Consider the following 69646-nt stretch of genomic DNA (forward strand, 5'->3'; position numbering starts at 1 on the left):
ATCTGGCAGGAAAAACCAAGGGACACTGCACACTTTATCGTTTATTTGAATAAAAATGAGGCTATAATTTACAAAGTGGATATCCTAGTTTATAAAATAATACTTTAAACTAGCAATATAGATCATTAAATCAACAGACTTTCTTTTAACTGAGGCATTAAAGCAAATGAGAAGTGGGGTCATTTGTCCAAACACTTTGATACAATTTGATTTCCAATGCCCCCTGCTGGCCATTTTAAAGAATGCAGGTTTAAGGCACTGGCTCGCATGCAGAAACTATTTCTATCTTGTTACATGTACAAGATTCAAACATGTAATTAGAACGAAATAATTTCATGTTTCTATGGTGAACGTAATTAAATCATGTAGCATCTGCATGAAATTCAGCAACTTAATTTGTTCTTGTTGAGATGACATCATACAATCTAGTAAGAGTGATTAGTTGCCTGGATTTACAAAATTCTCAAGATCACATTAGATGTCAAACTGTAGGAAAAAAAAACCCTGGAGTTTTAAGAGGCAGACAACAACACCCACACCACGTGTATGCTATCGCTATTTATTGTGGTTTAACCTGTCAAGAACAAAAACGTACAGAATATTGAATAAGCCTGGATTGACAGGTTGGTGGTGTGATGGTTAGTGCTGTTGCCTCACAGCAAGAAGGGCTTGGGTTCAAATCCACAATCTGTCTGGTTTGCAGTGTGTAATTAGAGTGAGGTTAATTGGTGATTCTAAATTACCCATGAATGTAAGTGCAAATGATTGTTTGTCTCTATGAAATCATCAACCCCCATACTGGTTCATTAAGCAAGACTAGCAGTAATTGGCTTGACTAACAAAGCAGTTGTTCAAACAACAAGATTTCATTGTTGTTTGAACATGTTGCTAGACAAGTTAAAATTTTAACTTGTGTAGCATGAATTAAAACAAATTTCACTCTACATATTTAAATAAATCACTTCAAGTCAAGCATACTACGTTGATCCAACGTAATCCAATTACATTAAACCACCAAATGCCAAATGTGTTGGTTTGACATGGTCAAAAATGGGTTATTGTACTTGGTTAAATCACGTGGAAATAGGTGCCATGATTAAAATGTGTTCATCCAACAACAGATTTTTTTGAGTGTAGTCAGTACTCTTATAACATGCTTACTTCCCCCAGAGGCATCAACCAGGACTAAAATCTTAAGGATCATAACTTTGACTTTAAGGAGCTGTCTTCCTGCTTGGCTTCCTGCTTAGTCACATTTGAAATCCTGAAAAAAAGTCTCCACAAAGCAAAATGATGTATGAAGTAGTTTAATTATGTTTCCATACATAGATAATTTGGATTTGCCGTCTGAATTAAACTTGTCTGTGATCCTGTGCACTCCCCCAGTGTTTGTATGTACAGTATGCGAGTGTGTGTGTGTGTGTGTGTGTGTGTGTGTGTGTGTGTGTGTGTGTGTGTGTGTGTGTGTGTGTGTGTGTGTGTGTGTGTGTGTGTGTATGATGATGATGATAATGATCATGATATTTGGTTCCCATCCTGGTTGGATCAGCGGGAAGAAGAGAGACCGCAATTTCCCAGGCATGTGATCTGAGAGGACGTGTAACCTACAGCAATGTATTTTAAAGGGTATTGTAAAATTTTAACTGTTGCAAAGAATAAAGATCACCTATACTCCTTTAGAATGGATACATGACAATGTAAACGCAATATCATATTACTCTATCCTAAGGAATGCAACTGCGCACATGCACAAAAAAAAGATGTTTTTATGAAAATATATGTATAAATATATGACAAAATATATTTAATTAGAATGCTATGCACCCTCATAGAGTTATTATGGATGTTCTTTAAGCATTATCTAGACTAGGCCGACGTCCACGTCATGGGGAATGTAGAGGCTTTGTAGCTATGACCACTTGTTTTCTTTTCTTTTGTATTGTCCCGGAGAGAGGATAAACCAACGTGAATATGTATACAAGCCTTTCAATCAGAGTCATTCTGACATGAAGATATGTATAGATCATCTTACCCTGTACACCAGCTCAAACCATTTACAAGAATTAATAAACAAAGATGTGACATAAATGGGGTGTGTTGTTTTCGCAGCAAGTGTATTTAAGTGCAGTCTTTTTACTCTGTGGATCACTGAATTGGTACCCTGTCAAGACACAGACGTGTGTCCTGGATGTCTGAGAAGTTACAAACATGCATCTTCTTAATGTTTTATTCGACAGATTCAATAATTTTATGCAATATTTATTCCCTTCTTGTGCATCTGAAACCTTATTTTCGAGGAAAATGTCCCAAAGCAATTGCACAATACATACATACACGAGAACTTCAGATATCTCACGTCTAAAATATATAAAAATTGTTCTTTTCTCCACAAAGTGGTGATTGAATAAACAGGATTGGTTTCAGCTTCTTTGAATCATTTGTTATATCAGTTTTTAGTGTTAAGCAGTTAAGAAAGAAGAAGGAAGAAAGACCCTTTTGGTCTGCCAAATGTGCAAATATGCACAGATTGCTAATTTATTGTTCTGTCATGTATGGTTAAAAGGCTGAAGAAAGAAACTCAAAAAGAGCATGATTAATATTTTTAACTGTCACAGTGTGTTTTCTCTTCATAAATATGTTTTTTACTGTAGTTGATCATATACCGATTTGTGGAATGTGCTTAAGAATGCCATTTACACTATCATCCACTGTAAATATACAAACTGAACTTCTTTGTCATTGAAATCACTACATTTCCATCCCGTTGTAGAAATTTGCATGATTGTAGCCTACCTCTGTGTTGGTTTTGAAAATCTTTTGTACATTTTGAACAGCTGTGCATTAATCGCACGACAAATGTCTTATAAAATGTGTATGCTATATATTTTTATTGTTGCTGTTGCTGTAAAGTGTTCTTGCAGAAATGTACCATTGCATGTATTTGATTGCTGCAGATTAGGAGGGAGGAAAAAACTACAACATCCACTGTCAACATCAAGTGACGCCCCTTGGTTTCAGCTAATCATAGCCCACTGCCCCACGTGTCGTTTTGTAGGAAGTTCCTGGGATGTTGTTTTGGGTTTTCTCTGAGCACGTGGAGGCATAGTGTAGCTTTCCATGCTCAGCCTGCGGGCGTACATACAGCTCGCCTCGTCTGTGGAGTGTCATTAGCGCATAGAGTTGAGAGATGTCAGCGGGAGGCCAGGCCACCAGGAGCCGGGATATCCCAGCCGTCAGGCGGGTCGCTATCCACGACGCTGCGCATTTACCAAACGACTACTCCACGACCCCGGGAGGAACTCTGTTCAGCACCACGCCTGGAGGTACTGATGTCCAGAATGAGGAAAGAGAGGGATTCAGAATAATCTGTATTTATTTTTACTCTTTATTTGCTTTTTTAATAGGCAGTACACGCCAGAAGTAAGAAGAAAAAACAAGTTACAGAGGAAGAAACCATACAAACTGTACTTGCAAAACTCAGTAATGCATATGTGCATATGACCTGAATGACACAACAGTGGGTTATTTCACTGTGTTCATCAGAGTGACAGCCTGAGCGGCTGGTTGAGTAAACAGCTCTCTGTAGCACCTAGCTGAAAGCAGCAGTTTGAACAGTTTGTACATGTCAGGGGTATGCAGAGGGTTAAGGAAGTTAGAAAGCAGCAGCACCAACTTTTGTTTTGGTCTCAAAAGCCAAAAGGTTTCCTCACATGTGAATTATTTTCCTCTTCAGATGCTAATCGAAAAAAAACCCCAAACAATTAAAGACAGTTTATTTTCTTTTATATATCTCAGAATTTAAAAAAAGTTCCAACACTGCAGTTTACTTTTTATCCCAAGATCATGATTAGCTTATCCATATGACTTAGAGACAGAGAAATAGAATAGAAATATCCTTTATAGTCCCCCACTGCGCAAATCCACGTGTCCCAGCAGTAACGTGACAGGCAGATGGAGCATGGAGATTCACATAAAGGTAAAGAATATAAAATAAAAAACAAGAAATAAGATTTTTTTTTACAACAAATTTACAACATTAAAAAAATACTGTACAGCTATTAAAAATAGTATACTCAAATTTAATAAATGTGCAGCCGAGTGGGATAATTGTTTTAAAAAGATATCCAAAAAGTGCTGTATACTTGTGCCTGACAAAAACAAAAAGAGAATATTTGGAGTTATGTTTGAAATCCAGCTTCAAAAACAGTTCGTGGTAATGGAGGTAACCGAGGTCCTGTCATGTTGTCTTGTTAATGTTTGACAGCGTTGGTGTATCTCGAAGTATAACAACTAGCAGAAGCAGTACTTTATGGATCCACGTACTGCAGTTGTTTAACAATACCAGAGATTATTTCAGTGTATTTTACATGGCTTTATTCCTCCGCCCTTAATTATTCTCCCATTTATATTGATTGGAGACTTATAACTGCATGTGTCTGATGGCTCTGGTTACAAAATCTAGCATTTTGCCCCCTCTGCATGAGGTTTTTATGTGCATAAGCTTTAATCTAATGTGGAAGTCGTCACTTATGAATGGCAGCTTCAGTGTCATTATCCAAGAGTAAGGGCAGTGTGCAGCCTATGTTTACTTGCATATACAGTTTACAACTGTAAGGTCAAATGTTGGCCTGTGCTCAGTCACATCCTATTTATAGTCCTGGTATTACAGCAGGCTGTTGTTGAGCTGCAATAGCAACATGTTTACTAAACATGGACACACTGGTTGTATTAATCATGAACAAGTGGGACTAATGATTATACATCACACGCTTTTCTGTCAGTTGAGAGAGATCACCAAAAGCTTACTCACCAACCAACATAAAATGCCAACTGCTAATGTGAACATTTCAGAAAACTTTAAAGCTTTAGCCAAAAGAAAATATTTTAATCTAAACTGAATTGGTCAAGTTAAACACAACAGAGATCATCTGAGGCCGTACTCAGGACCTGGACCAGCAGTAAGCTCAGTTTTGACCCTTTTTTTCCTCTTATTTTGGGGGCTGCCATTGTTTTATTTTAAACATTGACAAGCTGGGGCCTTGGGAAGCTTCAACTGCAGAGATAAAAGTTAAAAAAGAAAATGTTTTCCCTCAGCGGTCGTGAGAAACCTGACTCAGATGCACATGCCCACTACAACTGATACTGTGTCCTGTAACATTAGCAGGTGGGACACAGATAAAACACAAGTGAGTCACTGAATATGTACCAACATAGCTGATATGGGCTGCAAAATTAGGCTAAATGTCATGGGCATGTATGGACCTGCGCATTGTAGGGTCACACTAGCAGAGAAAAGCAGGCAAGCTATATGCGCACCAACATGTTTAAAGTTTAGATTAATAGTAGTAGTTTTAATCTTTATTTCATCATTGTTTACATTTTTTTTATTCCATGTTATTTTCATTGTGAAATCTGCTTTAGTGTGTACAAAGGTTATCTGCTGTACCGGAATTTTCCCAAATAGCCATCAGTTTAAGAAAATGCTAACCCGCAGGTACCAGAATCATCTACGACAGGAAGTTCCTCCTGCAGTGTCGGACATCTCCCCTGACTCGCACGCCGCCCAACCTGCCTGACATCCCAGGCGTCACCCGGCCACTCAAGCCCGATGCCTCCAGCGATACAAACCAGTCGCTCAGCAACAACACGGAGCACAGCGTGCATGCAGAGAGCGCAGGTAAACATGTGTGCATAATAAAGATGGGAAACCAGTCTGTGACCATTTGGCAAAAATAAGGATTCCTTGACTGATTGAGTGGTTGTTGATGGCAGCAGGTGGGAAAACAATTTCTTAAGTGCCAATCATTTCAAAGTAAACTTTACACCTTATGAAACTTTGAAGGCAAACATTCTTCATGTCCGCTTTCCATCAAACATAGTATTTGACGACAAACGTGGAAAACTGCAGGTAGCTGTGGAGATCTGCTAGCAACCAAAGCAATCACTAGAAGGTTTTTGATGCAGCACCTTGCAGCAACAGCCAGCAGTGTCTAGGAACCACTGCCAACCAGTCGGGGATTACACATTGTTTCATAACAACCGACTGAATGTGATCGTATCACCTTCAATATGAGCAATGTGCACACGACATTACATAGCAAACTTTATTAAACTCTTATTTCTATTAATTGTCCATTTTTTGTTGTTGTTTTTTTTTCTTTCTTTTATAGGTGAAGATGCCCAGTTTGAGATGGACATCTAAAGCGGGTCAGCTTTAAGGATTAAAGCAACATAGTTTATAGTTTTTGTTTACCGGTATTAAAAAAACATATCTTTTAAAACGATGAGCCTTTTTTCTGTGTAATCTGTGTTCAGAATTGCTCTGAAAACTTTTTGTAATGCCTCTCCTGTTCAAATGTGCATGAAAAGTTTCTTTTCTTTGTATGATTTGTGAAATATTTGACAAGTAAGTCAAGGTTTTGTTACAATTAAATAATTAAAATTTTATGTAATTTCACTCATTTCTCAACTTTGATGACTTGTCTTTAATTTGTTTTTACCAATAAAAAAAGAGAGAGAGACCGATCTGTTTATAGTGAAGTCTTATTTCACACCTTGCAGTAAGTGACTCTGACCATTTGGTGTCAGCAGACAAACTGTTAACTGAAGTTCAACTTTAGAAATCATTTGCGACCATATTTCTGGAAGTCTGATGAATATATTTGTTATCTTTAAGTTTTGGTCTGATCATCAGCAACTACTGAGGGAAACTTTCTTTTTCATGCTACTGTTGGCTAGAGAATAAGAAGGCTTAGTTTATGGAAAAACCCATGGAAGTGACCCAAAGCTCTAACGACAGAAGCTATAACACTAAAACTAAGCTAAAATATACCCACAGTACATCCTGTAGTGTTGCGGGTAGCTGCAGCCTAAGATTAGGTGGTTTGGTGAGTGACAATGACCCAAATAACTTTCTGGTGTATGAGGAGACAGAGGGGAAAGATGAAAACAGGCATTTAAACTAATTAGACATCCTTACCTCGGGGTTGTTAATTTCAAGCAGTGTCAATGAAATATGACGTTTAACTGCATCATAAATAGTTGTCTAATAAAATTGGTAAATAGATGACTCCTGTATTTTATGACCTCAGGTGTAAAGGTGCTTATGTTTTATATTTTAGGGCTGCTTTTAATGAGACTCACAGCATGCAGTAATGTGATAAAAGATATTGAATACGGTCAGATGTTTGCACACAGTTATCATCGGCATGAATACCCTGGTAATTTGGGACTTTAAATTTTGAGCTGTTCTTTTTTCAAGGTGTAGTTTTTTTTTTATCTGCACAAGAAATTATTTGGGTGATTATTGATTAACTCCTGGTAGTTTCTCTTTTCGTTTGTTTAACAGTGCTCATTGGAAACACCGACACTCAGAACAACGGGGAAGTCCGAGGAACTCAATAAAGAGATCTACACAAATTAGGAAGGTTTCTTGAAGCCATTTCTTGACAACTGCCAACTCCACAGCCATCTGACAATTATATGTAAATACAGGATGAGAGGAAATTGTTTAGGATGTTTGAGAAAAACTCAGGAACCACCAGAGTTCAAGCCTGCCACAAAGTGGAAACTGCTGAAATATTAGCGTCAGTGTCCAAAGTGACGTGAGCTTTATATCGACATTGACTGAGAGGGTGTCGACCAAGAAAGAAGCCCCTGCTCCAAAATCATCACCTTCAAGTTTGACTGCAATTTGCAGTTAGATAACAAAAATATTGAGGTATTTGGCCACAATAACAAAAACTATGTTAAGGAAGGGTAAAGGTGGCTTTCAAACCTATGAACACTGTCCCAACTGTCAAGCATGGTGGTGTTGGCATCATGTCCTTGGGCGGTTTTGCTTCTGGTGGTACTGTTACATTGCACAAAGTGAATGGAATTATCTCATAATTATTCAACTTCACCTCAAATCAGCAGTTAAATGGTTGAAATTTAGACATAGTGTCAATAGTTGGCTGTTCCACAGGACATGATCCCTCATTTTGGAACAAAGCAGACATTAAGCTCCTGATGTGACCTTTTTGAAACCCCAACGTCATCACAATTGAAAGTTTGCAGACTACGCTTAAAAGCCATGTACTTGCCAGGAAACCAAATGAACTGGGTGGTCAGATATGAGTGGTCAGATATCCAACCAGAATTATGCCAGGTGCTTGTTGATGGCTACCAAAAACAACTTGTTGATTTTGAACTTACTAAGGAACATTCAACCAAATATTAGTGGGGGTGTATGTACATATTTGGGTCTGTATTCATACTATTAGCCTTGTGTGGATTAGAGAACATCCAAATGACACAGACCCAATAGACCTAAGTGCCTTCTAGTGTTTTGTTCAGCAGTATCTAGATCCTGGGCTCTTTGTTTGTTTGTTTGTTTTTTACCTTTGTAGAGTCAGGGGCTGTTTGTGAGACATTTCCATCTACCGCCTTGGACATCAAAACCTAACAACTCCTGTGCTTTTAATTCTAGTGTGTGGTTTTTCTGTTAACAGGTAAGAATATTTCTTTACCACAATCATTTCAAAATGAAAACACAATTTGGTCAAGTTGCTTAAGAGAAAAAAATTATTTATTGCTCTATTATGGCCTATATAGCAAATATACAAATAGGTCAATGTGACCCAAACATCTCAATAAAGAATATTAATAATAATGATAATAATTAAAGCGCTTACAGTAAACCATTCTGTAATTTCAGTGATATTAGAGGTTCAGTCTTGAAGCATAAAAACAACATAGTTTCTGTGACAATATAGTGCTTAAGTCTGTGATCATGTCGTGCCTTTTGAGACGTGGCTATTAAAAGGCACAGCTTATAGTCCCACATAATTTCTTATAAACAGAAGCTGTTTCATAACTGTTTATCTCTATAATTTAGAGAGAACCGTCCAGGATATATACTAGAAGCTTCCTGCATCACATCAGCAGTCTCTGTCCTGGACAGCTCCGTGCCAGCAGACACGCACCCACTTTGCTGCTCTGAGATCCCAGTACTCTCGCTGTAGACCCCTTTGGTCCCGTGGTTCACAAGTTGAAGGGTTATATGATTTCCCTTCTGCAGGCATTTCCCTCATTGGCAGCCACACTCCTCCACCACCATGTCGTCTTGATGCCTCATGACCATCTTTCCATCTTCGAAGTACAGCATGGAGATTGGTGCCAGGCGTGTGGGCACACAAGACAGACAGGGTGCCTTGTCTGGATGATGATAATTCAACAGGCTCTGGAGAGCGGAGAAGAAGAAAATAATTGATTAGAGAACATCTATTCATGCTGTTGGGGCATTATCAGTACAGTTGCATATGATGAGGTGTTTCAGTCTTACCTGTATGTATGCGTGGTTAGTAGGGGTGAAGGTCTCATCTACTGGTGTGGGACAGGTCCCTTCGCAGCGATAAGCATTGTATCGTTTGGGATAGACAATCCACTCACTCCAGCCGAGTTTCTCAAAGTCCAACCACATGTCCACCTTCCTGCACAGATGATCCTTTTTCTCCTCTTGTGTTGCCTTGTCGCTGGGAGCATCTCTCCCACCCTCCTCTCTCTGCTGCTGGGTCTGCTGGTCCCTCTTTTCTCTGCTGCTCCTCATCCTGGAAGGTACGTGCTTCCTGCCCAGACCAGCGTACTTGGAGTGCTTTGCTGTGCGGATGAGCGTTGGTACTCGCTGGTCCTTTGCTTCATGCTTTAAGAACACCACCATGATGACCCTGTCAGCTGTAAGGTGCTGAAATAATTCATGCTCCTGCTCTCTCTCCTCTGGCTTCTCTTCCCCCATCCTCTTTGCAAAATGCTCCCGATGCTGCAACCAGCGATGGACTATGTGCGTCATGTTGAACACCTTCCAGGAGGACGGCGACACCAGTGAACTGGGATGAACTCTAAGGTGGCCAAGGAGCAGCCTATTCTCGGGGCAGTGAGTTCCCATGCACCGCTCACTGTGGGAATGGTAGATGTCTATTGAAGCGCTGGAAGATTCTTTAAAAGCTGGCAGGCGGATGCGAAGCTCAGCCAGCTGGACAATGTCGCTTGCAGACATGGAGGACATGTCAAAAGTGAGGGACCATCTCCTGCCGATCTGCTGGCAGCCTGAAACAGATACGATAAGAGACATTTTTAGAATTATACCACAGGCTACGACTTATTTAACAATAGACTTGCAAACTATTAAAGGAGAATAGAGAAAAAAAACACATTTTGTAGTAGTGTGTCAAACTAAAGTACATTTTGCTGCTAAATGTATTTATGAAGCTCTTCTGTTTGTAAATTATTCTTTTTCATCCATATTTTCTAAAAGAAAAGTTAGGCTACGTGGCTTTCAAATGGCTTTCAAAATACCTAAGCCCGTTTTTGTAATTCCCCTGATGTTAAATACTCACTCTTAGCGACCAGTCTGATCACAGAATCGGAACTGTGAAGATTTTCTTCGTTCCAAGTGTGGGGCACGCTGTCAGCCTGAGTACTGATCTGGTCTTCGATCAGCATGACCCGGTAGAGATGGATCATGAAGTGCGGCAGGCTGTTAATGCGGTGCCTATGTGCAGCGTGTCTGGCCCCACCGTCCCGAGCTTTCCTCCCACGGAGCAGTTTATCAGGGTGCATCTTAGGGATGGCGAGAGCCTGAACCAAATCCACTAGAAGAAGAAGCGCAAAAGCGAAATCCACAGCTCGTCTCTTCATAATTTGTCGTGTTGTCTCTTCGGTAGGCAAATCCAGAATGGTCAGGTGTAGTCCCAGAACCGGATTTATAATCACACGTGTCTCTCTGAAGTTCTTTGAAGACAGCTGTCAGGCCTCTAATGGCTGAAGGACGCCTGTGATCTAAGGGAGCGCTCAAAGACTACGGTATAACAGGGACCTCCTGTGGGCTATCGAAACCGAGTGCTCTTTGAAGTGGAGTCCCCCACTCTGATTGATGTTTTGTATACTGGCGATCCCTCAGATTAAAAGGCATGATAATATTTTTTAGCTAAAGAGATTATGAGCTACACAATTGCGCCTTGATTAATTGGGAGAAACAAGAGAGTTAATCAAAAAAACTGCTTTTTTCTGTATGACATCATTAACAAACTGCGCAACCCCTTGAGTCCTATTTCTGTCCATGACACAAGCGGAAAATATAACAGACCAAAATAAATACAATTTTTGTTTGTTATTTTTTTAATTAATTTAATTTAATTTTAATGTATTGTTAATCTTAACGATGTGCGTCATGTTGATGTCAGTGCTCAGAAATGAATAAAACGAACTGAACATTTTCAATAAATATCAGGAAGCCTAATCAGCAAAATATTAATAAACAATATGAAAATATGCGGAAGCAAACCGGTGATCTCCTTAATTTACTGTTTTAAAAGAAACCTGCAATGCGTGTGTTCCGGCATATTATCAGAATAATATAATATAATATAATATAATATAATATAATATAATATAATATAATATAATACATATAGTAAAAAAAATTAAAATCATGGGAAAGTTCAAAGACAGTATAATTAATTTGGGCCACTGTTTTAGGAACTGTAAGTCATTCCTTGCGTAATATTGCGTTTCCAAAGGCGCACGACTTTCATCGGACGCTGAAGCCATTAAAAGCTAACACACCCAGAGTGATAACTGCCCGCTAATCGTTTCCATTCATAAACTAAACAGCCTCGGGACCTCGGTGAAAAGAAGAAAGAGCCAATGTACAAAGCTGCCGTGCTTCTGATGAAAACATTTAAGAAAAGGTGAAACTGTTCAAAGGTGTCGTTTTATTCCTTTAAGTCATCGTGACAACATCAAACAAAATTTATTCAAACTAGCTAGTTTTATTTAAAACTAATTCGTTTCAATTAGTTGGATGAATGAAAAGCAGTGCCGTCAAATCGTTTAATTAATTAATAATGTGGCGAGTGTGGCTCAAAGAGTTGGCAGTTCGTCTTGTAACCGGAAGGTTACAAGACTCGGTCTTGTAACTCGGTTAAAAGTCTCGGTCGTTGTGTCCTTGGGCAAGACACTTCACCTACCGCCTATTGGTGATGGCCAGAGGGGCTGATGGCGCGAAATGGCAGCCTCGCTTCCGTCAGTCTGCCCCAGGGCAGCTGTGGCTACGACTGTAGCTTGCCTCCACCAGTGTGTGAATGTGAGAGTGAATGAATAGTGGAATTGTACAGCGCTTTGAGGGCTATATAAATGCAATCCATTATTAATTGACATAATGAAAGAATTTCATATTGGATATAATTAATGTTTTCATGTAACAGCGCACAAGTAACAACCAGATGAAAACCTTAAAGTGCACTGCACACACAGTAACACGGTACCATGTTGAACCTGAAATACTAACATCATTATCTAGAAAGACAGTGCAAAAATATCACTGCATGCACACACATCGTAACTGTCTTTCCGTGCGTAAAACCACAAAACCTTTCGCAATGGGCAATAATTCATCAGCCTGACTTGGTGGTAGAACTTCATCACCAGCTAATAAAAAAGAAAGCTCTCCAAATGCAACTTTAAATTAACTTAATTCAAGGGTGCGGTTGCTATTATTAAAAATAATGTAAGTATGTTTTATTTGGCACTTTTTAAGAAAACGTCGAGTTTAAGTTTAAACACAGCGGAATAAATCAAATTTTATTTCGCGTTTTTAACTTGATCGGAAGTGACTGTCCGCCGCAGCTACCGGATAAAAGCGTTTCCTCTCAGCTGCTGCTGTTTATCCCGATGAGCCGCGCAGGTCGACATGGATTGGCGCCTGTTGGTTTGTTTGATTTTTCTGGCGCATTTGAGAGTTTTGAGAGGTATTTTTTTCTTTGACTATCTAAGGGTAGACATTTTCAGTTTCACAAAAATAGGCAAACCTGTTTCTACGGGGTGGATTTTAGGGTTCGCTATATGTCAGGGTTTTGCTTGTGTGCGGCAGATGGATGTTCAGGGTTACGAGCTATATTTCAAATAATCTGTGCTTCATGGAGTTTGCCTAATCAGAATGATTGTAACGACGAGACAAGTTGGTATGAAACTAGCAACATTAGAGAGTTTCAGGACGTTTAAAATAAGCGAAAGTCCCTGTTCATTGGATCCTATTTAGCACTGAAGCACTTATTGAGATCAAATCATGCAAAAGTACGCAGAGAATCATGAGCTGATATGTACTTCATTTGATATTTATTTAACCGTATGAAAGTCGTCTTTCTAATTAGAAATTTTAAATAGAATATTAAACATCTACTTCTGACTGCTTTGCATCTTTTCCCACTCACATGTCATACGATTGTACAACTTTTTGTTAATACAATTACAACCAGTGAGGAAAACTAAGTTATTGTTTTAATTTGTCTGACCACATTTATTTCTTGTTCATACTCTTCACATTTTGTAGGACAAATCTCGGAGTGCAGTCATGACCAGTGGCAGTGTGACGATGGAGGGTGTATCCCTGCTGTGTGGAGATGTGATGGAGATGGAGATTGTCTGGATGGTTCAGATGAAGTGGACTGCACTGGTGGGCACAATTTTACACATTACAGTATCATCTATTTTTGTTTTCCTGTAGTTTGAGACTCTTTAAGTGATGTTGAACAAAACAACTTTTAAATGAAGCACAGAAGACAAAGGACTTTTTTTTTCTCCCCTGAGCTTCAAGTATAGGTTGTTGGTTCAGGGGTAAATAAATGCAACCTTTTAATATTTTTGTTTTCTTTCCTTCAGGACTCCGAGGCTCTGATTGTCCGCTAGGTCAGTTTCCTTGTGTGGACTCTGTTGGCTGTGTTAAAGCGTCGGCCCGCTGCAATGGACAAAAACAGTGTCCCACTGGCTCCGATGAGGAGAACTGTCCGGTCACAGAGGGCTGCCTGGACTCTGACTGGACATGTCAAAATCACATCTGCATCCCTAAAGAGCTCAGGTGCAATGGAATAGATGACTGCATTGACAACTCTGATGAAAAGGACTGTGGTGAGAAAAATGCTCTAACAAGAAACTAAATGTCATTCTGTGTATTTGTGACACTTTCTAAACAAAACTACCAAAAGTCACATTTTCCATTACAGATCCAGCTATAATGTAACAATTTTTAAAATATTTTGGATTTTCATCATCCACTAAGACATATTTATAGACTCATTTGTTCTGCAAAATATATATATATTAATTAAAGTTAAATGGGGACATAATCATGTTAAATGTACCGAAATACAAATCAAGACTATCAGCAGAGGTAAATCCAGATGACCAGAGGTAAAATGGCAGATTTTTGGATGGAATCAAAAACATTTGATGTCAAGTGTGAATACACCTTTTCATGCACTGATGCATCATGCAACTAAAAATGAACATTTAAATCTTTATCCTGATTCTTAAAAAGGTTAATGTATTTTTTTTTCTCCCAGATTTGTGCAGTGAGGGCAGCATACGGTGTCCTGAGGGGACATGTCTATCTGCTGACGAGCAGTGTGATGGCACGTTTCACTGTTCTGATGAAAGCGATGAGCCCATAACCTGCGGTACGCTTGATGCAACTGATTATCACAAAAAACACTAATATACAATGTTTTATGTCTATTAAGTCGTCTTCTGTGACGCTGATGCTTAAAATTCCGCCTCCTGCAGGGCGTGTCTGCCTTATGGACAATGGTGGATGTAGCCATGTGTGCACTGACGAACCCAGGGGAGTTCTGTGTTCTTGTCCTGCTGGATATAAGCTGTCTCCTAATGGAACAGACTGTGAAGGTGTGTGGGACAAGATAATTACAGTTTACCTTCAATACTAGGTTGTATAGCAGAAACCAAAATAATGCTAAATTAAAGAAAGAAGAAAGGTTTTGAAGTATGAGGTGTCCGTGTCCTTCTAAAGGCGCAGATGATTCCTTCATCCCTGATCCTGTTTTCATGCAACTCCAGGAGTAATTGATATCTGCGACTTTGTAATTTTCCAGATACATTTTTTAAATGCATGTTGGCACATGTTTACTCTTCATTTCTTACAGATTTGGATGAATGTGCTCCACCTTTCGACCCCTGTGCTCATCACTGCAGTAACACCATCGGTTCTTACTATTGCTACTGCAGAGAGGGCTTCAAACTAAATGAAAACTCAACATGTGTGGCTTCAGGTAAAGTGTTTTTCCTGTTTATAAAATTGACGCTACATTCTGTCAATATAATGTTCCACCAATTTGTTTGGTACCCACTTGAGTCAAGGACTTTGCTAGGACAAAGCTAATGGGTGTAAGGCCTTTGTTATGCTGTCAGAATCCATTCTGGATTTGGTTTCGTCCTCTCAAACGATCAACACCAACATCAAAGTGCACTTATGATGTCTGATTAATGATATGCTAATAGGTGACTTTGATGTAGGTAAGGTGGTGACAAAAGCTATAAACTCTGTTTGATCAAGAACAAAGAGCACTTAGGTAATCAAAGACTTTTCCTGTAGATGCAAATTTATCAAGTGAGGCCTTGATGATTAAATGAAATGCATGAATTATTGGATAAGCGTCACTAACAGTATGAATCTGCATTTACAGCTAATCCTGTCCGATTGCTGCTGGTTGGGGGGACAGCTTTAGGATTATTGAATGTGAAATCTCAACAGTTTGAAATCATTCAGAGTTCAACATTTGACTCTGTGGCCTTGGCGTTTGATGTTGCGCGGGGGTGGTACTACTGGGCTGACAGCCGTGGCAACATTTACAAAAGTGATGGACAGCAAAGCTGGACAGCCTATACTGGTTGGTTTACTCTTTAATTCAAGAACGTATCCTCACATTAAATTGTTTCTTGCCTAGTTTTTTTTTTTTTTTTTTTTTTGTAGTTATATTCTACTTGCCAACCATTAATTTATTTGTTTATTGTTCTTAAACAGGAGAGCCTGGTATCAAAGGTTTAGCTTGTGACTGGCTCAGTGGGAATCTGTTCTGGACCAATGAGAAGACAGAGTCCATCTACCTGCAGAGTTCTGATGGAAAAAGTTACACTGCTCTGCTCAGCAAAAACATCAGGCCCTCAGAGCTGGTTGTTATGCCCGTAGAAAGGTCTGTATGACTTATCTGCTACATGTGACTGAATTTTAAAGTGATCAAATTAGATTCATTCGGGCATAATGGTGGATAAAGGTAAACATTTTAGGGTATGTCAAATACAGGAGATGCAGTTACTATTTTACAGGTTGATGAAAATTGATGATGTGCTGCTTATTCATATTCGCTGCTTTCTGCCTCCCAGCTTGATGATCTGGATCAATACGGGTCCAGGTGACAGAGGAACAATAGAAAAGTCTTGGATGGATGCCTCAGAAAGAAGCTCTCTGGCAGTCATCACTGCTCAGTCTGCCCACAGCCTCACTGCTGATGTAGCTGCCAGACGGCTGTACTGGATCAGTGACTTTAAGAGGGTGAGATTTGGATCAACAGTTCATCACAGATGGGGCCTGTTGCATAGAAACCATTTTTATTTGCTGCTTTATAGTTCGGTCACTCCTGGGCATGTATTGATTTTATTTATTATAAATAAATGCAAATGCCACCCCTGTGGGATACACTTGAAATCAAAAAGCATTTACTTTACACCCTTTAAAGTTAATAATAATCAAAAAAAGTTTGTCTGTGTGCCCTACTTTTTTTTTTTTTTTTTTTTTTTTTTCACCACATGCCACTGTTCTTTTTACCCCAACAAAGTCTTTTTATCCGGAAGCTCTCAGATACGTTTTTGTCTGTATTGCACATGTGAGATGGTAGGAGAATTTGAAAAGCGTTAACTTGGATTTCGTGAAGTAGTTCATAGTTTTTACAGGATTCAAAAGCAAGTGCAGCCCATGATTCAGTAGCTTTTAAACCTTGTCAGCAATACATTTGTTTGATTTTTAGTCTCACATCATTGTGAAAGAATTCTGGCTCACTCTTCTTTACAGCATTGCTTTAATTCATTAAGGTTGTTGATGCGCAGCTCTCTTAAGGCCCCAGCACAGAATTTCAATCTAGTTGAGGTCCAGACTTTGACTGGACTGTTGCAGCAATTTTTGTATTTTTCAGCCGCCCTGTTGTAGATTTGCTGCTGTGTTTGGGATCATAGTCCTGTTACTTGGCCCATGCCTTAGCCATCCGACAAGTGGCCTCGCGTTTGACTCTAGAATATTTTGATATCCAAAGGTTTTATAGTTGACTCAACCACTGCAAGTCCCGTGGTTGCAAAACAAACCCAAACCACCTCTCCACCGCTGTGTTTGACAGTTGCTATGTGGTGTTTATGGTGGTCCTAACCATAATGTTCAGCCATTGTAGCCAAATTTCTCCACTGTGGTCTCATCTGTCTGAAGGACATTGTTCCAGAGGTCTTGTGGTTTGATTTGCATCTTTGCAAATCTGTCATGCTGAAATGACACCATGTTCTTTTTAGAAAGAAATGGCTTTCTGCTTAAAACTTTGCAAGCCATAAGAAGACATTTAATTTTCCACAAGTCACTACAGAGTTGTGAGGAACAAATGCTCACGTGATTGTATTTCACTCGGCAGATGTTTTACCTCTCCATCACAGATGTGTCATATTCTCACATGTTTCCTTTCTATACATCACAACAATCTCTTCTATGTAACCTGACGAGGGTGAGGGAGTCCTCATAATTTGAGCTCTTTGCTGTTCTTAATAAAATAAAGTTGGCTAAAATACTCACTCGGTCATGATGACTTTTTTTTTTTTTTTTGTCTCCCCGTTCAGTCCATAGAGACTGTGAAGGTGGATGGGAGTGGCCGTTACTCCTACACAGGACTGTTCAGCAGGAGAGCACCGCAGAGCCTTGCTGTGTTTGCAAGTTCGTTTTATTGGGTTGATAACAAAGGACTCTGGCAGGCTCCGCAGACTCAACTGAGCCAGAGAAAATTTATATGGGAACTCACACTGCCAGTATTAGCTGTTTACCATGAGCTACAACAGCCTCAAGGTAAATCTTATGGTATTCTCAAACATGGTCGTTGATCAGTTTTCCTATCTGAAGATCTGTTTTGAAATTTATATGCAATTTAAGCTGTTTTAAATTGGATATAAAACAAGGTTGAAGTTGTTAAATGTATTTAAAAGTTGTTAATGGAGCTTTCTTGGTCTTCATAGTGGATTGTGTTGCACCTAATAGTCCTCTCATTGTCTTCATCAGGTTATTCTGCATGTGCAAAAACACCCTGTCACCTCTGCCAGCTAACTAAAAGCAACCCTCTTGGATTCACCTGCTCTTGTCCAAACCTCAAATTGCTGTTGCTGGATGGGACATGTGAAAGTAGGTTTCCTAAAACTTTCTTTTCACCTTTGTTAGTGTAAAAAAAAAAAAAAAAAAAAAGACATCACTTTTAATTCTGGTCCAAACTTATTAAATCAGTTGTGGTTAAATAAAAATGCATTTACACTTTACAAGAAAACACAAAAAATGATCTGTAATATTATTCACTGTCACAGATCCACGGTTTCTCTATGCTACAAATACGGAAATCATCTTGTTGGAGTTGGAAGAAAAAGGGTTCATTGAAAGCCAGCTTTTCACCACCAATGAGGGGATCCTCTCTTTTGAGATTGACTGGGACAGAGACTGGCTTTACTGGGCAAACCAAACTGGCCACATTCAACGCATCAGTTTAACAGCGGTCACCGCTGAGCTGGTCCCAACACCTTTGCCAGGTTAGCACGGATTTGTTCACATATGTTGCTTATTATTGATGTGCAGTGACAAAAATCTTATTAAGAGTGGTGGTTCAACAGATCTTAAAAAAAAAAAATTAAAAAAAAGTTAAGACTTAATTAGTTTCTACCTTAAATGGCTGTCAACATACCTTCTTTCATGCTATTTCTATTTCTTTTTAGTTTGTCTGATAAATGTGGACCAGAGGAGCGGAAGCCTTTATTGGGTGTCATGTCATCGAAACACCATCGGAACAATCGCAGCTGACAGCTACTACCCAAAGCAGCTTTACTACACGACAAAGGAGATTAAAAACTTGTATCTGGACTGGCTGCGGGGTACCATGATCTGGCTAGAAGAAGATCGAATTCTTAGCATGAGCATGTTGGGAGGTGTTGCTAAAGAGCTGCTGCACATAGCTGGAGGAGTGAGTGGGGGCATCGCTTTTGACCTCAGGGCTAATAGCCTGCTGTGGAACTCAAAAATGGCAGGTTAGTTTTATCGTTGGATTGGTGTGTGGAAGCTTGTTATGATCCCTGGGGATAATAAATACATTTTTTGGGGGGTTAGTTATATCAAAATTTCAGCTTATGAACTCAAACTTTGGAGAAAATAACTTAAAATTTCCAAACCACACTCATTCAGATTTGTTTTGCATACTTGCAAATCTCAGGGTTTGCAAACCACATAAAAAAATGATGAACTTCACCTCACAGACTTTAATGTTGCCTTTAATTAAGTTTTTTTTCTTTTTTTTTTATGACAGGCTTAACAACATTAAGTTTGCTGCGAGAGAGAAGCCACCAAGCTGGAAGAAGATGGAAGATTTCGGGCTCAGTTGTAGCTGCCCTCGAGCCTTTTCTCTTGTCAGTTTCAGACAACGTAATGACTCTGTGGGATCAGCGTGATGGGAGCCCCATTCAAGATGCAGCTGTGACGGGTCATGTGATCAGAGTAATCATTGCTCTCATAGACATTCAGACAGTTCAGAGTAAGATCATCTGTCACAGCAGAAACAGATTTATATAGCACTTTGACGTTTTTCTGGTATGCATGATCATCTCATTAATTCCATTGCATTGTCTTTACATTCTCAAGCCTGCAGGAAACCATCGTTTTTGTGCAGACACTCATCAGTCTGCCTCTCAGAAGCTCAGCTGTGTGATGGGAAAAAGGACTGCCCGGAAGGAGATGATGAGTTTTGTCCTGGGGCTTGTCTGTCTATAGGTAAATGCCCAAGCTGACATTCTTGTTATAACTGGCGATGCAGCTCAAAAACATATTGAGACTTACTGATAGGTTTTTCGATCTCAGAGGAGTTCAAATGCCAGGACCGGAGCAGTTGCATTTCCAGACGTCTTGTGTGTGATGGTCGGTCTGATTGTACCGATGGCTCGGATGAGGCTGATTGTCCAACTGCAGCTCCTCGTACAAGTCGGTCAAATGTGATGAAATGTCGCATAGGCTCAAAGCCATGTGAAGATGGCAAAGACTGTGTTTTATATAGTCACGTGTGTGATGGAGAGGACGACTGTGCGGATGGATCAGATGAACTGGGCTGCGGTGAGTTTCCTAAAACAAAATCAACCGTTTTTTGATTGCCGATGTGATGTTTTGGTGTACGTTTAGTTTTTGGCTTTGTAATGCATTTTATTATTTCGTTAGTATTCTTGTCACTGTGTTTAACGTATGACTCCTTATTTGTCTTTTAAAGATGCCCTGCAACAGAACATGACTACCACAAGAACTAATATGGACCAATCAAACAAAACTCCAGGTTCTACCACTCATTCTCCTCGAACTCTCCTGGCCTGCACCAGTCCCTCTGTCCTCTGTCCTTCTTCTGCTTACCTCTGCATATCTCCAGACCAGTTTTGCAATGGACATAGTGACTGCCCTGACGGCTTTGATGAGAAGAACTGCGTAAAAAGTTGCCCCTCAAAAAGTAAGCACCAAATCAGTATTTCATTTTCTCAGTTTAAAAATATTTAGCATTTTATGTCTTCAAAAGTTTAACACTGTATGTCCTGTTCAATAATTTTATTCCAGATGGCTTTCTCTGCAAAGATCATCGCAGCTGTGTATCTAAAAGCCTGGTTTGTGACGGTGAATTTCATTGCTACGACGGCTCTGATGAGGTCAACTGTTCGAGTGCAGCCACAGCTGCTCCTGGGAGAAACATTCTGAAATGCCGTTTGGGGTTCACAGTCTGCAAAGATGGGAATCAGTGTGTCCTCAATATCAGCGTCTGTGATGGAGAGAAAGACTGTCAAGATGGATCAGATGAAGAACGATGCAGTCAGTATTTATGCCAAGTTTCTTTTCAAGTTTTATATATTGACGTTAAAATAATTTTAAATTTCTGCTTCTTGGTGTCATTTTTCTAGATGTTGCAGAGAGAGATTCTACAATGCAAATAGAGAGACGGCCCTCAAATGATTCTCCTGTACTCCTCACACCGTCCATTAAACCTCACTACAGGCTACCTTGCAGCAGTCCTTCAATTCTGTGTCCAGATTCCTCTTTGTGCATTAAACCAGCACAGATATGTGATGGAAGAAAAGACTGCCATGATGGATCTGATGAGAACTGTGTGAAAGGGTGTCCTTTTGAGGACTTTCTCTGCAAGGACCGAAGGAGCTGTGTCTCCAAGAGTCTGGTCTGTGATGGACTGTTTCAGTGCCAGGATGGATCAGATGAACTGAACTGTCCGAGTGTGACCGCTCCTGCAGCTCAAAATGTGCTGCAGTGCCACAGGAACGCAAAGATGTGTAGTGATGGCACAGAGTGTGTTTTACTCAGCCACGTATGTGATGGAGAGAAAGACTGCATGGATGGATCTGATGAAGAAGGATGTCCAGGAATTTGCAAAAAAGGTTGTTTCACTTTAAACTTTATATTTAATCTAGGGATGCACCGATACCGATACTGGTATCGGGTATCAGGGCCGATACTGTAAAAGGTGTGTGTGCTCATACTCGTAAAAGTTAACCGATACCATGAACCGATACTAACTTATTTCATTAGTCAGAGGGTGGCTGGTCATTTCTGTTGTAGTTTTTTAGATTGGTCACTAGGGGGACATCCCGCGCTAAACGGGCACAGGGTTAGACGAGTGAGACTGGCAGCTCCAGATAAAAAAGAGAAACTGGAGGCTGCTGTAGCTAGGCTAAACAAAATGTCAGCAGTGTGGAGCGGAACAGCCAACTTTAACTCAGGTTTTGGAAAAGCGATGAAAAATGTCAAGAGAAAATCCACGGGCAGTTAAAATAACAGAGGCTCTGACTCATTTTATTTCTCTGGATGACCAGCCAATGCCGGCCGTGGAAACCATAGGATTGCACCGTCTTCTCAGCATACTTGAGCTGCGATATGAAATTGGACACTCTGCAATAATTTAAAAGTTTATTTTATTCTCAAACCTAATTTGTATTTATTTTATTCCAAACAGAAGTGTTTATTTATTATTCTGAAAGCTCGAGACAGTGCCCAATAGTTCAGTGATATTTTGTTAAATTACAATGTGGATACTCCACAATAATTTAACAGAAGTGCTTATTTTTCACTTGAAATTTTTTTTGTGGTCATTTTTATTACGATTTTATTTTTTATCGGCAGAGAATAAAATAAAACCTGTCTTCCTTGCGCACGTGTGTGATAGAAGTATCGGTTTTTGTACTCAGTATCAGCAAGTACTCAGATCCAAGTATCAGTATCGTATCGGTTTGAAAAAATTGGTATCGTTGCATCCCTAATTTAATCTTTCCATGATGTAATGAACTTAATATTATTGAAACTGATCAGAACTTTTATTCTTTAAACCTGTACATGTGAGGGTGCAAATGCAAATGGCTTCGTCCATGATTGTCTTCTTTCTACCCCAGGTGAGTTCCAGTGTGCCCATGGGAAAATGTGCATCCCTGAGGCTCAGGTGTGTGATGGGAGGTTCCAGTGTCGGGACCATTCAGATGAAGTTGACTGCCAGAAACCAATTAAGAGCTGTGAGCATCGTTGTGCTGACGGGAAGCGCTGCATCCCAAAGAAGTTCCTGTGTGATGGAGAAAAAGACTGTGTGGATGGCTCAGATGAAGTGGGCTGCAGTAAGTACTGAGAAGCTGCATGAAGGAAACCAGAAGATTCAAATGAACCAAATCTAGTATTTATAAGTTTCACGTTGCTGCTACATGCTAAACCTAACACAGGTTGCTCTTTCCAGATCAGGCTGCTGCTCCATCATCAGAGTCTCCTGTCTTCACTGCATCACCTTGCGTTGCTCCTTCAGTTCTCTGCCCTGGATCATCCCTGTGTATCTCTCAAAATCAGCTCTGTGATGGACAAAGAGACTGCCCTGATGGATCTGATGAAAATGACTGTGCGGTCCATTGTGTAAACCCAAGTAAGTGCTTGAATGTGCCATGAAGAAAAGGCTTAGTCTACACATTTAGCCAAGAAATAAAGACATGAGTTTTGAAACAGTTACATTTTTTTCTGATCTGTAAGGTAGATTGTTATGCTTGTTTTTTCTCTCCATAGCTGACTTTCTCTGCAAAGATCATATGGGCTGTGTCTCCAAGAATCTGGTCTGTGATGGACGCCGTCATTGCCAGGATGGATCGGATGAACTGAACTGTCAGAGTGTGACCGCTCCTGCAGCTAAAGATGATGTGCTGCAGTGCCACAGAAATGCAAAGATGTGTAGTGATGGCACAGAGTGTGTTTTACTCAGCCACGTATGTGACGGAGAAAAAGACTGCATGGATGGATCTGATGAGAATGACTGTGCGGTCCAGTGTGTAAACCCAAGTAAGTGCTTGAATTGCTATGAAAAAAGGCTTAGTCTACAGAATCTAGCTAATTACTTAAGATGTGATTTTAATTGTCAGACAATTTTAAAAAATAATAATCCTTTTGAATGTTTATTCAGTCTCATAGTAGTAGACTGAATAAAGTAGTAGTAGTTTGGAGGCAGTTATTTTTTTTTTTTATCTTCAGCTTGGTATATTTTTTTTTTTCCCCTCTCCATAGCTGACTTCCTCTGCACGGACCATATGGGCTGTGTCTCCAAGAGTCTGGTCTGTGATGGACACCCTCAGTGCCAGGATGGATCAGATGAGCTGAACTGTCTGAGTGTGACCGCTCCTGCAGCTCAAAATGTGCTGCAGTGTCGCAGGAGCGCAAAGATGTGTAATGATGGCACAGAGTGTGTTTTACTCAGCCACGTATGTGATGGAGAGAAAGACTGCATGGATGGATCTGATGAAGAAGGATGTCCAGGAATTTGCACAAAAGGTTGTTTCACTTTAAATGTAATCTTTTTGTGTCTGAAAATAGCTTTTTGACCCTAACAGAGTGAACTTAATGTTATTGAAAATGATAACATCTGTTTTACTTTAAAACTGTACATGTGAGGGTGCAAATGCAAGAGACTTCATTCTCGATTGTCTTCTTTCCATCTCAGGTGAGTTTCAGTGTGCCCATGGGAAAATGTGCATCCCTGAGGCTCAGGTGTGTGATGGGAGGTTCCAGTGTCAGGACCATTCAGATGAAGCTGACTGCCAGAAACCAATTAAGAGCTGTGAGCATCGTTGTGCTGACGGGAAGCGCTGCATCCCAAAGAAGTTTCTGTGTGATGGAGAAAAAGACTGTGTGGATGGCTCAGATGAAGTGGGCTGCAGTAAGTACTGAGAAGCTGCAATAGCAAATGAATCTAACAAAGCAAATTTACTATAAAACATTTTTGATTTTTCTATCATCTTAACTTTTGTTAATAGATTAATAGACACTACATGCTAAAACTAACAGTTTGTTCTTTCCAGATCAGGATGCTGCTCCATCATCAGAGTCTCCCGTCTTCACTTTTGCATCACCTTGCGTTGCTCCTTCAGTTCTCTGCCCTGGATCATCCCTGTGTATCTCTCAAAATCAGCTCTGTGATGGACAGAGAGACTGCCCTGATGGTTTTGACGAAAACGGCTGTGCTGTCCAGTGTGAAAACCCAAGTAAGTGGTTAAATTACCATAAAGAAAGGTAGCATCATTCATGCAGCCACATCCAAACTTGGGTGTGCACTTGCTGTCTGAAAGATTCAAAGAAAAGGTGAAGTTCTTTATTTTGAATGTTTGTATTTTCATCAAGCATCATAGGCGCTCTGATATCTTGTAGAAGGAGCTTACATTAAATCCTTCAAGCGTTGTCTCCAGTGTTATATAGCCACCTCTGTGCTTCTCAAACCTGCACCTTTTTGTTCCTGCACATCAGATGACTTCTTGTGCAGCAACCAGAAAAAATGTGTCCCTGGAATGCAAGTGTGCGACGGCCGAGCCCAGTGTCCCGATGGCTCTGACGAGAAGCTCTGTCAATCACCAAATCCTACTGCCACCTGTAAGATGCGGTTAATCAAAGAAAATGTGTGACTTGATTGTTTGCTTGCCCAAACAGTCTGCCCTTTAACGCATAATGTTCTCTCTGTCAAGCCTCCATGAGTGGCTTCGGCACCAGACAAACTCCTCTCAGATGCCGCATTGGTTTCAAACGATGTAAAAATGGCCATGAGTGCGTTATGTACAGCCATGTGTGTGATGGGGAGAAGGATTGCAGTGATGGCTCAGATGAAGAGGGATGTGTGGCTGGTAATTTCTAAGTGTATCATTTTCATATTATTTGTATCATTTCTTGTATTCATCTGTTGAACTATTTTAAAGACTGATTGTAGTGAGCTAGTAATAGATGGAACACTATAAATTACTTCCATGTGCCCTTTAGTTAAAGCAACTATATTAATTTATAATGCAGAAATGGTATCTTGAAGTCTACAGCACTGCTGATTCATTTAATTTAATATTTTTGTAGATAGTGCAAGTATGGTTACTGACACAGGAACACTCGGCTCAACTGTATCTCCTTCCGTCAACCTTCGCACAGAGCAGCCTTGCATCAGTCCTTCAATTCTGTGTCCAGATTCCACTTTGTGCATAGAACCAGCACAGATATGTGATGGAAGAAAAGACTGTCCCGATGGCTCCGATGAGAAGTGCATGAAGAAGTGTCTTGATGACAGAGACTTTCTCTGCAAGGACCGAAGGGGCTGTGTCTCCAAGAGTCTGGTCTGTGATGGACTCTCTCATTGTCAAGATGGATCAGATGAACTGAACTGTCCTAGTGCGGCCCCTCCTGCAGCTAAAGATAATGTGCTGCAGTGCCGCAGGAGCGCAAAGATGTGTAATGATGGCACAGAGTGTGTTTTACTCAGCCACGTATGTGATGGAGAAAAAGACTGCATGGATGGATCTGATGAAGAAGGATGTCAAAATACCTGCAAAAGAGGTTTGGTTTTTTTGGTTTATTTCTTTATTTTTCCAATTTAAACTTCATTTAGTTTATCTTTTAAATGTCTGAGCTTTGTTTTTTGATGATACGAGCTTAATGTTACCTTGTTTAAACCTGTACATGTGAGGGTGCAAATGCAAATGGCTTCGTCCATGATTGTCTTCTTTCCATCCCAGGTGAGTTCCAGTGTGCCCATGGGAAAATGTGCATCCCTGAGGCTCAGGTGTGCGATGGGAGGTTCCAGTGTCGGGACCATTCAGATGAAGCTGACTGCCAGAAACCAATTAAGAGCTGTGAGCATCGTTGTGCTGACGGGAAGCGCTGCATCCCAAAGAAGTTTCTGTGTGATGGAGAAAAAGACTGTGTGGATGGCTCAGATGAAGTGGGCTGCAGTAAGTACTGAGAAGCTGCATGAAGGAAACCAGAAGATTCAAATGAACCAAATCTAGTATTTATAAGTTTCACGTTGCTGCTACATGCTAAACCTAACACAGGTTGCTCTTTCCAGATCAGGCTGCTGCTCCATCATCAGAGTCTCCTGTCTTCACTGCATCACCTTGCGTTGCTCCTTCAGTTCTCTGCCCTGGATCATCCCTGTGTATCTCTCAAAATCAGCTCTGTGATGGACAAAGAGACTGCCCTGATGGATCTGATGAAAATGACTGTGTGGTCCATTGTGTAAACCCAAGTAAGTGCTTGAATGTGCCATGAAGAAAAGGCTTAGTCTACACATTTAGCCAAGAAATAAAGACATGAGTTTTGAAACAGTTACATTTTTTTCTGATCTGTAAGGTAGATTGTTATGCTTGTTTTTTCTCTCCATAGCTGACTTTCTCTGCAAAGATCATATGGGCTGTGTCTCCAAGAATCTGGTTTGTGATGGACGCCGTCATTGCCAGGATGGATCGGATGAACTGAACTGTCAGAGTGTGACCGCTCCTGCAGCTAAAGATGATGTGCTGCAGTGCCACAGGAATGCAAAGATGTGTAGTGATGGCACAGAGTGTGTTTTACTCAGCCACGTATGTGACGGAGAAAAAGACTGCATGGATGGATCTGATGAAGAAGGATGTCCAGGAATTTGCAAAAAAGGTTTGTTTGTTTTTTTCCCCCACTCTAAATGTCATTTATTTAACTGTTTATTGTTTAAACTTTTATTTTATTGCTTAAAAGAAATTGTATTTAAAGTCACATCAACACGTGTACTTTCAAGTGGAGTTGTGAGATCAGCTGATTGTCATTACTTTCTTTTCTACCCCAGGTGAGTTCCAGTGTGCCCATGGGAAAATGTGCATCCCTGAGGCTCAAGTGTGTGATGGGAGGTTCCAGTGTCGGGACCATTCAGATGAAGCTGACTGCCAGAAACCAATCAAGAGTTGTGAGCATCGTTGTGCTGACGGGAAGCGCTGCATCCCAAAGAAGTTTCTGTGTGATGGAGAAAAAGACTGTGTGGATGGTTCAGATGAAGTGGGCTGCAGTAAGTACTGAAAACTAAAACTGGAATAGCGAAGCAGAGTAACTGAGTGTTTCAATAAGGTTTATTTGATGTTGTCCCAGGTTACAAAATGAAACACCAGTTTAATAGTTTCCTTTCTTTCCAGACTACAACACCTCAACAACCAAGGCTCCTGCTTTTCCTTTTGCTTCACCGTGCACTCCTCCTTCAGTTCTCTGCCCTCGATCGTCACTGTGCATTGCTAAACATCAGCTGTGTGATGGACAAAGAGACTGCCCTGATGGATTTGATGAAAACGGCTGTATGGTTCATTGCGAAAACTCAAGTAAGAGTAGAAGTTACTATGGAGAAAGCTACCAGTAGTTTACACATCCAACCAGACTAACGTGGCAGGAACTCACTCTAGGAGAGTTTTTTTAAACAGTGAAGTGCTTTGTTTTGAGGTTTGAAATCCTAAATAACCTTTTTGTTCCTGCATATCAGATGACTTCTTGTGCAGTGACCACAAACAGTGCATCCCTGAAATGCAAGTGTGCGACGGCCAAGCCCAGTGTCCCGACAGCTCTGACGTGAAGCACTGTCAGTCACCAAATCCCACTGCCACCTGTAAGTCGAGACAGAAAGCAGACCAGCACAAACAATTGGGAAATGGAGGAATATTATTGATCCTTCCCCCTCGGTTTGTAGTTCTAGCTAAACAAAAACCCCAACTCACAGCTGATGTACTTTCTACACCCAATAGCAACCATAGTTTGAAACATCATACTAACTAAAACATACACTGCTAAACCAACAACTGAAAACAAAACAAAATCTCCTAATTTGCTGTTACTTTGCTCACCTTTCAATCTAAGCTAGTTTCTTTTGATTTATTTTTCTCTTTGCCAAGCCTCTGACGAGCTCAGCACCAGATCGACTCCTCTGAAGTGCCGCAATGGTTTTAAGCTGTGCGACGACGGCCTGGAGTGCGTCATGTACAGCAACTTATGTGATGGCGAAAAGGACTGCAAGGATGGGTCAGATGAAGAGGGATGTGCTATTCAGTGTAAAGCAGGTGCCTTATATATATTTTTTTTTTCCCTTTTGAGTTGGAAAAAATACTGATCTAGGTTTTAATGTGGGCAGGAAACATGTCTGATTATCTTGAAGGAAAATGGTCTTTCTCTTTCCCAGGTGAGTTCCAGTGTTCTCATGGGAAAAAATGCCTCCCACTAGAGCGAGTGTGTGACGGGCAAAATGACTGTCAGGACCGATCTGATGAAACTGACTGCTCAGTTATGATTGAGGGCTGCCATCAGCGCTGTGATAATAATACTCGCTGCATACCAAAGAGCTTCCTGTGTGATGGAGAGAGAGATTGTGCTGATGGGTCAGATGAGGAAAACTGTGGTGGGTGCCTTTCAGAAATTTCAGAAAAACAAAGCATGCAAACGTGAAATTACATCCACGTTTATTTTCCTGTTTCCAGGTTTGGTGTACTGTGCGGATCATCAGTATCGATGCGCTAGCGGTCAGTGCGTGTCTGAGGCACTGAGATGTGACGGATATGCCGACTGCAGTGACGGCTCTGATGAGGTGCACTGCTCGAGGCCCCCACGCTGCCTCACACAACTCCAATGCCCACACACTCATGAGTGTTTGCAGAAAGAGTGGCTCTGCGATGGCGAGGACGACTGCCGGGATGGTTCAGACGAGAAGGTGGGGAATGAAAGTAGAGTACATCTTGATTTGTCGAGCTAAGACGAAAGGGAATGCTTAAAAAAACAGAGCAAAGTGTGTAATCATTATCATTTCTGTCCAGAACTGCAATGCTCCTCCAGCAAAGTGCTTAAAGTTCCAGTGGCAGTGTGGAGACAGCAGTCAGTGCGTTCCTCTTTCATGGAGGTGTGACGGGAGGAAGGACTGTTACAATGGCATCGACGAGGAAAAATGTAAGCATGTTCACTGCTGATGTCATAGTTCATTGGACGGATTCACACACATTTGATTAGTTAGAAGGGGAACTCCTCATTTTCAAAGTGACTGTAATTTGAACCCCTAATTTGTGCATTTTTATTTTTAATGAGTAAGAGTATGCCTGTGGTGCTTCAAATGACCCACATTTTTGCCCATTAAAATGAGAGAATTTCTATCTTAAAAACCTCTTTTCTGTTTCTGGATGTTTTTAAACCAGAGGAAATCCTTGATTTTATTCTCTGTTGGGAAGCTGTGTAGTTAGAAAACAAATTACACACATTCACCATTAATTTTAATTTTATTTTTCATCTATTAATCTTCACAGGTAGCCAGAAAATATGTCCTTCTCATCTTTACCAGTGTGGCAGTGGAGAGTGTGTGGACACTAACCTGGTGTGTAATGGCGTCACTAACTGTGCTGATGGGTCAGATGAGGGTGTGAATTGTGTGCTGCGCAGCTGCTCCAGTCCATCGGCTCCCTTATGCGACCACAGCTGTGTCAGCACACCGTATGGTCCGGTCAGTGCAGAACAGATGTGTATTTGGTTATCTGGCAATTTCCCATAAATTATAACTATATTTATCACAGCTCTGCTGAACTTATCCTGGAAATGTCATCTTCCCGTATTTTTCCAGAAGTGCTACTGTGCTGCGGGTTTCAGACTGATGTCCAGAGCCGCACACTGTGTGGACATCGATGAGTGTACAACAGCACCTCATGCCGTATGCAACCACATTTGTCGGAACACCCGTGGATCCTACAGCTGTCATTGCCACCCCGGCTTCTACCTGGAGCCTGATAACAAAAGCTGCAAGACGAAAGGTGCAGTTAGTCTGGATGCATTCTGTCTCTAAATGACTCTTTCTCCATCATTTTTGTCACTATTCCCACATCAGGAACATCACTGTCACTTTTTTCCCCCACTAAAATCGGTTATATTTTTCATAACATAGGCTCATCTGTGCAAAAGGCACTAACAGTCCAAACCTATTGTGTCAAAACATACAAAGTCAGTCACTCAAAGTATTGTTCATACACAAAAGGAGATGTGCACGATTTATTTGAAATGTGACAGTATGATTGCTGAATGTCAGAAAAGCAAAATTAAACTATATTCATCAGAGAACACAGGGGGGAAAAAACATACAGACTGAGGCCATGGAACAAACTACTGTATATTACATCAAAGTCCCACTGCACTGAGCTACTCCTAACTTGCAAACGGCAGCAACTCTGTATTTATGCATTGTAGACAGGATCAAGACAAGCTATGTTCAAACTGGGCATCAGATTATGGAAGAAAAGTGATTTTAAGTACCAGGCAGGCTAGTCTGTGTATTAAGAAAATGCCATGACAATATCTAGGGTATACAGAGAAGGGTCACAAAAGAGAAACTATCCAGTGACAAGCAGCTCGCTGGGTGAAAATGCCTTGTTGATGTCAGAGAACAATGGGCAGACTACTTTAAACTAATAACTCAAATAACTGCTTGGTGCAACCAAGCTATGCAGAAGAGCATCTCTGAGCACACATGTCGAACCTTGAAGCAGATGGACTACAGTAGCAGAAGACCACACTAGGTGCCACTCCTGTCAGCTAAATATAGGAAACTACAATTTAAGCTACAGTTCACACAGGCTCACCAAAACTGGACAATAGAAGATTGGGAAAAACACTGTTCACAAAAACCCTCCATGGTCACCAGATTTCAATCCTATAGAGCAGTGGTTCTCAAACTTTAGTAGTATAGGCCTATTTAACACCACATACAGTTTACAGAGACAATTTTATTTCTTATATGAATGTTATTTATTTGAACTGTCATAAACAGGATGTGACATAATGATGCAAATAACACCTGTACTGCATTAAAACATTCACAGCAGGTGGGATATCCAATCTTTAAGTGATGACCTGATGAACCCTGCTCCCGGGTCCAAACTACTCTGAGTTTATTAAGGATGTTGTGTTTTTAACATGTTTTAATGCTTTGAATCTTGTTCTATTTAATCTGAACAAGCCCCTGAAAAAAGTCAGTGATCACTGTCGTCCTCTCTCGGTTTTTATTACCACTGTTCATTTTAAAGCTCCGTTTTTAAAACCTTACGATGTAACTACAGCCCAGCCCATGCAGCAGTATGTTAATGACTAACCTTATATCTCAGTTGTTCTCCTGACTGAAGTTTGGTCCGTTTACAGCATCCTGCCATGCGATTTCATTTGTCCCTAACCATCGCGAACCCTCACGTTAACCTTTATGGAGTGGAAAACGTTGGCGTTCATCCTCCAGCTTCACTGTGTTTATATTATGCTAACCATAGCTGTGTAGCTAGCCACCACACAACACATCATTATATACCAGCTAGCCCAACTTCAGTAACCCTACAAACGCCACTGCTGTTTAGTTTTCGGTCTTCATTCAGAAGCGATAGTAGAGCTGTACGTTTTAATTTTTGCTGTGGTGGTTAAGGCGCTGGATTTTTGGCTTCGTGGTTCGAAGCTCAGTTTGCTCTGCATGGCATTTCGGCCAACGACACAATGCCATAGTGTGGTAGCCTCACTGGATCCGCTGTCCACTCGTCATTTGACCCTCGTCCAGGACCTCCCCACCCATCCAAGGGAAATACACCACTCAAGGCACTGCTGCTGCGACATAATAGAAGTGGATCGCATTCTCATGTCTACCAGGTGCTTCGGCATCCACGCAATAGTTCCCGGCTCACCGAGCATCTCCCGCGCCCCCACCAATTCTCCCAGGGGTATTCGACTCAATGGTGGCTGGGATGGCGGCACTGCGGAAAAAGGCCTGTGTTTTGTTTTGTTTTGTTTTGTTTTTGTTTTTTTACCATCAGAGTGAAAGAGCCGTGCTGCCTTTGCAGTTTTAAGGCCCAGGGAAACAAGCCCTTCAGTGCTCTGTAGCGGCTGTGATGATAAGGAAAGGCTGCTGTTTTCTGATTGACTTCGGCTCCCAGAAGAGCCTCTGGTACTCTTGTGTCGTCTTAGCATACCTCTACAATGGTATATAATTTAATCTTAAACAAAAATTGCAGATTTCCCACGTACCACCAGAGAGAGCCCAAGTACCACTGTTGGTACACGTACCACAGTTTGAGAAAGACTGCTATAGAGCACCTTTAGGATGTGATGTAGCAGAAGGTTTGCATCATGGATGTGCAGCCAGCAAATAACTACGTGATGCCAGCATCTCAACACGGACCAGGAATGTTTCAGCACCTTGTTGACTCTATGCCATGAAGAATTGAGCTTCAAACTATAAGCTTCCATAGTTTTTAGATGAGAAAGTAATCAACACATTATTAAAATGTTTTTAGTAGTGACTTATGTTTAGAAATGGTAGCAGTGTGTACAGACTTAGACAATCTTTGGCCTTTAGTTTTTGTGTGCGTGGTTGTATCACTTCTTCTACAGAGGACACACAAAAGTAACTTTGTCATGTTTCCTCCTAGATGAGCCCTTGCTTCTGGCATCAGTGCAGTCAGACTTGTTCCTGCTGGGAGTCCATAGCGGCACGCTGCATCTCCTCACCTCTACCAGTCGACCCGCCTTCTCACTGGATTATCACTGGGTTCAACAAAGGATTTACTGGCTGAGCACTGACTACCAGAGCATCCGCTGGGTCGACATGAGAAACCCAGACAAAAGAGGAAACCTGGTCAAAGGTAAAATTTCGTAATCTGGGCCTGTGTGTGAATTTAAAAATTGGAAATGTAGTGAATCTACTTAATTTAGGACCTCACTGGACCTCACTTAAAAATATAGATAGATAGAGATGGTGAATCATCAGAATCTGAGATGCTGTTATTAAATCTCACAGGTGTGAAGTCTGATTTCATCGCAGTGGACTGGGTGGGTAAGAATTTATACTGGGTGGATGGCCTGGTTGGTCAAATTCTGGCGGTGAAACTCAGCAACACCACAGTGAGGTCTCAGGACTGCACTGTGGTCCTGGGAGAAGATTTGGAACAGCCAAGCTCCTTGGTTCTGCTGCCACATAAAGGGTGAGTTTCTTTGCTTTGTGCATTTATTTTGTTTTTTGTAATACGAAAGCACTCCAGCTTTGACATCACAGCCATGTATTGTATAATTAATGTCCTTAGGCTGATGCTGTGGTCTGAGATCGGCAGCACGCCTCAGATTAAGCAGTCTGGGATGGATGGTTCAGAGAGGAAGGTGGTTGTGAGCCACAGTTTGAGTTGGCCAGTCAGTTTGGCCTATGACCTCCTAGATAACAGAGTGTACTGGGCAGATGAGAAACTGCGCTGCATTGGCTCAGCCTCTCTGGATGGAGGCAACATCAAGGTATTTGAATGTCAAACCGCAAAACAAGTAGAACCCAGAGACATAAGAAAGGGAAAACATATGATGTGGTGTCTGAGATGCCTTTAATAGGCCATGTTACTAATAATCTGTCTAGTCTCCCAGCAGTTATCTAATATCACAACACAGTAATGGCTTTCTTTTACTAGATCCTTCAGTTGGCTGAAACTCCAAACCCTTTCTCAGTGGTGGTCTTCAATGATCGTGTTTTCTGGTCTGACACAAAGAGAAGAGTCATACGCTCAGCTGACAAGAACACTGGGAAAGACCAAAAGGTTGTTCTGAAGAGACTGGGACAGCCATTTGGGCTAAAGGTGAACTCCGACAGTAAAATGAAGTCACATTTGATCAAAGACTGTCACCGCTTATGAGTCTTAATGTCAAATCTTCTTCTCTCCCTAGCTGATGCATGCCCTTTCGCAGCCAGCTGTGCCCAGTCCTTGTGACCATCTGCGCTGCTCCCATATTTGCCTTCTGGCCCCCCCGGTGACGGGCAGATCTGCAGTATGTCGATGCCCAAAGGGTCTGCTGCTTTCCAAGGACAACATCACCTGCTCTCGGCCCAGGGATTCATCTTTCATCCTGCTCCTGTCTCAAAACACAATTTACCAGGTGACATGTTTTGTAGTGATGTTAAGGCCTTCTAGACAACACATTTAAGAAATTAGGTCTTCTGCTTTGTTCCACTTTAAATCGCACCTCCCTGCTACTGGCAGATTTACTTGCGCTCCTTGCGAAGGGATGGCATCGCCCTGAAAAAAATGCCAAACAGCCGAGTCTTGGCCCTCCCGGAGATAAACGAAGCCATGGGACTAGATGTCTCCACCCAGGAGTTGTATGTGGCTTATGCGGGATCTGTGGATGTTCTGAAAATGGGAAGCTACAGGTCAAGACAAGGACTCACACCTGCTGGACAAGTCCTAAAGCTGAAGGTATGCTTAGGGCGAAAGTCTTGTATTTAATGGGAAAACAGTAGGATGTTAAACCCTGAAGATGTAACCATCTGACATTTAATTTAAAGTTAATAATCTAACTCTAGATAATGGCTTTAGTTGGTGATTAAATCAGCCTCAGCTCTCCAATAAGTGTCACTTTCTGGCGAAACTTTAAGTCTGGAAGCTATCCCTCTCTGTCCTATAAGGATGATTCGGTCACGGCTCTGGCAATTGACTGGGTGACCTCTAACCTCTACTGGAGCAGCAGCTCGAAGCCCAACATCCATGTGACATCCCGCAATGGTGGCTACACCACGTCTCTCCTGCAAGGATCACTGACGGTGAAGGCAGCACTTATCATATTTCTGCTCAGATGTGAGCGCTTACACCTGATGTTTTCATGGGTCTTTTCAGTCTGCTGTGATATTTGCCATTGAATTGCACTAAAAATAAATTGGCAATGAGTTGCCAATTTATTTTTATAAATGTTCTTAATCAAAGTTTATTTACTTGCTTTTTCTTTGGACAGACTTCTAAAAAAACAGACTTCTAAATTGCAGTCATTAAAGTTTTCACATTTGCAAGTATCGGCGCATATATATATGTATAATAAAAATGTACTTTTAGCTACATCTTTAGTATTGTATTACCAGTCCTAAAAATAATAATCCACATAGGAAAAGACACTGCTAACACACACCTTGCTTTATGCTCCCTTCCTTGCCAACCCAATGACCTTCTAATGTTAAACGTTTAATGTTTAACAATTGTCTTTTCAGCTTGCCACATCCATCGCGTTACATCCCTCCTCAGGTCGACTTTGCTACACAGCAGTGGTCATGGCAGGTGGGAAGAGCCTGACGCAGGTGGTCTGTGCCTGGATGGATGGCCGGAACAAAGCAGTGCTGTGGGGAAAGTCTGGAATCCCCAACTCCTTGGTGTTCGTTAATAATGGGACCAGAATCTACTGGGCCGACACTGGTGAACAGTTAAACGCACAATAAAACAAACCTCCCACACACTCATGATGACCGGGACAAATTTGCATTCAATTCCTCTGAGCAGTAACTCAACACATGATCCCAATAAAGAAGTGAAAAAAATGTATAGTAATGACATATATGAGATGAGAGTATTTTTGATAATCCTGCTTCTGTGTTTGCCTCATTTCTTTCTTCAGATGGAGGAGTGATCAGCTCCATTGGAGTGGATGGTTTGGGATATAAACAGTTTAAGGCAGGACCTGATCTGATTACGTCCTTGACATATACTGAGAACATCCTGTTCTGGGTCACACAGGGAAAGGGTAAGATACTTTTTGCTTTGATGTGCATTCAAACACCTTGTTTAGTTGACATGACATTATATTCAGTGATACTAGCAAATGGCTGAAGTGCTAAGACATTTATTTGTACAAAGGCTAGTGTAGAGATTATCTTTTGGGGGGTGGGGGGCCTGGGCAGGTTTGAGCGAGTGTGTGTGTGTGTGTGTGGGGGGGGGGGGTTTGTTTGTTTGTTTTTTCTTATTTGAATTTGTATATTAACCTCCTAGGACCTGGCATCCACATATGTGGACATCACATTTTGGGTTATTTACGCCAAAATACAAAATTCTGCTCTACAAGGGCCTGATACACACTTACGAGGACATTACACTGCTACTGTTCTATTGAAATTTAAAATGCATGTCCTCATATGTGGATCTCATTTTTGTCAGAAACAAAAACCAGGTTAAAAAACATTTTTAAAAAAATCTGGTATTTCTTTGTTTTGTTTTTTTGTTGTTGTTTTTTATATTCATCAGGTCTCAATCAGCCCAAATAGCAAAGATAAATTAAAAATACATGCCACAAAAGAGTTCAGATCTTAGGAGGTTAATGTTTTGTTGTTGAAATGTATTTTAAGTATTTTATTTCAATTTGAAATGTTAAGGTATTTGCATTTATATAAAGGTTTGAAAATGTTTTGGATGTTGTTTTACTTGCAATTGATGTGACAAATTTGATTACTTTGGGATTAAGTCAATGGGGTTTTCCTACTATTTCACTCTAATCACTTCATAGCCTTCTATCACCTTTGCTTCATCTTTCTTTTTCCCATTAAGGCAGCAGTTGGCATAACAAACTAATTTAAATGTACTTTTTCTCTACAGTCAAACACATCAAGAAATTAGTCCCCCTCCCCCCCAGAAAAGATTTGCTGATTTCTGTACTATATTTTTTGGTTGTTTTTTTTTTTTTTTTTTTTTTAATTGTACTTTTCAACTTGTGTAGATGTGACCAAACTGTGGTTCAGTGATGGCCTCCAGCCTAAACAGTTGTGGTTTGAGACAAAGACCAGCGTGGTGGAAATCAGAGCTCACAGCAATGACACCCAGTCAGGTAGGTGGAAAAATAAGTTAACAGAAAGCGGTTGACAAAATATGGGACATGAATATTTTTACAGTTCTGTCACCAGAAATTATCCCCCAGCTGTATGATGGTATGCATGAAAGCGGGTTTTAAGCTTCTGCCAAAAAAAAAGTATCAGCATGCCCAATTAGAGGTTTAGTACATCCTTCTCTTTACAAACCATATACTATGGTACACTGTGGGAAAAGTGGGTTGATTGCAGAATAAATGGGTAGAACAGTTAGGACTACTGAGCGGAAGCTATGTAATGCCACTATGAGAGAAGGTGAGGTATGACGGGCATGAAAAGAATCTGATTTAAGCACTGTTACAGGAAACCGAAAAAAAATGTTACAATAGCTGACGCCATTTCCAAAGTCAAAACTGGTTGCGGTATGACGCCAAAAAATTACATTTTTGGTTTCAGTCAGTCTCATAGAAGGCGAGAGGTATTGATCACATTATTTCATTGAAAGCAATCAATGCACATGTGCTGTAGTGTGTGTAATGTGTTGAAAACTAAAGCCATGTGCATTTAGTTTCTTTAGGATTAATAAGGATTCAAATGGAACAGATTGGCAAAGAGTGCGATAGTCAGGGAGATGAAGAAAGTGGGCAGGAGTGCTTGGAGGCTGGGTGTACGGCAAAGGAAAAGGCTCATCTTCAGTTTTATTTGAGGCTCTATAATCTTGCCTGACAAACAAAGAAGTGAACTGGTACGATTTCCAAGGAGGGAGATGCACAGAGCTGTCATAACTACAGAGGGATAAAATTGAGCTTTACAATGAAGATATGGGAAAGAGTTGTTGAAGCGAAGTTTAAAAAGAGACTACACAATTGGTGAGCTGAGCAACAGTGTGGCTTCATAATCTTAAAGAGCTCTATAGATGCTTTGAGACTGATGGAGAATTACAGAAGGACCTGCACAGTCTTCATGGATCTAGAGAAAATACGTGATGGAGTGCTGAGGAAAAAAAACTGCAGTACTGCATGAGAAAATTGGGTCTAGCAGAAGTATAAGAGTGGTGCAGGGCATTTGAGAGAGCAGTGAGACTGAGGTGAGGTTTGTGGTGGAATGACAGATGGGTTCAAAGTGGGGGTGGGATTGCATCAGGGCTCTGAATGGAGATGAGCAGGGCAATGATGTTCATGGGTGTGATTTGTAACGAGCAGGATGGAAAATAGGAAGTTTGATTTGAGTGGTTTGGAGATGTGCAGAAAAGGTGTGGTGGATAGACTCGCAAAGGATCCTGACCATGGAGCTCCCACACAGGAGGAAATCAATCAGAATCGGAATACTTTATTAATCTTTAAAGAAATTATGGGTTACAGCAGGCTGCATGCTGGTTGACGCATGCACACTAACAGAGGAACCCTTCCAACCATACCTACATTGCACAAACATCACATTGGGAAGACAGGTCGGAGAGGTAGGCTGATAAGAAAAACAATGAGCGGAGAAGGGGGGAGCAGTTTGAGAACAGGGGGAAAAAAAAACACTTCAGCACAGAAAAGCTCAAATCTAGTGCGAACAGACTGCATCTGATTTTACAGTTGTTTTTGAGGTCCATCACTGGTCGTCAGATCTATCAATTTCCTTTTGAAGAGCTGTGAGCTTCTCTTCCAAGATCTTATCCATATTACGTTCAATGAGTACAGCCTAAGTACTCACGGCCATCCCCATCGCTTCAGTCATAGCAGCTAGCCTTGTGGGGTTTTGAACAGCTGCAACTGCTTTTTTTTTTTTTTTTTTTTTTTTTTTTTTTTTTTCAAACCAGCTCTGATCAGCAAGAAGCTTGTTATCATGGTTTAGAATAGGGTAGAGGTCTTCGATGTCTTCAATCGAGTCCCGCCAGGCATGCAACGCGCCAATTCCACCACCCATCCATCGTGTATCCGGCAGACAATATCCCTCCAGGACAGTCGGCTTTTCCAAACCCAGGCTTCTCATCAAGAAGAGTGTCAATTGCATTTAGGGACCAGTTGATCAAGTGCATAATTCTTCTTTAGGTTTTAGTGAACAGGACTGAGAGATTTTTCTGGGGGTTAGAGTTAGATGAGTAGACAGAAGACATGAAGCCAAGAAAGGAAAGATAAGGGAGGGAGAAAGATGTGGCCTTCTCTGTCAAGAGCCAAGAGAGAAGAAATGAGCAAGACTACTAAGGAGGTTCACAGATGTAGTGAAGAACGACATGTAGATGGTTCATGTGTCGTACTTCACTTCACCTACACGAATTAGTATTACCAGAGACGTTTTGTTTTGTTGTTTTTAAAGAGATTATTTTGGACTCGTGTACTCCCAGTGCCAGTCCCAAGCCTGGATAAAGAGGACGCTTGCATCAGGATTACTATTTTGGATAATTAGATAATATGTAATCAAAATTAATTTCAGACTAATAAACAAGCAACCAGTAGATTTTAGGGTGTGTATTATCTCAAGCGTAGTTAGTGAAACAGCTTTGTGCCAAATCCAAGTAGACAAATTATAAAAACTATGTTAATCACGCTACATGTTTTCAAACCATCATTAAGGCATTTACTCAACTGCTGAGACGCCGCCATCAGGAAGCATTTATATCTATTCTTTGGCAGTTAGACAATTAGTTTTTCACAACTTTAACTTACTGTTGCCTTCGTTTTTGTTGTTGTTGGGGGTTTTTTAAGAACAAGGCAAAACCAGCTACTTGCTACTTTTTTTTGGCCTTCATTATTTTTCTTGTTCCTATCCATTTCAAAATGGTGGAATCTGGCAAAGTGTGTCACAGTACAGTGTAAGCAGAATGAATAGTCTCACTTAGGCAGACTTGGAGCCGAATTGATAGCAGAATGATGTGATACCTGCGGGGGGGGGGGGAGGTTTGTCTGGCTGTGTGCTGTAGTGGGAAAGGGTAATGACACTTGGGGCTGTGGTATGCATTGTACACTTATTCTCTTCACCTATAACCCTTTTTCATAATATGCACATGTAATACATGTATCATACATAAACTGGAGGTTTTGAGTTTTCTTTAGCACATACAATAATACAGACAATGGAACTCTAATTACTAACAGAAATAATGTACTTTATAAAAGTCTGTATAAATGATAAATAGTACTTTTCTGTGCCATCAATGTCAAAAACGTGGCTACAAGATGAGTAACATGTAGTGATGTCTAATAAATAATCAAGGTTATATAAAGTTATTTGTGTTGGGTACTTTACAGGATTTTTTTTGTGTTAGGCAAATTCCCGAAAAGCCAGTAGTTCTGGAATCTAAGGAAGATGCTATTTTATACATAAATGTGGTGTTACCATGACTCCTGAGATATTTTTAAAGAAAAGTGCTTCAGATAAATTTGAGCCTGCATGCTGTAAATACTGCTTACTCATTTCCTCCAGGAAGCAATAGCTGCTCCAAAAACAATGGAGGGTGTGTCCATCTGTGCCTGGCCTATCCCGGAGGTAGGATGTGTAAATGTGGGCGTGGCTTTTACACCTTAAATGTCACTTCTTGTGCCCCAATTACCTCCTGTGCCCCTGGAGAAGAATCCTGCTTTGACCGCAGCCAGTGTATCAGCAGGAGCAAGTTCTGTGATGGGCAGGTTGACTGCCTGGACCAGTCGGATGAACAGGACTGTGAGTTTTCAACCAGAATAAAGAAGCAATATTAAGTGAACTTAGTTTGTCATGCCCTGAATACAAATATTAATTCCACGTTAAACTGCCTTGCTTCGGAAAGTAATGGGGGCTATGGTAAGATGGTATGACAGTCTCATTTGAATTAACCTGAGAAAAAAGTGTAACACTATCCTCCAGATATTTAACAGAACTCCAGAATAAATTGGGTCTACACAATTTGCCAAGTTACCTTTTACAAATGGTCACATGCTTTTCTCGCACCTGGCAATTCTCAATTTGGTTGAGACGAAGTATTGCCTGAGTACATCTTGAAGGAGGCAACATGCATGACAGTCAGTCGCTCGAAATGTTCCAGTCTATCTACTGTGTTCCTGCAGGAGAACATTTACAAAGGCTTTGTACTATTTAGTAGACAGCTTAAAGGCTCACTAATGTCCAACCTGAGCCACATTGACACGAGTCACATTTAGCTCCAACAGGTTAAAATCAAAAGCTAATATAATGTGTCTTAAAGGATCAGCACAGCACTGGAAAAACTCATCTTAAGTTTTGAGGGAAAGATTGAAGCCACTATCACATGTCTATAGTCAATGAGAATAAATCGCCAGCAGCCTGTTGGCTCCGGTTAGTGTTTATTGTTTGAAATGAGGAAACTGCTAGTCTAGATCTGTCCAAATGCAAAAAAAGAACAATGAAGCTACACATGCACCTATGTTTACCAAGCAGCTCATTTCGGTCACTAACAGTGACTTTCTCTTTAGGTCCGACTTCAAACACTGCCTCATTTGGAACTGAAGACACTGATGGCCACCCTCTGGATTCGTCATCATCTACATCCAACACCGACAAGAACTCTGTCTCATTTCAAGACTCTGCCTCCTGTGATCTGCGACGCTGCAGTAGTCATGGGAACTGCATTGTGGAGGGTAAATTCACTCGCTGCCAGTGTCTGTCTGGTTACAAAGGAGAGTTCTGTCAAGAGGAAGAAAGGCAAAGCCATGTCGGGGTGATCCTGGGTGTCTTCTGCCTCATTGCAGTGCTGATAGTCGCCGGATTCATTTTCACTAAAAGGTACTAATTGCAGTAGAGAGGGAGAAACCAACTACTTGCTTACCCAGATTGTCTTTGTCTTGAATGAAGAAACTGAACTGAAAAGTCGGCTCCTGCAGTGATTAGTGTTTGAAAAACATTTTTGGATTCGTAACTTGGTGAGTAACGTCCAGTAGAAAATTAAAATGTGGCTTCCGATTTCAACAGGAGAGGATGGGAGCTCATCAGAAGCAGATCCACAGACAAGGAAAATCTCATGGCCAACATGGGTCTATCGAGTGATTTAGAGTCTGACTCTGAGGTAAGCTGTTATTCCTGTGAGAACTGTTGCATTTGAATTAAAAGCCAAAATGCATGATTTATTAATTGTTTGTCTCCTCCTTCAGGAGGTGGACTCCCCAGCTGACGTAAACCCTCTGGCACAGCTCGATTAGACTACTCTACTCTGCACTAGCTGTTGTGGTAGCTTTATAGCAACCTGGAAATTCTCAGGCCTCGTGTAATTTGTGAGGATGCATTTCAGTGGCCATGAAAATGCTGAAAAAAAAGTGCAATTTTATAGAATGAAAGTTCTCACTATTAGCGGCTGCTCTCAAATATATATAAAAAAAAAATTCCACAGGCTATTTGATGGCTGGGAGTAGTTTGGTAAATTTGCTGTGTCATATAAGTGAGTCAGGAGAGACGAGCTGAGCTGAATCAATAAGAGTTGAAATACAATAATAAAAATAAAGACGTTAAATTACTTGAACCAGATTTTCTTTATTTGTAATGTGCTCAGTGTCTCGATCTGACATTTCTCTCTTTAGCCATTTGTGTACACAGTATGTTTTACATCTTACACTCCTGGGAGAGTTCTCACAATGGGGCGTATCTACTTAAGATTACATTCTGTTCCTGCCAACACTGAATGTCTGCCATACTTTTTTTTTTTTTTTTTTTTTTTTTCTTTTTTCAAGGTGAGTTCTTATCCATTCATCAGTTATTCTGATACCAGTTTTAAACAAAAGCTTACTTGTTTCACTTTTGTTCCTGGTTTCCACTCTGTTTCTCCCTGGAACATTTGTTGCTGTTTGTTTTGTGTCAATCTGATTAAAAGCTGTTTTATCCTGAAATTATGAGCATGCATGGTTTTTAATTTGACAGGATTGCTTGTTGCCTTAATACTGTAAGTTGGGGGAAAGAATTTTCAATAAAATATAACTTGTTGGTAATTACTATCTCAATATCCTTGGTATTGAAAAATGGACACAGCTGGAAGTATGAAAAACTGAAATGTGAGAAACTGTTCAGAGGCTTTGTAATCAAATGACCTAATTCAAATGAGGTGTGGTGTTTGGCAAGTGTCATGCATTACCTTCACTCTGCCTCATACTGGGGCCTGGGAAAGCAAACAGGACAAACACGACATATCAAATTGTGTCAGTGGTTGACACTTCTTCTTGTTTTCTTTTTTTTTTTTAAATTCTATTCATAAACTTATGAGCTTTTCTGCAGACATTATTTTGCTTTTTCTTAAACTTTTTTAAAATTTAGTTTCAACATGATTCTCTCCATTTTATTTGTTACACAGTGCTTTGTGACTTGTGTGTGAGAAAAGCACTCTAAAAATAAACTTTACTCACTCCAATTCCTAGTAGGGCAAGTATCTGAATTTCAACCCAATACACTCCCAGTTCTAGTAAAGAGAAGAACTGGTTTCAAATTGCCAGGTTCAAAATGGTATGCCTTGACATTTCAGTTCCTTTTATTGCTACTACTCAAATGTTGGTTTTCAGGGCGGTTAAGCTGTCAATTAATTTATGTTTAGCTTCAGACCACAGAAGTACTTGGTTATTTTTAGGAAATGGTGATGGCTTGGGTTCAAATATGCCAGAACATTCCTTAAAAATGTGTGTCAGTTCAGGGATTAGTTTAGGTCCTTGCACTTCATTGGGTTTTGGTTATGGAGGTGTGTCACTTTGGGTGTGTCTCCAGGGTTAAAGGTAGATGCAGTCATCTGTTTACCTCACCTGGTTTTGACAAGCAATAAAGGTAGGGTGAGCGTGGTTGGTGGGTGCCAAAAAAGGGATTAAACATGTTTTGATTTTTGTAAGTAATCTCTTTGCTTAACTTGGTAGATGGCCTGCAACATGATTTATGAATCTACTAATATAGCAATTTAGAAACTGGCTATTTTGAAAGTATCTTTATGACTCTGCAATTTTGTGCCTACTCTGTGTTCTACTCTTCAATTCAAGTAGATGTCTTAGATGTAGCGCCAACAAGTGTTTTTCACTTCCACGGTCCATGCATTTAATTGCCAATCTGCAGTGTCTGGCTACATGTTGAGCCGATCTGCCACACCTGAAAGAAATATGAATTTCCTTCGGAAATAACTTGTGTTCCTCAATAGGCTTTGCTCTAAAACCTCTACTTTAGAGGATGATACTTTTTATGTATCAAGCATTGCTTTCCAGGGCTTTCCACTATTTTGGCAGGTAAGAAGCAGTGAGTAGTCAAGATTTCAAGCTCAGATTATCGTGAGTAAAACCAAAGCTGGGGTCGTTTGTTACTTGTCAATTACATAGATACATACATATTCTGTATGAGTCCCACTGGAATCAATTTGGCCTGCAAACTGTGAGCTTCTCCACAGTGGGCTTTCCTCTAGCTGATTCCAAATATGACAATTCTGGGAGACAGCAAGAATTGGTGGGTATCTTTCAAAGACTGTTTCCAAACTCTTAGCTTTAAGGGTTTCTTTGTTGCTGAGTTTTGGGATGTTCTTCTGGAGTGGCATAACATTCTTTGACACTAGGAATGAACACATTTGCAAAATGAATTCACCCTCCATGCTCTGTGGACTCCCCTCCTAGCCATTTTACCTTCAAATCCATCTCTTCTTGAGCTGAAAGATTAAACACTTTAGTTGAATTTTGAAACGGAGCTTTCCATGACAAATAATTGTCTGGTCAGCCATCAAATTGCAGCATACCGACACTCAACATTTCCCTCCACTTGAAGTATTTTGTGATGCCTTGGATACCTTGAGGGTTGGAGGAAAGCTTTACATAAAACTGTGGCTGCTGTACTACAGAAACACTAATTTTAGACAGGAGTAGCATCTAGCTGTTTTCTCCCTTTTTCATCCTGATGTTGAGAGATTAGCTGGTATTGTTAACCTGACAGTAGATATCCCATGTTTGGCTTGAATTTAATTTGTTCTCAAACTTAACCTCTCACTTAACTGTTCAAAATACTTGCAGACGGTTTGTGTGTGTGTTCTTCATTGGGTTTTAGTCGTGTAACTTTGGATGTGTCTTTAACGATAAAGGTAGTTGCATTCACCTGTTTACCTCACTTGGTGATGACAAGCAATGAAGGTAATGTAAATATTGGGGTGACACCTTCTGTTGACTGCAGGTTCTTTGTATTCATTTACCCTGCACTGACTTATGGTTTGGAAAGTACCAGTGGTTGAACAAACAGCTTGGAAGTCCATGCAGTTTGTTTTGAGCAGTCATCTTATGAGTGTTCATATTAAAATATTCAACCTATTCAGAGTCTAACTGCAATTCATCATGTACATGATGAGTCAAGTTTGACAGTCTGAGAGCAGAGATGGCACAAAGCTCTTAACCTTTTTTATATCAGACGAGACAGCAAAATAGTAGTCCACTAAGGTGCTGTGCTGCAATAGCCATGAGATAATGACTGTGATTTGTGCCGACTAATTTATGTTTGTTAAGAGCCAGTTGATGAACGGTTACAATAACACGGCTCTACATGTGAACATGGAATTTAAGAGGCTTCTGCTGAAAATAACATGACGAAAAACATGTCTTGAATATAAATGAACTTTCGTAGAATATTGCAAGAAAGTTCATTTATATTCAAGTGAACCTGAAATGCCTGCAAGCAGTTTTAGTTGCGTGGCCCCCAGCCTCTCTTACACGTGTCAACAGTATTTACATAACATGTGCATGAATGTCTGCATGTTACGCAGACATGTCAATCATGTCAGGTCTTGCTACCTGAGTCCTGTTCTTACTTGCTTTCTAATCCTTCCATCCACCCACTAGGCTAACAAACACACCAACTGCATTTCAGTATAGAAAAGGGTGTGCAGACCTCTTGCCTGGCTTTTTCTGTGTCACATAATTTTTCAGCCTTCCTGTATAATGGTTCATTGTCTCAAATACATCACATAAATAAAAATTGGTAGTTCCCAGGGATGCCAGAAAAATGAATTTTTGTGAAACGATGTGGCTCAAACTTTGAGACGTCAAGTTTCCATACAATCCCCATGAAATTTAAAGGTTCTACATCCGTGTCAGAGAGGTGTGTGTGTGTGTGTTCCTGTCTAGCTATCTTTGTGAGGTTTAGGCATTCATTTTTAATGGTAAGGGGCTAGGGAAACCATTATGTCAATGAAGGTCCTCACTAAGATAGCTAAACGGGTGTGTGTGTGTGTGTGTGTGTGTGTGTGTGTGTGTGTGTGTGTGTGTGTGTGTGTGTGTCGATTTTAAAGATAAGACTGAGGGAGGAGGAGTGTGTGCATAAAAACACAAGCAGGTATTCACAGCTTTCTTCCTCTTCCCGCCTTCTCTTTCAGTGAGGGAGCGTGTAACAAAAAAGGAACTTGAAAAAAATTGACCAACGTCATCATTCAAACAGACAGCTGGACAATCCTGCGACACAAATTCCACTGGCAGCGTTTTAGAACTTCGTGGCTGACTCCTTTTTGCTTCTGTGAGTATATGGCAAGTTCATTTTCTTGTACAGTGTGTTCCTCTGTCGTGTTACTCCTGCGCCTGCCTTGGAGCTAGAGAGGAGCACAATGCTGCTGGGGAACCAGAATAACAAGATTCTTGTTTGTAAGTACAATAACGACCACAGCGGCACTTATTGGTCACAAAAAAGCTGGTTTGTAGATGTTGGTCTCTTAAGCGCATTTATTGTAGCTTACTTGAGCAGTTAGGTCACCGCCCTCGGACAGCTTGGCTTAAAATGATGTGTTCATCTAAAAACAGTTGAACATACTTGGAAGGCATGGCTGAGAAAGAGTTACTTATTCTGTTGATTTGATGTATACCTGAGAAGAAATTGTATTTGCCGTAAGAATAGATGTGCAGCCTTCACAACATTCCATGCAGTGGTACGTACTGCATGAAACGTTTTCTTTTCCCCTTTGGTCATTTGTTTGTGATTTGAAAGTAAAATATTATGTATACAACATGTCTTCCTTCCTACACTCTTACACACACAGTTTGGGTTTTTTTCCCACCTGTATAAAAACAGAAAAGTATAAAAATGAATATTTGTCATTTCCGATAATACTAGTACTACTTTTTAAAATGGTGCATTTAAAACAAACAAACAAAGAAAATCACCACATTTCAAGATTATTCTCCTTTTGTTTGGTCGGCAAATGTTATGGTAGCAGAGGTTAGATTAATTTTCTGGCGGGTTTCTAACCATTCATCTCATTTTCCCATTTTCTCTCCATCTCTTATTAGTGTGCCTCCAGCTAGTCCTTTGTTTAAGATGACCACCGCTTCCCTTCCTCCAGAAGGGAGAGGCATCAGCCCCAACCTGTCCGCCTGTCGAGAGTCTCAGTGTAACAACCATGGTAACTGTGTGACTCCTCCTGGTGGTGGTACAGATCTACTATGCAACTGTGATCTGGGCTACAAGGGTGACTCCTGCGAGGAAACGGTCAATGGAGCGTTAGGTTTACCTTTGACCCTCAGCGTGTTAGCCGTCCTCATTGGTCTCGCAATCCTGGCATTCGTCCTTGCCAAGTACCAGCAGAGAAAAAGGAAGCGGCGAAGGTACTGACATATTGCACATGATTCTGGAAAAACGCATGTATGTAGAAAAGCTTATTTTCAGCATTTTCCCCGATTTATGAACATGTGTACTTGATTTCTTGCCAATCTGAAGAGTGGGGTTATACAAGTGACCTTACATTGTGGTGTGTTAAATAGAACTATACACAACATTGTCTTTTGATTACTTGCCTTGGATAGTACAAAAACTGAACTTTTCCCAAATTCATATCAAACTAACTTTTGATAATTTTAATGTATGCTTTTCTAGTACTACAGTACACAGCTATACAAATTTGTTTCCAACTGACAACTTTTCAAATTAATAATTTAACCAGGAGAGAATATAATCTGTAGACCGAAGGTGGATGTATCCAGTATGACAACAATTGACTGGTTTGAAGCCTAAAGCTGAGCATTTTGGTCTATGCTATGCTTTAGCCTTTGCTGGAGAGTGGGGGGGTTGGACCCGAACCCGGGCCGCTATCCTCCGGCCATGCGACAGATGGTCTCCTGCTCACCCACCAAGCCAAACCGGCCCCCTCTAATAAGCACTTTCTTGATGATTTTATATGCTCAATTACTACTTTCAGGTCATATTGGATGCAATATTTGGTCATTCTAATAGTCAAAGGGATTATATAATGTTTGTTCAATCCAAATGAGGTAAATTGCTAGCCAATAGTCTAGTTTTAGTCATCTGGTTTCAAAACGCAAAGACGGTGACGGCAAAAAAGATCAAGACATTATAGCAGGGCTTCACTAACCAAGTGGTGAACTCATGGTGGCTAGCCCATCTTTTATACTGTTATATTATATCTGTAGGCTATATCCTCTTATGTACAGTCTACATGGGGATATGAGTGTGTGTGCACAGTAGAAATGGACTGTAATATTACCTCAAAGTGACTATACAGCCAAGAATGGGATGGTTGTTGTTTTTAGCCATTGTTGAGTTAAATAAAAGATTAAGGCCCTCCTGCTGAAACATGAGCAGGAGGAGGAGTTAAAATAACAGAAATGAAAAGCAGTATTTTGCTTAATTTAGATTTTCAAACAATTGAAACAATTTCTTTTCATCACATTAGTGCCTTTCCATCACAGCAGAGCTGCGTATGTAATGTTTGGAAGGGGGGGGGGTGTTTTTGGGGTGGTTTTTTTAAATTTTTTACTTGGTTATGGTTATTCTCACTTTTTCCCCTAGTGTCTTTGCTAAACAAATTAAGTCACTGACTTCATATCCATGATGAGGAAAATTCACAACAAAATGAACTACTTTTTTTTTTTTCTTCAACAGGAAACTACTGGAACAAAAAGCCTAAAACAGTGCTGCTTAACGTGGATAACTGTCGAGCAGAAAGTTTGACCTACTGTGATGATCAAATTGTGGCTACTATAAGAATTATACTGCAGCATCCTGGAGACTCTAGCACCAACTTCACAAACTGAGTGCCAAGACATATGGGAGAGTCACTTCCTATATAGTATTTTTCCATTTATATAAATATAAATCTCCAGCTGCGTTGTATCGCAAGCCACATGCTTATTAAACTTGTGCCTCATCTCGGAAAACAACAAGACTGGATAATTCTGTTGACATAATTTTAAACTTGGAGTGAAAATGTCTGTATTGTTATCATCAGCAGCTTCCTTGATCACATTTCTTGGATGCTAAGGCATGCTTCTGCAATTAGTTTAAACTCTGACACTTGTTAGTAAATTAATGTAAATGTTCATCCTCTGTGAGGGAGCTGCAGTTTAGTTTAAGTAAAGCAAGTGGTTGTTATTTTGCTAGTGAAGGCTTCTAACAGAGATAACACTTAAGATAACTCTAGATTGTTTAACGGGATAAGTCAGAAGCTGATTTGATGCCATACAGTCTTTATAAAAATTTATGTAGAAAATATGCACTTTTTTTCCACTCGCGTGGGTTTATTTCATTGTTACGTTACATACTTTTGCACTGTGTGCAGTTGCTGCCGGTATCATATTGTTCCCCTGGAATTTCTTTCATCTAAGTGTGTGTGTGAGTGCGCACCTTTTAACACTTCAGGTTTTTCGGGAAGTATTTCTACCTATTTCTAAGTGCCCTGTCTTTGATGCTGTTGTAACAAAAATGCACCAGTACATCACTGGCCTGCTTTTACGCTGATATACGGCTATGCTTATGAAAATAATGCATGTAAATCTGTGCAGACACAATCCTGCATAGCTGTCAACAACATGCGCATATTGTACAGATGATAGGAGAGTGGTCAGAGCAGATTTCAATGTTGACATGTTTAAAACTTGACAGTACATGTGCTTTTAAATGAGTTCCTGTGCTCTTTGAATTTCAGCCTACAAACTGATTACCACTCAGTACACTTCTGGTCCTGTAAACATGAAAACTACATAGCATCTTGGTGCTGAATAATTAATCAAGTTCCTCAAGCTTGTAGCCAGTGTTAAGTGCCTATTGTATTAATTCTTTCACATGTTCACAGTTGTCATGTTTCACCTGGTAAATACTGATAATCACAAATGTAGACTAATCATCAACAACTCAGTAGTAATGTTTTGCAAATGTCTGCTTCTCTGACAACAGGGTAAAACTGCAAAATGTTAATGTTACTGTAGATTTTCAGAGCTCCCATATACAACACTCAATATTGTTAAGATTATCATGTTTTGTGTGTGTACATGTGTTGAATTTTTATATTAATATGACTATTGTTGATGAGCATCGTTTCTCAATGTATGCATTCTCAAGTGTCTTCCACTAGCTTGTAAACCCTCTGCTTATATTGCAGGGTGTCACAGTGTTTTATCACTCAGGATAGGCTGTCTTTGAGCCCTTGTTACAGTAAACCTCTTTTTCTGGCATCCAGTGACATGATAATATCAGGTTCGGTGTTTACTAAACTCAGACATGATGGCTGTGAACATTCAATCCTCACAGGCTGAGAACCTAACCAGTTTTGCCATATAATAAGATGTGTAACAACAAGAAAGTGGAAGCATCTGCCATCAGGGTATAACTAGGTCAACACTTGCTGTCCTAATAAGGGACTTTGCATGCTTGTTTGCAGAAGGAGGAGCTACTTGTATCATGGCTATGCAATTAGAAGTACATCCCTCAAGTATAACTACTCAAGATTACACAAATTCCTCATTAATCTGCTTTTGGCTGTATGATCATCCACTGTATGCAGGAAATGAGGATATTGTTTATTAGACTCATCAGACTGATTTGAACCTAAATGCTGGGAGCAGTAACACAAGACAGTACTATTACTGTATCCATCACTGGTGGTGTTAATAAGCTGTCAGGGTAGTTCAACATCTAGCTCATAGAAGAGGAGCAAGCGTAACACTTTTAAATGTTGCAAATGCAACGTTTCACCAAATATGAGCAAACACACAGCCTGTTTCTGTGCAGTTTGTCACACTATGCCTGCAAGCCAAACATACAGCTGCTGTATTTCAGTGAAAGAAAGAAATGAGAGATGGCTTCACTGAGAGAGCGAAGGATATAAGAAAGCCAGGACAAACAAGGAAGGAGTAAGGACAGTTCAGTGACATTCAGTCTCAAACTGGAAATTTAAAGCTTATTTATAACATCCCAATTCTTTTTAGAGTTATTTGATCATATATTGGATCTATGAACAGGAACTTTTATTCAACTGTTATTTAAAGGTTGTATGAAAATACTAGGACATTTAGTGTAGGCCACACTGAGTTTAAAGGGCTTTGGTAAAGTTTAAATCGCTATATGGGTCTAGTGCAGTGAGGTTTTCATGAGTTAATGTTAGGCTACATGACGGGTGCTTCACCTCAAATGAAATTTAAGCTGATTAGATTGATCAAATTCTACCTTTTAACCAGCTTTATACTGTCTATCGGCAGGAAATCAGGCATGTAACATGTGCTTGTATCATCTTCTTTTTTTTTCTTTTTTTTTTTTTGTATTCAAGAGCGAGCACAGCATATGTGCTCGCTCTTGAATTTTCCTGTTTAATTGTGGAGGGGCAAGCTCACCCATCCGTGCCTGACAGAGCAATTTTTTAAAAATGTCCTTTGTTTTTCTCTGCGTGCTCTATATCACGGATGCTCAAGCTGTGGGCATTAAAATTAGCATTTCAGTTAGCATAAACTTCAGTCCCTCCTGTTAACGTTATTTCGTCATTATATTAATTCAAAAGGTTAAGTTAACATGGGGGGGGCTCGTTTTTACTTCTATGCTTTGAGTACATTTCAGAGACTGGGCTTTTTCAACTTTTAAGTAAAGCAGTTAAATCGCCACTTCCACTTTTGCCAGAGTACTTTTCAACACAAGTATTTCAACTCAAGTAATGTGAGTGTATACTTTTGCCATCTCTGCTGCACTTTGAAAATTTGTCTCCAAAAGTTCTGTTCATCAGGACGTAGCGTTTTGTGGGAGAAAAATTTGTCTTTTTACAGGGAAGTTCCTGAATTTTACATTTAATTCAAATGGATTTAAAAAAAAAAAAAGAAAGAAAGAAATGGAGGAAAAGCATAGTTTAGGAAGTTTGACTTATGATTGTTTGACTGTCACACCTGAAAATTCTGAAGTACTATTTTGTGTTGTACTGGAACCTTTGTTTAATAAAAAGACTTTTGACAGAAAGACTATCACACCGATCTTCCAAGGGCATCTGCAAGTCCTTACTGGCCCATAGTCTCCACTGACAGATGTCTCAGGACATTTTCTACTCCAAAAAAGAACACTACACTGACCCTCTAGACTCTCTTAAAATATATATTCTTATTATAACATTAAAAAAATGAGCCTGGTGTCAGAATATAAGCAAAATTGTACTTTTGTCTTCCGAAAATCTATAAAGAAACATTGTGCTCTGTGCTCTACTTAAATTTAATTACTTGAGTAATTTGTTTTTTAACTTTTAACTTTTGAGTAATAACATAATATAGTCATGTTGCTCTTACTTAAGTACAATTTTTTGGATACTTGACCCACCTCTGTTCACCAAACACATTTCCTGTGATCAAGCACTAGGTAAAGAAAATTTAACTGAGAAAATTGCTTTTTCCCCCCCATTTTTACCTCATTTCAAATGCTAATACAGTTGAAATTAAAGAGGTAATGTTGTTGGATGATATGCAAAAACTCAACCTCTCAGACTGACCAGACTATATCACATGATATAGCTTGTATGATAGTTAAATGTATCATATTATAATCACAACATGTGATGTGGCTTGTCTTGACCATCCCCAACATTTAACCTAAAAAAAAAAAAAAAAATTAAAATCAAGGCATTCTAATCTAGCAGTGTGAAGAAACACAGTCCCTCCTCAAATCTGTGCTATATTTTTGCCAATTTTCAGGTGGAACTGAGGAACTGGGACATTACTCAGGCGATCGTGGCTCAGGTGGTTGGGAAACGTATCTGTAACCGGAAGGTCGCCGGTTCGATTCCCAGGCTCTCTGTCCTGGTCGTTGTGTCCTTGGGCAAGACACTTTACCCTACCGCCTACTGGTGATGGCCAGAGGGGCCGATGGCGCGATATGGCAGCCTCGCTTCTGTCAGTCTGCCCCAGGGCAGCTGTGGCTACAACTGTAGCTTGCCTCCACCAGTGTGTGAATGCGAGAGTGAATGAATAATGGCATTGTAAAGCGCTTTGGGTGCCTTGAAAAGCGCTATATAAATCCAATCCATTATTATTACTAAGTTTTCGTCCATGCATCCATTCATTTTCTTAACCATTTGTCCACTTCAGCGTTGTAGGAACCATATCCCAGCTGGCAGCCATCACGGAGACACAGCCAACTATTCACATCTATAAACAATTTACAACCATTGATTAACCTAATAGGTGTTTTTTTAAGTGTGGGAGGAAGCTGATGTGCCGATATACCTGAATAAAACCCACGCAGGCATAGGGAGAACATCTAAAGTCCACACAAAAGGACCCCAGCCAGACAATGCATTTGAACGTGGGATTTTTAAACCACTCTTTTCAAGTTTTACTGAATTTGTATAATCACACTAACTAGCTTGCATCTTCCCCAAAATAAAAGGCATTAATTTGTTTTTTATACGCAATTTATTTTCTGTCTTTATTCTTCAGTTTAACCGCTGAGAGTTGATCTGTTCTTTGGGGCAGTGTCAGCACACAAAGAACTGTAATAAAAACATTCTTATTCATCATCTATGTCCGTTCCATTGTTGTAACATGCAACAGGTCCTGCAGGAAAAACCATGCCATTTTGCAAGCCTGTTTATTCACAAAAGACTTAATGGAGACTATAGAAGGACAAACGTTCATTACATTTTCACCTCGTTTCAAATGCTAAGGCATCTGAAACAAAAGAGATAATGTAGTTGGACAAGATAAACAAAGAAACCAACCTCTCAGACCGGTCAGACTGCATTGTCTGAATACTGATGAGGTTAAGACAGCAAACAGGGTGAGAGAAAAAATATATATCATTGTGCAATGTACCACATTTTATACATTTGACTAAGTATGGCAAAGCAATGGATCACATAACGTGCCTGCTGATCAAAGAACATATTGCCAAAGTTATGACTCTTCTATAGTCCTGTTATAAATCAGCATCAATGTTCATTCTGTTATGGATTTTTCTTTTTGTTGCTTTACTACTTTCATTACATTCCATCAAAATGTCAGAAAAGTTTGTAAAGAATTGACAGTCACATCTTGTTAGGAAATGGAGAGCAAATGTAATTACCAGCATATGTATCACAGATCAATGAGTACAACAGTAATCATTTCAGGGTTCAAGATGAAGGGACTGTAAAGTTCATCACTATAGAGCATTTACATGAAAGAGAAAAAAGGCTGGAATATTTAATGTAGCCACACAGCTACACAGAAAATAAAATGTCCAAGCGCCCTTCAGGATGAGGGATATTTACAGTGTAGAATCATATTTAGAATTTACACAGATTATCATCAAGAAATTTTTTTTTTTCTCCATGAATCAATTTTAATGTTATTTACTTTTCTTTTTTAATACTCTAGAGCCCTCCATTCCAGGCTGGCTCCTTCCATTTTTATATTATCCATTATACACTGGACTATATACACTGGACACCACTTGACTATAATCTATTACAATGATAATTTAACTACAATCAGGGGGTCTGGTCCACCCACAGTCACATTAATAAGCAGCCATGACCATGTCACACACACATTAACCAAACTTTTATGTTCCATTTCCTTCAACTTTTAACGATGAAACACTGCAACAGAGAATCTAAAGTAGGTTATTCGATCTCTTACCACTGAAAAATTCCTTTATGGCCCTAAAATATCTCTAGAAGTGTGTTCTGATGTGTTTGTGTTATTGCAGTAATCTGCTAAAAGATTTTTCATCTTAGTCCAGTTTTCAAAGTTTCCTTTTCCTGTGTTGATGGTCAGTTGTGGAGGGTACTGTTGGCTTCTCACAGGTCGGCATCAAAGGGTCTGCTGTTGACGGTGTTCACTGAGCGGGCAGGGGGGCTCTTGGCCCGTGGGAAGGACACATCGTCATCCATTGAGTCCCTGGAGTACGGGACGCTACTGTTGCTGGCAGCGCTCCTGGACCGACTGAGATTCGGCACTTCAACGCGCCTGGCCGGGATCTTCGGTTCTCTGTGACGCATGACCTCTTCAACCCGGACCTCTCCTCGGTTCTTCCCTCCGCAGCAGCGGCAGATCCCGATGAACATAACGAAACCGCCCAAGACTTCAAATATCCCGCCGATGTAGCCCAGAATGATGCAGTAGCCGACTCGCGTAGTTATCGATGCTGTATTGACATTGGGCGTTGTGATGTTTGGGGGGCTGTGGGTGTACCAAGAGATCGGTATGATAGTCAAGACGCCTGAGCAAAAGATCAGCAGTCCACCCACACCGGCAACTACCCAGTTAGGCCTGTCTTTCCAACAGCGGACCCCCGGGATGGCAACAGCCAACCCGATTAGAGTCACGATGAGAGAGGCCACCATCATACCCTGCGCGGGCTGTATGATCTTGTTACTGAAATACTGGGTGTCCGTTTGGCCGCACTGAGCACCGGAGCTTATTGTGGATGCAATACAAATATCCCAGATTCCTTGTTCAATGAATCTATCGGAAGAAAGAGTGTTAACATTGCTCAGAGTCCTCCAGTTTGGGGCCACGGTCGCGACCAAGTCCAGCACCCAGCCGCAGGGAGCCATGACCATCCCGAAGATCAGGATGCCCGGAGTGCGCAAAGAGAGCCGCATCCACTCCTGCGTTGATTGCCTCGGCATGATCGCGGTTGTTGTGGTGGTTGCTGCTGCTGCTGCTGATGTGCCTCTTCTTACTCCTAAACACGTTGCAATGACTAATTTCTACTGGGGCGATCAGCTTTGACGGCGTCGTCCTAAAAAACAAGTCCGACTGAAACTCAGCAGTGGGCGGGCCTTCATCTTCCCTTGCCCGTCTTGCCTGCCTCTGTCCCCAAATAGGACAGGTGTGGCGCTGTGTGCGTATGGGCGGGGTGCGCTTACATCTTCACCTGTAACTGCAAAAAGCAGAGTGCGCGAGCGGTGGGGGGCGGGGGTAGTTTCGATTAGGCTTTTTGTCGTGCCAAAGTGTGATAAGTGATAAAGGATAAGAAAGATAGAGGTTTTTCTTTTCAGAGTAGCTGTTTGAAGCGTGGTGCAAACGTGTCTTCCGCTTTTAGGAGGTATTTAAAGCTTCTAATAGCGAAAGCTACCCAGACTTAAAAACTTACGCAAGATATGATTTTTCGGATCTCCGGTTGCATTAACCTCCTAGGACCTGGCGTCCACATATGTGGACATCATATTTTGGGTTATTTAGACCAAAATACTCAATTTTGCTCTACAAGGGCCTGATATCCACTTAAGAGGACATTATACAGCTTCTGTTCTATCAAAATTTTAAATGAATATCCTCATATGTGGCTCTCATTTTTCTTAGAAACAGAAATCAGGTAAAAAAAAAAAAATTAAAAAAGGATCTGGTAATTCTTTGTTTTTACATTCCCAATATGCTCAAATATCAAAGAGAAATTAAAAATGCATGCTGTGGAAGAGTTTTAGGAGGTTAAATAACTAAAACGTTTTATTTATTTATTTTAAACTCTTGTTTCATCAGAAAAAAGGGTTCTTGGGATTTTTTTAAAGTGTTCTGAATGATTAAGAAAGCGAGTAGTGTATTTAGTAGAGTTGCGTAAACCAGTACCAGGACCCAGGGCTGGACTTGGACGAAAAATCGGCCCGGGCATTTTGACTAGAGGTATTATACAAAAAAACATAAAGCCTTTGAATAAAAACTAACTCTGTTGTGACAGTGATGTACACTGTCTTGTTGTTATATATGTCTCAATCTAATAAACTTAAACCTACACCGCCCTCCCTATTCTGGTATTCTAAACAGTGCTTAGCCAAAACCCAAAGTCGAGTTAACCTCCTGAACTATCTACAACATATGGTGGAAACCTGAAATTAAGACAGAGAAGACTAGAGGTGAGACATGATCATTACTGAATATTAAAAATAATAAATGACAGATTTAGTGATATTTTCATAAACTATTTATTTACCACATCAATAAACAGCATGACAGGGCAAAATATTTTTTCTAACATGGCAACCTTTAAAAAGTGAAAGGAGACAGAAAGACAGGTGAGAAAGAATAAAACTTAATTGACTTTTTGATGGCATTTTACACACAGTACTGCTACAGAATCTAGAAAATGTGGGGAAATACTGACATCATACACAGTACTTAGCTACTTCTGAAGAAATTATGATGGGACCCTGAAAAAAAATTACTATGTACAATAATGAATTTCTATACATTTTACATCAGATGAAAACGTTGGTTGTAAGATTCAGATAATTATTTGTTAAAAGTGAGACATTTTAAATGAGATTAACAAAAGAAAAGCATTTCTTTGTGTCCCCTTTTCCCTGTTAATGCCCTACCTGGCAGTGGCGGTCCTAGCCTGTTTGGCGCCCTGGGCGAACACTCCCTCAGGTTGTATGTGAGACTCTAAATCATCAAACTGTAAATTATAAATTTTAAATTGTTATTGATCCCTTTACCCCTGGTCCTAAAGTGTATATTTATTTTCTTACTCTTCTTATATTTATTGTTTGTTTAATTGCACTGCTGTAACTGGAGCCTCGTTGTCTCGTCTCTCTATATACTGGACTGTATGTAGCGGAGATGACAATAAAGTTTACTTTGACTTCAGCAGCAAGCAGGCGCACCGAGGGCTCTCGCGCTCACTTTTCGTGTATAGAATTTCAGAAAAACATCGGTGCAAATTATAAGTCGGTATCATAATGTCTGGTGTTTTCATGTTTGTTTGTTTGTTTTTTATTTTCTTTTATTTCGCGAGCTCCAGCCAGCCAGAGAATCCCCCGCCGCCCCGCCCTCTCCTCCCTGTGCCACAAACAGTAGGCGCACCTCGCAAATGGAGGGCGCCCTTACGCCCAGCAAATGGCCGACAGAAAGCCGATCGGTGCCTATGCCATTCCCAATATGCGCTGGCTAATGTCGGGGCACTATGAGTATGAGCAATTTTTTTTTTTTTTTTTTGCCGATGCCCGTGATGCCGCCCAGGGGCAACCGCCCATGTCGCCCGTATCAAAAACCACTACTGCTACCTGGCCCCCTGGCAAAACTTTGCTAGATGCGCCCCTGCACAGTTACCAGCTGTCAGCTACGTAAAAAGTGATCCTGGTGTTATTTGTCTCTCAGAAACAGTTCATAACTTCCCTTCAACTCATTCATGTCACCTAAAAGGTAAACCTGTTTCTCCATCACCTGTTCTGATGATTCAGTAAGGACATCTCCTGGTTTCATCTTCATGTTTCCCTCTCACCAGATAACCAAACCGATATCATGACCAGCAGCTTTTACAGCTGTGGCTCCAGCAAACATCAGCTGATACTAGAAATTACTATTAAATAAATTCTAACAACAGCTGATCAAGCTTAAACGTGCTGCTGTTGTTTCGCTGGTTTCCTCTTTCTGGCGCAAAGTGGGCGATAAACAAACAAGAGAGACGGGACTTGCGTCAGAAACACCGATCAGTTGATTACTGATCAGTTTCATGATTGAAGTAGCAACATGAGAGGAAGGGGAAGAGAATGAGAGAAGAAGATGCCGCTGACAGCTTAAAGACACAGAATAACTCCAGCTTTGGGTATTTTTTTTAATTCTAGCTGAAGTAGGGGACAAACTGTGTTCCTTTTCAGCTCAATACGAAACACGTAATATTTTCTCTGAATACGAGACGATTCCGTTTTTACAGGACGGTTGGCAACTCTACTAACTAACCTTTTGAATAAAATAAAGTTTAACATCAGTAACATCATAGCACCCGCCCAGCTGTATAGACACTAGCTAGTATGCAGTTATTGTAACTGACTGTAAAAAGTCAGCACAATGAAAATAAACTACACCTAAACTTGGTGTATATCTGACCCAGATAGACTGCAGGGGATAACTTCTCACCTGAAGTTCAGTTCACCTAATACCGGCGGCCGCCTAGGATCTCTCCTCCTCCGGCTCACCTTTCCCTCATCCACCTGCTGGCCTCCACCACTTGCTAATGTTAATGAATCTGTCGAAGCTCCGCCATGGCCACCACCAAACAATTTAGTTCTTTTTACAGATCTGCCAGAATCTGGCCAATCCACCACCTTTCATTCTTTATAAAACATCGGCCCATAAAAACAATAAATCACCATCGGCCCATCTGGCAAATGCCCGGTATGCCCGATGGCCAGTCCAGCTATGCCAGTACCACAAGCACACATCAGATCCATACACCAGTTAAATGATGCTATAAGAATAAAAACACAGAAATAACCGAAACTGATAAACTTCTATATCAATAAAGAATAAATATATTAATAGGACAATTATCAAAGGTAATAATATTCAGGTAAAACATTTGCAGCCTGAAGTAACTGCATCCAAATCACTGAAAATCCCCCTGAATTCCTTAAGGTTTAAGCAGATTCTGCAGCAGATTCCAGTAGGAAGAAGTTGCTAATTTCATTGCTATTTTATCCCAATTTACTGCAAGGGCAGACAGAAACAAAATAAAAGGAAGAATAAAAGGAGTGCATTTTCAACAGTATGTTTCAGTTTTTCTGCAGGACAAAGAAATTCTGCTGTGGGCTTACATTTTAAGAAATGGAAGTGCAAAACTACAGATAAAGTTCTTGTTGCCCTAACAGTCCTGTAATAATAAAACTAAGTTTTTGCTTATTTTACATTTTATTTATTTAGTATTTTTCTGTGAACTATCACAAATTATTTATATTATTTTAATGTTTTATTTTGGTGTAGTATGAATGGCAATGTCAGGAGGAAAAACTGTAAAATTTCTGAAGAAGATTTTCAGAAATTTTCTGACTTTTGAGATTTTGGACTTTTCTACAGTGAAAAGTCCAAATAATGCTTTAGCTGCTACTGCTCGAGACTGAGCCAGTATTTTACTGTGAGAACTTCATTCCAAAATTCACACTGAACTGACCGGCCAGGTTTATAGAAATATATATGTGAGACCTGGAGTCATCATGACTTTGATTTGCATGGCATGTGGGTTCCGTGTGTTGGGGAATCATAATTGGCAAGAATGTAGTTCTGCAGGAATCTATTGAGAGCAGCTTGAATACCTTTCTGCCTCACTCTCTTTGTTTTTTTCTCTCCCGTGCTTCTCTTTCAATATTCTGTCCACACATGTGTTTGTTTCTATTTTTTTATATCCTGGTTTTTCTAGCTTCTTCCCTCTTTCTGGTTGTGCTTGATGTGAGATTCTGCCGGAGCATCAAAAGAAACCCGATTATTAACGAATGCTAATAAGGTCTCTCCATAGGTAGGGGGGATCATTCATGATACTCAGTGCTGTAAACACCTTGTCAAAGAGCTGAGATGAGGGTGACTGTCTCACAGAGCTAGCAGCTTTACTGATCTCCTTAAGGAAAGTGAATCAGTTTCTGAGAAAGTCAACAACCTATGAGAGGCAGATGTTACAGCCAGACCCTACATTGTTTAGGCCGACCCCGTTTCAGCTACGATGGTATTTGTCCATCAACATCTCCTTTGAGCTTCCAGTACCCAGTGTGTCAAATTTTGCGATTAACTGTGATTGCTCAAGTCACCAAAGGAAGCTCAACATTTAAGTATTTTATTTTATTTCAGTGCACTGATAAGAGCAGCTGTATTTTCCTACTGCCTTCAATAGCAGCTGTTTGCCAAATTAATACAAAATGTGACATTTTTAAAGTAAGATTACTTTGCAAGAAATATCTGAAATATACACAATAAAATACAAAGTCATGTGTTCTTGAAGCCATCTGTATCTTTATTTTTCCTCAGAATTGTTTGTGCTCTTTGACACACAGAGGATAATAAACCAGGTACGACAGGTATGTGAACAAACCAGGCAGACTTTGTGAACCAATCCTTTTGCCACATCATTTGTACACAATGCCTCTTTCCCTTATCATCATAGTATGACTCATCAACTTTATCCTCCTGTAGTTATTTCAACTTTTTCTTTCTTTCTTTCTTTCTTTCTTTCTTTCTTTCTTTCTTTCTTTCTTTCTTTCTTTCTTTCTTTCTTTCTTTCTTTCTTTCTTTCTTTCTTTCTTTCTTTCTTTCTAGGTAAGTCATAAAAAATAAATCACAATCTGAAAAAAAAACCCTTTAGCTGTCTTCATTCAAAGTTTCACATATTAATGTCAGTCTTCCACCACCGGTTGTATGTAAGCAACATAACTTCACAGCATTTGTATCACACCACACATCACAGATATTTATAAGGTGAAACTGGAGCAAATGATTTGGATGACAGCAAGTTTTGGTTGCCAAATACATACCACTCATGCAACGTAACAGTTTGTTCATGTGAAGTAGTTTTCATTTTCCAGGTTCTGAGCCCTCAGGAGCAATGATGTGTGCAAACATACACTGAAATTTTGACGTCACATTTCTAACCTTTCTTCACTGTGCATTTTATGTTAATGACTAGCATCACAAATACAAATGCCAAAAAGCTATTTGTTGATAATCAGGGATAATTAATAATTTACACATGCATTTAATTCCAGAAAATGCAACATTTTTGGCTAAGGAGTTTTCAGTAACCCTTTATCGCTTTAACTAGAAAACAAAGGAAAAGGTTCACCAGGTACAAGTCTGATGCAAACAAGGAATGACAGGAACTCTAGAGACCTTAAAAAATAACAACTCACACAAAGCCAGACATTACCTGCACTTCCTGATCCTATTGAAGAAATACTGCACATACCAATGTTATATGTTCACCATGTCATAAATTTCAAACGGATACAGAGAGTGCATACGTTTTAAAAATATGCCTATTTTTTCATGAATTTAATTGCATTTACTAGATTTTTGTGAGAGAAATAGTTTTGTTTGGGTTTCTTGTTTATGCAAAAAGGTAGGTATGTGTTTTGACTAATACTTATCAAAAAGATAACTGTGTTAGAAAATAGAATAAATTAATTAATTTGACATCAGTAAGGACAAATATTAGTCAAAATTGGTCACAATCCTCATTTAAGAAACACTAGGACCTTTATGCTTTTGAAACTTTATATTGCTAAAGTTTTTAAAACCTGAACTTGTGAGCTTGACTAAAACAAAAGAATCTTAAGTATAAACTATAGGCAACTGACAATATGTGAGAAAATAGGTTACATATAGTACTAAATTTAGGAGCAAGATTATAAAGAACTACAGCAAAAGCTTCCAGTTTTCTGCCACTCTCTAGTGGCCAATTAATGAAACCACTAGAATATTCTTAAGTAAACTGTTCACGTTTTATAAAACTCTGCACCCAGAGCCTGCCTTTGATGTCTGGTTCACTTGCCAGTCATTTCTCACAGCATTGCTTTACAGCAAAAAGGGCCTTAGCTCAAATCTGCCAGAGTTTTCATGGTGTTATAGGAGACTGTCATTTGGCCTGTCAAACTTCAAACACATGCAGTGAAAAAGTGAAAAAAGTAAAGGATAAAAAAATAGCTATTAACTTTCGATGATGTTAAAAGTAAGACAACCCTTTAACATCTGAATGGAAATGTGTAGATTGGATTCATACTGAGGTTCTTTATTGACACAAATGTTGTGGACTGATGGCTGACTTGATCTTTATTTAAATCTCATCAACAGTTTGAAATAATACAATATGAGAAGCTAAATGTTATTTTCAGCATCTCCAACTATTACCAAATGTCTCCATCAGGTGGCAGTGTTGAGCCAGAACACCTGACGTTTCTAAGCGCATAGCAATGACTCAAAGCAGTGGACTGAGACTCCATACAGAACAGTCTTGTTATTTGCAGACTATGTAGATGCACGGAGCTCCCACAGCCACTAGGGGGGCCCCACGCTGCAATCTCAGCCACAACATACAGCACCGTGCAAAAGTCTTGAGCCACCTCTGCATTCTTTATATTTTTCTTGCAAGGAGCCAGACCTTTCAGAAAGTATTGAGTAATAGTTCTCCAGGCTTTCTGAAGGTCTTTCAAAGTTTTTCTTTGGATAATGTCTGCTTTTTCACTCATTTTCAGTCCAACCAATTTACCTGACCATCAAATTGTTGTCCGTATATTCGTGGAGATCAGGATAGAGGTACAACAATGAGTGTCTGCATCATACAAACCCTCTTTCATCTTTAAAAAAAAACAACCAAAAAAAAAAACCCCTGCATCTTCCATGTATGCATGCACATTATTTGCTACACGTCTTTCTTTCTTACCTATCAAATTATAATGAAATTAGGGGTTAAACTTAAAAAAAGAAAATTAGTAACACCCAGACTCATTAATATTAATTTTATTTTGCAGTCTTTTAACGACATTAAACATTTTCATGTATTCAGCTGGGAATAGTGGAAATATTAATGTGAACATGGAGGCAAAATAGAATAGAAAACATATGTCTTTTTTTAAAGACATATCTTTTTTTTAAAGACAGATGGAAAAAATGTACGCGCATAAAAATAAATAGAGGTGGGAATTTTATCTAATTTTATTTCTATTTCCACTTGAATAAAAAATATATATTTTTCTCTCCAAAACAAATGCCACTTCATTGAAAAAAAAAAAAAAAAACATTTCCAGATTTTGTGTGTACTCGTGTCTTAATTTGAAATGAATTTGAATACCAGTGAAGACATGGTGATATTTGAATATAGCTGAATTTGAATACCAGTGAAGACATGCTGATATTCCTGTATTTTAATTAAATATATTTTTGACCCTAAATCCATAAATCCACGCAAAACCGAGCGGAAGTTTGGCTTTCCTGACAGGAAGTTGTCAGCAGTGTTATTGTTGCTAGTGGGGACTGTTGTGTTGTGAAAATGGCGACATCTCGTCGCTCCTCTCAGCAGCAGCCAAACTCCCTCCTGTCCTCCCCGCCCCGTTGCTCCTCTCACCCCGTCACCCCGTCCAGCTCTCTGCTAGCATCCATCGATGATGCCAGCTCCCTTCCCCACGGAGCTGCGATGGAGAACACCGGTGACGGTGAGGTAACACCAGCCTCTCCCACCACAACCTCCCCTGCTTTGGCCCTCACTACCAGTAGCAGCAGCAGCAGCACCACCAGCAGCAGCACCACTAGCAGCAGTGCTAGCTCCCCGACCACCACCGAAGGTAGCGGGACCAGTCCCGGTTCTACGCCCGATTCGAGCAGCGGGAACCCGGAAAGCAGCGGTGCAAACGGTGCTTTCAGGGAGTTGTTTGAAGCCTGCAGAAATGGTGATGTTTCCAGGGTGAAGAAACTCGTGGATGCGGTGAATGTGAACGCCAAAGACATGGCTGGACGCAAATCGACACCCCTGCATTTTGCTGCAGGTAAAGACAAAAAGCTTATTTACAGGCTGTCTAGCTGTAAGGTGCGTTTAAGGTGTGGGAGTGACCAGGAAGAAACTAATATTAAAATCCACAAGTGAGAAGCAAGCACATGCTTTAGCAGTAGATTACTCATCAAGTTTTTAAGGAGCAAAGATCTGACATACCCTTCTAAAGAAGAAATAAAACACTCAGCTAATGTCCGAAACATTAAAATTAAATATCTAATATTTAATTTTAAATATTAGATAATATTAAATATCTAATATTAAATTTTTAGTCAAAACCACTTTTCAGCCTCATTAAACCATAATACCAGCTCATGATCCATTCATTTGCTGCGCTCCTTGAATTAACGATCAATTTAGTCTGTAAAATTGGATTGCATTCCAGTATAATGTAACCGTGTTCACCATAACTTACCGCGGAGTGCGTTTTGCTTAATGTAGAGCTGCCTCGGACTGCTTGTACTTTAACAATTTCCTACAGAGAAAACAGAGAAACATCTTCCTGTGTTACTGTGTTGTTACACTACACTCAGTCACACCCAAAATGCCATTAATAATTTATTTCCAAAGGAGAAGCAAATATTACGTGCCAAATGTGTGGAGAGAGGACACAAATTAAACTAGAAAAATTTGCATTTCCTGCGAAAATGCAGTGTGGATGCTGTATAGCTGAAGCTGTCTGCTGAAAATAGTTGAAAATAGCTGAAGAAGCTGAAGAAATCAAAGTCAGTGTTTAAAAAGTTGTTGAAATTTTAATAACTTTGCAGGACAACATCAAGTTAACAAAAATGTAATAACTTAGCAGAAATGCAATAACTAATAAACATAACAATTCAGCAGAAATGTTGTAGTTTACCAGAAGCCACAACTTAGCAGAAATGTAATAATTTAGAATAACATAACTTAACATAACATAGCATAACAAACAAAAGTAGTGTAACCTAGCAGAAATAATATAATTTAGTAGAAAATTAAAAACTTAGCAGAAATGTAATAATTTAGAATAACATAACTTAACATAACATAGCATAACAAACAAAAGTAGTGTAACCTAGCAGAAATAATATAATTTAGTAGAAAATTAAAAACTTAGCAGAAATGTAATAATTTAGAATAACATAACTTAACATAACATAACATAACAAAGAAAAGTAGTGTAACCTAGCAGAAATAATATAATTTAGTAGAAAATTAAAAACTTGGCAGAAATATTACAACTTATCAGAACTGCTATAATTTTGCAGAAATGTAATAATTAGGCAAAACTGTCAACAGATAACAACTGAAAAGGCTGAAGTAACCTCAAAGTTACTTGTTTAACTGTGAAAAATTACCAGAAACATTAGAAAAGGAAGAAAATCACCCAGCAGATAAACTGATGTGGAACAAAACCAAGGTAAAATTGCAGAGTTTCACACAAACAACATTTAGGTAATACAAGATGCACAAGATGCTGCGGTCAGAGATAAAAACACCCAAAAATAATGTTATTGAAATGCCAAAGAGTGGCAGAAAGTTTAGAAAGTAGAAAACCAGTAGTAGAAAAGTAGAACATTCAAATATTTTTAGAAACATATGATACAAAATATTTACTCAGTTGTTTCCAATGATTACAATAATGGCATACAGAAATAAAAATCCCATTTGGGACAAACAGAATAATATTAATAGAAAATGCAAATCAAATGAATCTAACATCTATACAAACAATTGAAGCATCTGTTGGAATAGTGAACATATCCTTGTTTGCCATGTTTATGTTTATGGCCCTAAGATGCGCAGACACATGATAGGCTATTAACTGCAAAAATATACACATATATAAACAGCAAGTGAAGGACAAAAATACATCCTCTGATTTGCTGGAGTTTTGTGTAAATACCATTTGGCAAGGATAAACAACATGTTCCAATGCCACATTAAAATTTTCATAAGCTTCATTTTTTCAATTAGTTTACAGTTTCCTGATTTGATGATAAATCTGTACCGAAATGAAGTCCACATTGTGATATATTTGAGGTGTGGAGAGTCACACAGCTGAACAATCGATGTGCATATTTAAAGAAACAGGAATCAAATAAAGAACATTGTTGTGGAATAAATTACACTGAAAAATAATCACTGCTTTGCGTTAGAGAGTGACTTATGATGAGGTATTAATTGGGTTAACTTTACCTCTAACAGCTTTTCACATAGTGCTGTGACCAGGGTGAAATCCATCATAAAGTAACTGTAAACAGTAGAACCATTAGCATGAATGTTATGGTTCTACCCTGATCAAAACTCAAGTCAGCTGTGTGACCTGATATAAAATGATAAAGAGGAACACATATAAATGACCTTTATGAACTTTTCAAAATGACTTTATATGCCTGACCCATTATCTATATATATTAGAGCAGATGTGGAAAACCACTGTTAGACCTACTCTATACTAATGTAGTTACTGACACCCCATACTAAGGCAGGATTCATACAAACACACATTATTTATTCTCTTAAACACTTTCTTTTTTCACATTTTGAGATTGTGTAATCTCTATAAAGAATACGTGTAATGGTTCAATAGATATAGTTATTTAAATGTCCATAATAATCACATGATCATTTTTGTACATCCTACAATTCAAGATTTAGAGCTGTGTGTTTGTATGAATTCAGCTTGCTATACTTATAGACTTAGATATATTAATCCACTATTTACCCAAACAAGTTACATTGTTTGGGTAAATAGATTGGGTTTGTCCTACAAAATAATTATTCAACAATAAAAAAAAAACACACAAAAAACATCTGCACATTAATCCAGAGTTCAGTTTCATATGTCTGATATTGTTTGTTAAATCTGGTGACACAAACACAGTCAAAAATTCATTGCTAGCGTGACATGTGGTCCTTTTTGCCTTTGACCAATGATATGCTGGTTACTTGGACCAGTTTAGTATTTGCTGTCACAGAGGAATGTTAACCATAAATCCAAAAGACAAAACTGAAAAAAAATGTTAATTGCAAACATGTTTTTGCTTAGTAAAAGGATTGAAATTACATGGAAACTGTCACCTTAAAGCCTCATTGTAAATATCATCACAAACAGATGTTTTCCACACAGTTAACAAAGCTCCACCACATCCGATCACTGCATATAAATCTAAAAGAAAACAACAATTTTTTTTTAAAACAATAAAATTAACAACAGGAAGACTTTTGATTTAATAACTAAGCTTAAAATAAGTGTTACCTTTGAATATTTGTGGGAAAAATCTGATGCTACCCCAAGAATACAAAGCCACACTGGAAACGATGACAGGCTTGCAGCCCTCTGTCTTCCTGGAGTGAGGTGCCTGATCAGTAGCAGTGAGTTGACAGAAGTCGGTGTCTGTAAGAGTGGTCAAACACTGATACTCTGTCCACTTGCGTAGAGTCTAAGAAGCTGGAATGCAGGCACACTGTACGAGCTTGTTCTAAAAAATACAGAAAAAGGAACATTTTATTTGTGTTAAGGCTTAAAAACTACAAATAAGTTATACAATGAACAATGTTGAAATACCTTATAGGTGCTGCAGGCCACATAACCAGAATCCAGAGCAATCTCACACTCACATGATGGTGAGGAAAGACATGAGCTCTGCAGTGAGGTTTGAATGTCTCAGTTGGGACACTGAAGAACTCAGAAGACAGCAGTACCTGCACAGAGAGACAGAGTAGAAAAAGCATAGATTTGTAATCCATAATGTGAATTAAAACTCAAAAAGTTTCAACAAGTATAATCATTTGAGTGTGGAATTATTTATGCAATAAACAGGATTTAAATTAATTAATTGAATTAAAAACACTGACATTTTTTATCAAAGATAAAGAATCATACCTCTCTCTGCTCTGAGGATCACTGAGCATCTCTGACAGGAAATACAGTTTCCTCAGTATGAGTCATCATTGATGGTCTCAGAGGTGTGTAGTGTGGCAGCATGATGATGGTCTCCAGATCAGGCAGGAGGTCAGGTGATGGGTGTGTCATCTTCTCCATTGAAGACACACTGGTATGGCAGTACATAAAACAGCAGTCTCTGTGTGGCATGTAGTTATCTGTGCAGTCCAGCACTGATGGATCAGGTTTGGCTCAGCAGTTCATGAAGATGGTGTTAAGATGTTGTTGTTTCAGCTGAGGATGGTGAAGTTTGAAGGTTTTCCCACAAAGGAAACAGGACTGTGTGTGCCCTGTCTGAAAAAAATACATCTACAAAACATAAAGTGCTTTTAACACCACCCACCCTCCCCACCCACCCATCTCAGCCCCCAAGTGTCTATGTAATGCTGGTATGGGGTGTCAGTTACTAAATCTAATTAGTGCGTCAGAAAGCGGGGGCTACACCTAAAGCCCCCGCTTTCTGATGTCTTTGTTTATTAGCAGCTTTTTCCAGCTGCTCAGAGAATTCTGACTTGGCCTTTATCCACCCAAACCCAAACCCACCCGGATAAAGGCCAAGTCAGAAAATGGATGCAGAAACTTTCCATGTACTTCTAAATCAGTTTTTATACATATTCTGTAAGCTGTAAAAATGTTTTTCTCTACATAATGTATCATCATAGACATCTCTGGTAGCCTAAAGATAGTTTAAAACCTTTACATTTTTTTACCTGTAAAACATGATAAGCAAAACCTCATTCATCCCAAAAACATTTGATTCTACAAAATTTACTATAATCAAGAAAATATAATTGTCTGTATTTATTCATGTGACCCATAATAAATACTTGCATTTATCTGGGATTTATTTATTTACTATTTCATATTTGAAAGCCCTTGGAGGGGAAGATCTTGTTTGTTGAGATACAAACGTCAAAGTAAAAAAAGTATTAAAAAAGGAGATGACAATTAACATCCATGAAAATGCATTAATAGATTTAGTCATTTAAAACATGAGAATAAAAAATAAATTATGTCCGTTTAATACTTTTTGCAGCATATTTCAGATCTGAGGTGCATGATAACAGAAAGCAGATCTCCCGGCTCTGCATGAAGTACAGCCATGATTTGGTGAAATGATTAATAACATTGCAATAAGAAAGGGTCTTCTTACAGACAGAGTAGGGAAGACACTTTTTTCAATGAAAAATCTTTTTCATGCTCTACAATCAGTAAACTCTGTAACAAACATGATCTGTAATTGTTTCAAAACTCACCACACGACTTCATGATTGGCTCGAGGACAGGACACAAAACACAG

General features: G+C 39.8%; 6 protein-coding genes across 17 annotated transcripts in view; 3 read left to right on the forward strand and 3 right to left on the reverse strand.

Moving 5' to 3' along the window:
- Positions 1-2204: 2204 nt before the first annotated feature.
- On the forward strand, positions 2205-6525 carry LOC146514493 (eukaryotic translation initiation factor 4E-binding protein 1-like). Its single transcript, XM_085166038.1, has 3 exons — positions 2205-3323; positions 5495-5677; positions 6171-6525. Exons 1-3 carry the CDS (start codon positions 3188-3190, stop codon positions 6200-6202), a joined length of 351 nt encoding a protein of 116 aa, XP_085022164.1. The 5' UTR covers positions 2205-3187; the 3' UTR covers positions 6203-6525.
- Positions 6526-8548: 2023 nt separating this feature from the next.
- On the reverse strand, positions 8549-10845 carry LOC146514494 (nodal homolog 2-A-like). Its single transcript, XM_085166039.1, has 3 exons — positions 10377-10845; positions 9326-10086; positions 8549-9223 (listed from the first exon to the last, which is right to left on the reverse strand). Exons 1-3 carry the CDS (start codon positions 10675-10677, stop codon positions 9071-9073), a joined length of 1215 nt encoding a protein of 404 aa, XP_085022165.1. The 5' UTR covers positions 10678-10845; the 3' UTR covers positions 8549-9070.
- Positions 10846-12667: 1822 nt separating this feature from the next.
- lrp13b (low-density lipoprotein receptor related-protein 13 b) lies at positions 12668-42474 on the forward strand. 9 transcript variants are annotated; one of them, XM_085167263.1, is made up of 54 exons: positions 12668-12788; positions 13370-13492; positions 13699-13944; positions 14379-14492; positions 14599-14718; positions 14976-15101; positions 15516-15719; positions 15854-16022; positions 16213-16381; positions 17701-17923; positions 18134-18253; positions 18430-18648; positions 18832-19140; positions 19416-19640; positions 19748-19876; positions 19964-20212; positions 20364-20594; positions 20699-20947; positions 21037-21525; positions 22534-22749; positions 22866-23045; positions 23183-23452; positions 23675-23938; positions 24108-24323; positions 24466-24648; positions 24908-25030; positions 25123-25278; positions 25499-25972; positions 26152-26367; positions 26484-26663; positions 26801-27067; positions 27237-27452; positions 27577-27756; positions 27915-28037; positions 28321-28485; positions 28605-28820; positions 28900-29129; positions 29233-29362; positions 29713-29906; positions 30024-30210; positions 32857-33069; positions 33225-33408; positions 33508-33709; positions 33877-34041; positions 34130-34339; positions 34444-34659; positions 34869-35003; positions 35442-35643; positions 35843-35968; positions 36935-37042; positions 40434-40670; positions 41435-41744; positions 41931-42024; positions 42110-42474. In XM_085167263.1, the coding sequence occupies exons 1-54, from the start codon at positions 12731-12733 to the stop codon at positions 42155-42157; spliced, it is 10608 nt and encodes a 3535-aa protein (XP_085023389.1). In that variant the 5' UTR covers positions 12668-12730; the 3' UTR covers positions 42158-42474. The 9 variants fall into 9 exon arrangements, with proteins under 9 accessions (XP_085023389.1, XP_085023390.1, XP_085023392.1 ...); XM_085167264.1 differs by lacking the exons at positions 26484-26663; positions 26801-27067; positions 27237-27452; XM_085167266.1 differs by lacking the exons at positions 26152-26367; positions 26484-26663; positions 26801-27067.
- A 1375-nt stretch (positions 42475-43849) lies between these two features.
- LOC146514496 (uncharacterized) lies at positions 43850-50817 on the forward strand. Of its 3 annotated transcripts, none has more exons than XM_085167275.1 (4): positions 43850-44203; positions 46321-46457; positions 47225-47539; positions 48834-50817. In XM_085167275.1, exons 3-4 carry the CDS (start codon positions 47253-47255, stop codon positions 48856-48858), a joined length of 312 nt encoding a protein of 103 aa, XP_085023401.1. In that variant the 5' UTR covers positions 43850-44203; positions 46321-46457; positions 47225-47252; the 3' UTR covers positions 48859-50817. The 3 variants fall into 3 exon arrangements, with proteins under 3 accessions (XP_085023401.1, XP_085023400.1, XP_085023402.1); XM_085167274.1 differs by lacking the exon at positions 43850-44203 and adding an exon at positions 44269-44417; XM_085167276.1 differs by lacking the exon at positions 43850-44203 and having other exon boundaries at positions 46446-46582.
- Positions 50818-51457: 640 nt separating this feature from the next.
- On the reverse strand, positions 51458-55932 carry LOC146514497 (claudin-23-like). The gene has a single exon (XM_085167273.1). The coding sequence runs from the start codon at positions 55807-55809 to the stop codon at positions 54976-54978; it is 834 nt and encodes a 277-aa protein (XP_085023399.1). The 5' UTR covers positions 55810-55932; the 3' UTR covers positions 51458-54975.
- Positions 55933-67065: 11133 nt separating this feature from the next.
- Positions 67066-69646, reverse strand: part of LOC146514498 (uncharacterized) — an 8331-nt gene continuing 5750 nt past the window's right edge. Inside the window, exons 1-5 of one of the 2 annotated variants that reach the window (XM_085167094.1) lie at positions 69603-69646; positions 68287-68640; positions 67969-68105; positions 67660-67882; positions 67066-67569 (exon numbers count right to left, since the gene is read on the reverse strand). The exon at positions 69603-69646 is cut by the window's right edge and continues 5750 nt beyond it. In XM_085167094.1, coding sequence (XP_085023220.1) covers positions 69612-69646 — 35 coding nt within the window. In that variant the 3' untranslated portion in view covers positions 67066-67569; positions 67660-67882; positions 67969-68105; positions 68287-68640; positions 69603-69611. Of the gene's footprint in view, positions 67570-67659; positions 67883-67968; positions 68106-68286 lie in introns of both variants that reach the window. The other variant, XM_085167093.1, reaches the window with a different exon arrangement.

Source organism: Neolamprologus multifasciatus, chromosome 7 (genome assembly GCF_963576455.1).
Source record: "Neolamprologus multifasciatus chromosome 7, fNeoMul1.2, whole genome shotgun sequence".
NCBI classification, from domain to species: Eukaryota; Metazoa; Chordata; class Actinopteri; order Cichliformes; family Cichlidae; genus Neolamprologus; species Neolamprologus multifasciatus.

What these genes read in the sequence shown, in the direction of transcription:
- LOC146514493 (XM_085166038.1), top strand. Translation starts at nt 3,188, where the DNA reads ATGTCAGCGGGAGGCCAGGCCACCAGGAGCCGGGATATCCCAGCCGTC. An exon ending in GTTCAGCACCACGCCTGGAG is followed by an intron (nt 3,324 to 5,494) that starts GTACTGATGTCC and finishes GCTAACCCGCAG; the next exon opens with GTACCAGAATCATCTACGAC. An exon ending in CGTGCATGCAGAGAGCGCAG is followed by an intron (nt 5,678 to 6,170) that starts GTAAACATGTGT and finishes TTTCTTTTATAG; the next exon opens with GTGAAGATGCCCAGTTTGAG.
- LOC146514494 (XM_085166039.1), bottom strand. Translation starts at nt 10,677, where the DNA reads ATGAAGAGACGAGCTGTGGATTTCGCTTTTGCGCTTCTTCTTCTAGTG. An exon ending in GATCAGACTGGTCGCTAAGA is followed by an intron (nt 10,087 to 10,376) that starts GTGAGTATTTAA and finishes TATCTGTTTCAG; the next exon opens with GCTGCCAGCAGATCGGCAGG. An exon ending in CTAACCACGCATACATACAG is followed by an intron (nt 9,224 to 9,325) that starts GTAAGACTGAAA and finishes TCCGCTCTCCAG; the next exon opens with AGCCTGTTGAATTATCATCA.
- lrp13b (XM_085167263.1), top strand. Translation starts at nt 12,731, where the DNA reads ATGGATTGGCGCCTGTTGGTTTGTTTGATTTTTCTGGCGCATTTGAGA. An exon ending in CTCTGATGAAAAGGACTGTG is followed by an intron (nt 13,945 to 14,378) that starts GTGAGAAAAATG and finishes TTTTTCTCCCAG; the next exon opens with ATTTGTGCAGTGAGGGCAGC. An exon ending in GGTCCAGTGTGTAAACCCAA is followed by an intron (nt 23,453 to 23,674) that starts GTAAGTGCTTGA and finishes CCCTCTCCATAG; the next exon opens with CTGACTTCCTCTGCACGGAC.
- LOC146514496 (XM_085167275.1), top strand. Translation starts at nt 47,253, where the DNA reads ATGACCACCGCTTCCCTTCCTCCAGAAGGGAGAGGCATCAGCCCCAAC. An exon ending in AGAAAAAGGAAGCGGCGAAG is followed by an intron (nt 47,540 to 48,833) that starts GTACTGACATAT and finishes TTTCTTCAACAG; the next exon opens with GAAACTACTGGAACAAAAAG.
- LOC146514497 (XM_085167273.1), bottom strand. Translation starts at nt 55,809, where the DNA reads ATGCCGAGGCAATCAACGCAGGAGTGGATGCGGCTCTCTTTGCGCACT.